The 72,089-nt window shown below is 43.9% G+C and overlaps 1 protein-coding gene and 2 pseudogenes across 2 annotated transcripts; 1 reads left to right on the top strand and 2 right to left on the bottom strand.

Moving 5' to 3' along the window:
• Positions 1–18,274: 18,274 nt before the first annotated feature.
• Positions 18,275–27,047, top strand: LOC115113854 (sideroflexin-1-like; annotated as a pseudogene).
• A 6,742-nt stretch (positions 27,048–33,789) lies between these two features.
• Positions 33,790–48,087, bottom strand: LOC115113079 (peroxiredoxin-like 2A). Of its 2 annotated transcripts, none has more exons than XM_029640304.2 (6): positions 47,999–48,087; positions 44,876–45,055; positions 35,856–35,947; positions 35,516–35,656; positions 34,189–34,353; positions 33,790–33,942 (listed from the first exon to the last, which is right to left on the bottom strand). In XM_029640304.2, exons 2-6 carry the CDS (start codon positions 45,018–45,020, stop codon positions 33,847–33,849), a joined length of 639 nt encoding a protein of 212 aa, XP_029496164.1. In that variant the 5' UTR covers positions 45,021–45,055; positions 47,999–48,087; the 3' UTR covers positions 33,790–33,846. The 2 variants fall into 2 exon arrangements, with proteins under 2 accessions (XP_029496164.1, XP_029496163.1); XM_029640303.2 differs by lacking the exon at positions 47,999–48,087 and adding an exon at positions 47,109–47,218.
• A 346-nt stretch (positions 48,088–48,433) lies between these two features.
• Positions 48,434–55,164, bottom strand: LOC115112674 (peroxiredoxin-like 2A; annotated as a pseudogene).
• Positions 55,165–72,089: the final 16,925 nt, after the last annotated feature.

Here is a 72,089-nt window from a genome sequence, read left to right on the forward strand (position 1 = left end):
AGCATCTTCTCAAAGTCCTTTACTGTTGTTCTGCGATTGATTTCCACTTTTCGCACCAAAGTCTGTTCATCTCTAGGAGACAGAGCGCGTCTCCTTCTTGAGCGGTATGACGGCTGCATGGTCCCATGGTGGTTATACTTGCGTACTATTGTTTGTACAGATGAACGTGTTGCCTTCAGGTGTTTGGAAATTGCTCCCAAGGATGAACCAGACTTGTGGAGGTCTACAATATATTTTCTGAGGTCTTAGCTGATTTCTTTTGATTTTCCCATGATGTCAAGCAAAGAGGCACTGAATTTGAAGGTAGGCCTTGAAATACAACCACAGGTACACATCCAATTGACTCAAATGATGTCAATATGTCTATCAGAACCTTCTAAAGCCATGACATCATTTTCTGGAATTGTTTAAGCTGTTTAAAGGCACAGTCAACTTAGTGTATGTAAACTTCTGACCCACTGAAATTGTGATACAGTGAATTATAAGTGAAATAATCTGTCTGTAAACAATTGTTGGAAAAATGACTTGTGTCATGCGCAAAGTAGATGTCCTAACCGACTTGCCAAAGCTATAGTTTGTTAACAAGAAATTAGTGGAGTGATTGACAAACAAGTTTTAATGACTCCAACCTAAGTGTATGTAAACTTCCGACTTCAACTGTATAAAAACGTATATAAGTATAAGAACAAGCCGTTCTGTGAAAATATAATTTCATCAGAAGCCACTGACAGATTTCTGGATTGGGCTGCACTCAGAGTATCCTGCCTTGGCAAATCGTGCTGTTAAGACACTGATGCCCTTTGCAACCACATACCTATGTGAGAGTGGATTCTTGGTCCTCACTTGCATGATAACTAAATACAGGCACAGACTGTGTGTGGAAAAAGACAGACTCTCCAATACAACATTGCAGAGTTATGTGCATCCTTTCAAGCACACCCTTCTCATTAATCAAAAATTGTGAATAACTCACCACAGGTTAATGAGAAGGGTGTGCTTGAAAGGATGCACATAACTCTGCAATGTTGGGTTGTATTGGAGAGAGTCTCAGTCTTTTTCCACACACAGTCTGTGCCTGTATTTAGTTATCATGCAAGTGAGGGCCAAGAATCCATTCCCACATTGGTATGTGGTTGCAAAGGTCATCAGTGTCTTAACAGCGTGATTTGCCAAGGCAGGATACTCGGAGAGCAGCCCGATCCAGAAACCTGGCAGTGGCTTCTGATTAAATTACATTTTCACAAAACCTCTTGTTGCAATTTCGATCAGGCTCTCTTGTTCAGATATCGGTAAGTAGACTGGAGGCAGGGCAGGAAAGGGATAACCAATCCAGTTGTTTGTGTCATCCGTTTCGGAAAAGTACCTGCGTAATTGCGCACCCAACTCACTCAGGTGCTTCGATATATCACATTTGACATTGTCCATAAGCTTGAGTTAATTTGCACACAAAAAAATCATACAATGATGGAAAGACCTGGGTGTAGTCCTTGTTAATGCAGACAGAGAAGAGCTCCAACTTCTTAATCATAGCCTCAATTTTGTCCCACACATTGAATATAGTTGCGGAGAGTCCCTGTAATCCTAGATTCAGATCATTCAGGCGAGAAAAAACATCACCCAGATAGGCCAGTCGTGTGAGAAACTCGTCATCATGCAAGCGCCATATCATTGCATAGTGAAGAAAATACACAAGAGTTCAGGGGCCTTGCTTTAACAAAGTTAACCATTTTCACTGTAGTGTCCAAAACGTCTTTCAAGCTGTCAGGCATTCATTTGGCAGCAAGAGCCTTTCCGTGGATGCTGCAGTGTACCTAAGTGGCGTCAGGAGCAACTGCTTGCATGCACTTTATCACTCCACTATGTCTCCCTATCATGGCTTTTGCGCCATCAGCACAGATACCAACACATCTTGACCACCAATGTCCATTTAATGTCACAAAGCTGTACTGTACTTAAAAAAATGTATTATCCTGTTGTCCTGGTTTCCAGTGGTTTGCAGAAGAGGACTTCTTCTTTAATAACCGTTATACACAGGCCGTTAGAAAAGCCAAGGCTAGCTTTTTCAAGCAGAAATTTGCTTCCTGCAACACTAACTCAAAAAAGTTCTGGGACACTGTAAACTCCATGGAGAATAAGAACACCTCCTCCCAGCTGCCCACTGCACTGAAGATAGGAAACACTGTCACCACTGATAAATCCACCATAATTGAGGATTTCAATAAGCATTTTTCTACGGCTGGCCATGCTTTCCACCTGGCTACTCCTACCCCGGTCAACAGCACTGCACCCCCAACAGCAACCCGCCCAAGCCTTCCCCATTTCTCCTTCTCCCAAATCCATTCAGCTGAAGTTCTGAAAGAGCTGAAAAATCTAGACCCCTACAAATCAGCCGGGCTAGACAATCTGGACCCTTTCTTTCTAAAATTATCTGCCGAAATTGTTGCCACCCCTATTACTAGCCTGTTCAACCTCTCTTTCGTGTCGTCTGAGATTCCCAAAGATTGGAAGGCAGCTGCGGTCATCCCCCTCTTCAAAGGGGGGGACACTCTTGACCCAAACTGCTACAGACCTATATCTATCCTACCATGCCTTTCTAAGGTCTTCGAAAGCCAAGTCAACAAACAGATTACCGACCATTTTGAATCTCACCATACCTTCTCTGCTATGCAATCTGGTTTCAGAGCTGGTCATGGGTGCACCTCAGCCACGCTCAAGGTCCTAAACGATATCTTAACCGCCATCGATAAGAAACATTACTGTGCAGCCGTATTCATTGATCTGGCCAAGGCTTTCGACTCTGTCAACCACCACATCCTCATCGGCAGACTCGACAGCCTTGGTTTCTCAAATGATTGCCTCGCCTGGTTCACCAACTACTTCTCTGATAGGGTTCAGTGTGTCAAATCGGAGGGTCTGCTGTCCGGACCTCTGGCAGTCTCTATGGGGGTGCCACAGGGTTCAATTCTTGGACCGACTCTCTTCTCTGTATACATCAATGAGGTCGCTCTCGCTGCTGGTGAGTCTCTGATCCACCTCTACGCAGACGACACCATTCTGTATACTTCCGGCCCTTCTTTGGACACTGTGTTAACAACCCTCCAGGCAAGCTTCAATGCCATACAACTCTCCTTCCGTGGCCTCCAATTGCTCTTAAATACAAGTAAAACTAAATGCATGCTCTTCAACCGATCGCTACCTGCACCTACCCGCCTGTCCAACATCACTACTCTGGACGGCTCTGACTTAGAATACGTGGACAACTACAAATACTTAGGTGTCTGGTTAGACTGTAAACTCTCCTTCCAGACCCATATCAAACATCTCCAATCCAAAGTTAAATCTAGAATTGGCTTCCTATTTCGCAACAAAGCATCCTTCACTCATGCTGCCAAACATACCCTTGTAAAATTGACCATCCTACCAATCCTCGACTTTGGCGATGTCATTTACAAAATAGCCTCCAATACCCTACTCAACAAATTGGATGCAGTCTATCACAGTGCAATCCGTTTTGTCACCAAAGCCCCATATACTACCCACCATTGCGACCTGTACGCTCTCGTTGGCTGGCCCTCGCTTCATACTCGTCGCCAAACCCACTGGCTCCATGTCATCTACAAGACCCTGCTAGGTAAAGTCCCCCTTATCTCAGCTCGCTGGTCACCATAGCATCTCCCACCTGTAGCACACGCTCCAGCAGGTATATCTCTAGTCACCCCCAAAACCAATTCTTTCTTTGGCCGCCTCTCCTTCCAGTTCTCTGCTGCCAATGACTGGAACGAACTACAAAAATCTCTTAAATTGGAAACACTTATCTCCCTCACTAGCTTTAAGCACCAACTGTCAGAGCATCTTACAGATTACTGCACCTGTACATAGCCCACCTATAATTTAGCCCAAACAACTACCTCTTTCCCAACTGTATTTAATTTATTTATTTTGCTCCTTTGCACCCCATTCTTTTTATTTCTACTTTGCACATTCTTCCATTGCAAAACTACCATTCCAGTGTTTTACTTGCTATATTGTATTTACTTTGCCACCATGGCCTTTTTTGCCTTTACCTCCCTTCTCACCTAATTTGCTCACATTGTATATAGACTTGTTTTTTTTACTGTATTATTGACTGTATGTTTGTTCTACTCCATGTGTAACTCTGTGTCGTTGTATGTGTCGAACTGCTTTGCTTTATCTTGGCCAGGTCGCAATTGTAAATGAGAACTTGTTCTCAACTTGCCTACCTGGTTAAATAAAGGTGAAATAAAATAAAATAAATAAAAAATTGACCCCACATAAACGTAATGGACATGTACCAGGAGCTGGGCCTGGCCGCCACGTCTGTTGACTCATCCAGCTGTAATGCATAGAATTCACTGGCTTGTATGCGGAGCAGTAATTGTTTCAAAACATCTGCAATGTCACTGATGCGTTGTGAAACAGTGTTGTTTGATGAAGGCATTGTCTGTAGAGTTTTTGGCCTTTTCCCCCAGCATTGTCCCAGCCATATCCGCGGCTGCAGGAAGAATTAAGCCTTCTACAGTGCCATGGGACTTGCCTGTCCTCGCCACTCGGTAGCTCACCATATAAGACGCTTCTAGCCCCTTCTTATTAATGGTGTCTTAATTCTCACTCACAAAAACTCCAGTGGCTTATTTTTCAAATGACCATATTTTGTTTCTAAATGTCTGCGCAAGAGTGGAGGTTTCAGTGAGGTAGTACTTTTGCACATATGACACACTGTGGCTGAGGAAAGGCACTACTCCCAATATAAGTGAACCCCAAATCAATGGAGTTCTCATCATATTTGCGCCTCTTCAATGGTCCAACGTCCCTGTCTGTTGTTCGTGCTTTCCCAGATAAGGGGGCAGTAGCTCGTCGGCTGCATCAGATTCACAACTCTCAGTGTCCATGCTAGCTGGGCTAACAACAAATGTAGAATTACTGATGCTAGCATTGGAAGTGCTCGTGGAAGCAGAACAGCTTGTGTCATCGACAGGTGCAGGTGTAGTAGAGCTGGTATGAGTCTCTATGGACGGGGGATCTTTTTTAACCATTTATCAATTTTCAAGCAAACGGAATGAGCAGCAGCGATGTCTGGCTACATACTGACCGTTAGTGGAATTCCCGCAAGAGATTAACGGTTAATGTGATGGTTGTTGATTATTTGACTGGGCTGCATGTATTTGACATTGTGTTGTTATTTCGCTGAACACTAAGTGGTTTCGTTTTATTTTTGGCAGTGAAACGAGGCTACTCAGGCGAGAAAAATATATATCACATTTTTTATTTAGAGTATCCCCGAAGGCATTGCGCGTACCCCTGGGGATAGATCGACTGGGACTGTGTACATCAACCGGTGTGGCACTATCAGAGATCATCGTGAGGATGTTTCGCAGGGGAGCCAGCTTACAGACGGAGGTTGAGATGGCAGAAGCTGAAGTGTCGTTTGAAGCTGAAAGCGCGTAAAGTACAGTTAGTGAGAAAGATGAGTTTACAACAGTGAAGTCCAACAATGGAACAAAATGGGTTAACGTTGTGGGAATTTTAATGTAAAAAATATATATAATGTAGAGACCCGCACAGACAAGCTGTGTGTTATGTGTTAGGCTATTAGTGGGTTGTGTTGTACTTACCAGTGTTCGCGGGGTCCGACATGCCAATCAACCTGCTATCTGCCAATCACGGGAATGCCTGGAATGTTCTGATGCCGAGCATCCTGGCGGTTGGCGGAGTGGCGTGGAGGGGGGTTGGGCAGGGGGATGGAGCATTGGAAGTTAAGACCAGGTTTAGCCATTGTTCTCTCTCTTACATCTGGCCTTCACAAGAGAAGCTCACGTTTGGTTTGTGGGTTATCTTTCATTTATTTGGGGCAGGGGGATGGAGCATTGGAAGTTAAGACCAGGTTTAGCCATTGTTCTCTCTCTTACATCTGGCCTTCACAAGAGAAGCTCACGGTTGGTTTGTGGGTTATCTTTCATTTATTTGGGGCAGGGGGATGGAGCATTGGAAGTTAAGACCAGGTTTAGCCATTGTTCTCTCTCTTACATCTGGCCTTCACAAGAGAAGCTAACGGTTGGTTTGTGGGTTATCTCAAATCAAATCAAAAATCAAATCAAATTTTATTTGTCACATACACATGGTTAGCAAATGTTAATGCGAGTGTAGCGAAATGCTTGTGCTTCTAGTTCCGACAATGCAGTAATAACCAACAAGTAATCTAACTAACAATTCCAAAACTACTGTCTTATACACAGTGTAAGGGGATAAAGAATATGTTCATAAAGATATATGAATGAGTGATGGTACAGAGCAGCATAGGCAAGATACAGTAGATGGTATCGAGTACAGTATATACATATGAGATGAGTATGTAAACAAAGTGGCATAGTTAAAGTGGCTAGTGATACATGTATTACATAAGGATGTAGGCCGTCTCGTCGTTGTTGGTAATCAAGCCTACCACTGTTGTGTCGTCCGCAAACTTGATGATTGAGTTGGAGGCGTGCGTGGCCACGCAGTCGTGGGTGAACAGGGAGTACAGGAGAGGGCTCAGAACGCACCCTTGTGGGGCCCCAGTGTTGAGGATCAGCGGGGTGGAGATGTTGTTGCCTACCCTCACCACCTGGGGGCGGCCCGTCAGGAAATCCAGTACCCAGTTGCACAGGGCGGGGTCGAGACCCAGGGTCTCGAGCTTGATGACGAGCATGGAGGGTACTATGGTGTTGAATGCCGAGCTGTAGTCGATGAACAGCATTCTCACATAGGTATTCCTCTTGTCCAGATGGGTTAGGGCAGTGTGCAGTGTGGTTGAGATTGCATCGTCTGTGGACCTATTTGGGCGGTAAGCAAATTGGAGTGGGTCTAGGGTGTCAGGTAGGGTGGAGGTGATATGGTCCTTGACTAGTCTCTCAAAGCACTTCATGATGACGGAAGTGAGTGCTACGGGGCGGTAGTCGTTTAGCTCAGTTACCTTAGCTTTCTTGGGAACAGGAACAATGGTGGCCCTCTTCAAGCATGTGGGAACAGCAGACTGGTATAGGGATTGGTTGAATATGTCCGTAAACACACCGGCCAGCTGGTCTGCACATGCTCTGAGGGCGCGGCTGGGGATGCCGTCTGGACCTGCAGCCTTGCGAGGGTTAACACGTTTAAATGTCTTACTCACCTCGGCTGCAGTGAAGGAGAGTCCGCATGTTTTCGTTGCAGGCCGTGTCAGTGGCACTGTATTGTCCTCAAAGCGGGCAAAAAAAGTTATTTAGTCTGCCTGGGAGCAAGACATCCTGGTCCGTGACTGGGCTGGATTTCTTCTTGTAGTCCGTGATTGACTGTAGACCCTGCCACATGCCTCTTGTGTCTGAGCCGTTGAATTGAGATTCTACTTTGTCTCTGTACTGACGCTTAGCTTGTTTGATAGCCTTGCGGAGGGAATAGCTGCACTGTTTGTATTCGGTCATGTTACCAGTCACCTTGCCCTGATTAAAAGCAGTGGTTCGCGCTTTCAGTTTCACGCGAATGCTGCCATCAATCCACGGTTTCTGGTTAGGGAATGTTTTAATCGTTGCTATGGGAACGACATCTTCAACGCACGTTCTAATGAACTCGCACACCGAATCAGCGTATTCGTCAATATTGTTATCTGACGCAATACGAAACATATCCCAGTCCACGTGATGGAAGCAGTCTTGGAGTGTGGAGTCAGCTTGGTCGGACCAGCGTTGGACAGACCACAGCGTGGGAGCCTCTTGTTTTAGTTTCTGTCTGTAGGCAGGGATCAACAAAATGGAGTCGTTGTCAGCTTTTCCGAAAGGAGGGCGGAGCAGGGCCTTATATGCGTCGCGGAAGTTAGAGTAACAATGATCCAAGGTTTTTCCACCCCTGGTTGCGCAATCGATATGCTGATAAAATTTAGGGAGTCTTGTTTTCAGATTGGCCTTGTTAAAATCCCCAGCTACAATGAATGCAGCCTCCAGATAAATGGGTTCCAGTTTGCAAAGAGTCAAATAAAGTTCGTTCAGAGCCATCGATGTGTCTGCTTGGGGGGGGATATATACGGCTGTGATTATAATCGAAGAGAATTCTCTTGGTAGATAATGTGGTCGACATTTGATTGTGAGGAATTCTAAATCATGTGAACAGAAGGATTTGAGTTCCTGTATGTTTCTTTCATCACACCATGTCTCGTTAGCCATAAGGCATACGCCCCCGCCCCTCTTCTTACCAGAAAGATGTTTGTTTCTGTCGGCGCGATGCGTGGAGAAACCCGCTGGCTGCACCGCCTCCGATAGCGTCTCTCCAGTGAGCCATGTTTCCGTGAAGCAAAGAACGTTACAGTCTCTGATGTCCCTCTGGAATGCTACCCTTGCTCGGATTTCATCAACCTTGTTGTCAAGAGACTGGACATTGGCGAGAAGAATGCTAGGGAGTGGTGCACGATGTGCCCGTCTCCGGAGTCTGACCAGAAGACCGCCTCGTTTCCCTCTTTTTCGGAGTCGTTTTTTTGGGTCGCTGCATGGGATCCATTCCGTTGTCCTGTTTGAAAGGCAGAACACAGGATCCGCGTCGCGAAAAACATATTCTTGGTCGTACTGATGGTGAGTTGACGCTGATCTTATATTCAGTAGTTCTTCTCGACTGTATGTAATGAAACCTAAGATGACCTGGGGTACTAATGTAAGAAATAACACGTAAAAAAAACAAAAAACTGCATAGTTTCCTAGGAACGCGAAGCGAGGCGGCCATCTCTGTCGGCGCCGGAAGTATATCTTTCATTTATTTGGCGTGGGCTACGGCCAAACAGTAGCCTGTGTAAAGTTGGGTTAATAAACCGTCAATTCGTAAACTTCAAGCCTCAGTTTGGACAATTGTTCCTTTATGATCTAGTCAGGTCATTACAATAATTATGCGGGAGTAATTATTATCCATTCGCACAGTAGCTGGCGGAATGCACATATAAATGGTTGCGAACACCATTATACCAAAGAAGGACCTTCGTGGGAAGTCGATGAGGTAGAGATGAAAAATATTCCTGAAGTGATTGATGCTCCTCGGATGAATCATGTGGTGAATTAAAGAAAAAGTGAAGAGTCTTATCTGTTATTTTTTTATTTGGAGTCTCTCCTTACTAAAGTGCAGATGGGATATACACTGCTCAAAAAAATAAAGGGAACACTTAAACAACACAATGTAACTCCAAGTCAATCACACTTCTGTGAAATCAAACTGTCCACTTAGGAAGCAACACTGATTGACAATACATTGCACATGCTGTTGTGCAAATGGAATAGACAACGGGTGGAAATTATAGGCAATTCGCAAGACACCCCCAATAAAGGAGTGGTTCTGCAGGTGGTGACCAGACCACTTCTCAGTTCCTATGCTTCCTGGCTGATGTTTTGGTCACTTTTGAATGCTGGTGGTGCTTTCACTCTAGTGGTAGCATGAGACGGAGTCTACAACCCACACAAGTGGCTCAGGTAGTGCAGCTCATCCAGGATGGGACATCAATGCGAGCTGTGGCAAGACGGTTTGCTGTGTCTGTCAGCGTAGTGTCCAGAGCATGGAGGCGCTACCAGGAGACAGGCCAGTACATCAGGAGACGTGGAGGAGGCCGTAGGAGGGCAACAACCCAGCAGCAGGACCGCTACCTCCGCCTTTGTGCAAGGAGGAGCAGGAGGAGCACGGCCAGAGACCTGCAAAATGACCTCCAGCAGGCCACAAATGTGCATGTGTCTGCTCAAACGGTCAAAAACGGACTCCATGAGGGCCCGACGTCCACAGGTGGGGGAGAACACCAAGATTGGCAAATTGGCCACTGGCGCCCTGTGCTCTTCACAGATGAAAGCAGGTTTACACTGAGCATGTGACAGAGTCTGGAGACGCCGTGGAGAACGTTCTGCTGCCTGCAACATCCTCCAGCATGACCGGTTTGGCGGTGGGTCGCCAGAGGTAGCCTGACTGCCATTAGATACCGAGATGAGATCCTCAGACCCCTTGTGAGACCATATGCTGATGCGGTTGGCCCTGGGTTCCTCCTAATGCACAATGCTAGACCTCATGTGGCTGGATTGTGTCAGCAGTTCCTGCAAGAGGAAGGCACTGATGCTATGGACTGGCCCGCCCGTTCCCCAGACCTGAATCCAATTGAGCACATCTGAGACATCATGTCTCGAATCCATCCACCAACGCCACGTTGCACCACAGACTGTCCAGGAGTTGGCGGATGCTTTAGTCCAGGTCTGGGAGGAGATCCCTCAGGAGACCATCCGCCACCTCATCAGGAGCATGCCCAGGCATTGTAGGGAGGTCATACAGGCACGTGGAGGCCACACACACTACTGAGCCTAATTTTGACTTGTTTTAAGGACATTACATCAAAGTTGGATCAGCCTGTAGTGTGGTTTTCCACTTTAATTTTGAGTGTGACTCCAAATCCAGACCTCCATGAGTTGATAAATTTGATTTCCATTGATCATTTTTGTGTGATTTTGTTGTCAGCACATTCAACTATGTAAAGAAAAAAGTATTTAATAAGAATATTTCATTCATTCAGATCTAGGATGTGTTATTTTAGTGTTCCCTTGATTTTTTTGAGCAGTGTATAAACTCAGAGCATTTGTTCCAAGACCAATGCAGTGTGATCATTGTAAAGCTTTTGGACATGTTTCAAGTGTTTGCAGAAGGGAGAAGCCAAGATGTTCAATTTGTGGAAAAGATCATATCATGTGTTTTAGAAGTTATGAAAATGTGACATGTTGCAATTGTGGTGTGAACCATGAAGCCACATCTTTGGAATGCCCAACAAGGGTGAAAGAGAATGAGGTGGCTAATATCAGGGCTTTTGAGAGCATTTCATATGCAGTTAAAAGGGTTCGAATGGTGCTCCTGAAGAGTCCATGGTGGTGGATAGGCCTTCACTGAAGGCTGTAGGGGTTGCTGTTCAACAGCAGGACCCAGATATGTTAAAGGTTATAAGGTGGACTTTGTGGCCTTCATTTCTATGGTGATTAATGGCACTGCCAAGGTGGAGAGGAAGTCCAGGGAAATAGATATTGTGGATGTGGTGGAATGGTTCCTGGGACTGAAAGACTTCTCAGCAGAGGAGTTGCATGGAGTATTGTCACAAGCTGTACAACCTCTCTAGTCATAGAGCCTGAGAAGGGAGATACTGTATGGACATTTGAAAGAAGTGGGAGTTTGGGGGTTTTCGGTTTTGACAATGTGTTTTTTAAATTTTTATTGTGGGTGGATTAAGTTAGTTTCCTCTATTTTGTATGGGTGTTATTTTGATCTTTTTTTTCCAAACCTGTCCAGTTGGTGGTGGTAATACACCTTTTTGGGTTGTAGTCTGCCATAAAACCCACGGAAGAAGAAGTAGGAGAAAGAAGCTAAATGCTTACGGATGAGTATGGAAGGAAATAAGGAAGAAAGTGGAGCATATTAGGAATAAACATGGAGTGGGGGAAGTCAAGTGCAAAAACAGGAATACGTGCTCCAGTAGATCAGAGATGGAACTTGTTGAGAGTGAAGTACCTGCGGTGAGGACTGCTGAGTTCAGGTCTCGTCCCAAGGATGATAAGGATGATTTTGGCACAGTAGGAGTGAGATTTGTTGAGAGAATGTATCTGTGCTTTTTGGTTGATACATATGTGGTGTCAGGTTGGGTGGAGGAGAGGTTGGGGACTGTTGGGTTAGGTAACTCGAGTGGACTCTATTTTGTTTGTGTTTCCTCAACCCAGAGGGAGTGGGCGTTCCGGATTACGAGATTAGTACTTTGCTCTCCGGAGCAGGACGCCGTTGAAAGGTGTAATAACAGGGGTGGCATGAAGTGTTGAGGAGCAGTTGAAAGTGAAGATTCCCGATGTCTGTGACATCGCTGTTTGGTGAGATGTAGATACGGTGGGGAAACGGAGAAGAAATTATATGTCATGCTGCGTTTTGATGCAGAGTTTTTAGCAGATAAGGTCAAGGTAGGAAGTGTCAGGTATCCCGTGAGAGTTTATGTTGTGAAAATATTATGGTGTTTTAGGTGTCAAGGTTATGGGCATAATGCAGCAGTGTGTAAGAGGGAGATGTCTAGGTGTGCAGGAGGGCATTTTTTAAATGTAGTTAAGTCAGTTAAGAACAAATTCTCATTTACAATGATGGCCTACCAGAATGCAAAAGGCATCCTGTGGGGATGGGGCCTGGGATTAAAAATACTAAATAAAATATAGGACAAAACACACATCACGACAAGAGAGACACCACAACGCTACATAAAGAGAGACCTAAGACGACGTAGCATGGCAGCAACACGTGAAAACAGCATGGTAGCAAAACAATATGGTAGAAACATTTACATTTACATTTAAGTCATTTAGCAGACGCTCTTATCCAGAGCGACTTACAAATTGGTGCGTTCACCTTAAGACATCCAGTGGAACAGCCACTTTACAATAGTGCATCTAAATCTTTTAAGGGGGGTGAGAAGGATACTTTATCCTATCCTAGGTATTCCTGAAAGAGGTAGGGTTTCAGGTGTCTCCGGAAGGTGGTGATTGACTCCGCTGTCCTGGCGTCGTGAGGGAGTTTGTTCCACCATTGGGGGGCCAGAGCAGCGAACAGTTTTGACTGGGCTGCGCGGGAACTGTACTTCCTCAGTGGTAGGGAGGCGAGCAGGCCAGAGGTGGATGAACGCAGTGCCCTTGTTTGGGTGTAGGGCCTGATCAGAGCCTGGAGGTACTGAGGTGCCGTTCCCCTCACAGCTAAGTAGGCAAGCACCATGGTCTTGTAGCGGATGCGAGCTTCAACTGGAAGCCAGTGGAGAGAGCGGAGGAGCGGGGTGACGTGAGAGAACTTGGGAAGGTTGAACACCAGACGGGCTGCGGCGTTCTGGATGAGTTGTAGGGGTTTAATGGCACAGGCAGGGAGCCCAGCCAACAGCGAGTTGCAGTAATCCAGACGGGAGATGACAAGTGCCTGGATTAGGACCTGCGCCGCTTCCTGTGTGAGGCAGGGTCGTACTCTGCGGATGTTGTAGAGCATGAACCTACAGGAACGGGCCACCGCCTTGATGTTAGTTGAGAACGACAGGGTGTTGTCCAGGATCACGCCAAGGTTCTTAGCGCTCTGGGAGGAGGACACAATGGAGTTGTCAACCGTGATGGCGAGATCATGGAACGGGCAGTCCTTCCCCGGGAGGAAGAGCAGCTCCGTCTTGCCGAGGTTCAGCTTGAGGTGGTGATCCGTCATCCACACTGATATGTCTGCCAGACATGCAGAGATGCGATTCGCCACCTGGTCATCAGAAGGGGAAAGGAGAAGATTAATTGTGTGTCGTCTGCATAGCAATGATAGGAGAGACCATGTGAGGTTATGACAGAGCCAAGTGACTTGGTGTATAGCGAGAATAGGAGAGGGCCTAGAACAGAGCCCTGGGGGACGCCAGTGGTGAGAGCGCGTGGTGAGGAGACAGATTCTTGCCACGCCACCTGGTAGGAGCGACCTGTCAGGTAGGACGCAATCCAAGCGTGGGCCGCGCCGGAGATGCCCAACTCGGAGAGGGTGGAGAGGAGGATCTGATGGTTCACAGTATCGAAGGCAGCCGATAGGTCTAGAAGGATGAGAGCAGAGGAGAGAGAGTTAGCTTTAGCAGTGCGGAGCGCCTCCGTGATACAGAGAAGAGCAGTCTCAGTTGAATGACTAGTCTTGAAACCTGACTGATTTGGATCAAGAAGGTCATTCTGAGAGAGATAGCGGGAGAGCTGGCCAAGGACGGCACGTTCAAGAGTTTTGGAGAGAAAAGAAAGAAGGGATACTGGTCTGTAGTTGTTGACATCGGAGGGATCGAGTGTAGGTTTTTTCAGAAGGTGCAACTCTCGCTCTCTTGAAGACGGAAGGGACGTAGCCAGCGGTCAGGGATGAGTTGATGAGCGAGGTGAGGTAAGGGAGAAGGTCTCCGGAAATGGTCTGGAGAAGAGAGGAGGGGATAGGGTCAAGCTGGCAGGTTGTTGGGCGGCCGGCCGTCACAAGACGCGAGATTTCATCTGGAGAGAGAGGGAGAAAGAGGTCAGAGCACAGGGTAGGGCAGTGTGAGCAGAACCAGCGGTGTCGTTTGACTTAGCAAACGAGGATCGGATGTCGTCGACCTTCTTTTCAAAATGGTTGACGAAGTCATCTGCAGAGAGGAGGAGGGGGGAGGGGGAGGAGGATTCAGGAGGGAGGAGAAGGTGGCAAAGAGCTTCCTAGGGTTAGAGGCAGATGCTTGGAATTTAGAGTGGTAGAAAGTGGCTTTAGCAGCAGAGACAGAAGAGGAAAATGTAGAGAGGAGGGAGTGAAAGGATGCCAGGTCCGCAGGGAGGCGAGTTTTCCTCCATTTCCGCTCGGCTGCCCGGAGCCCTGTTCTGTGAGCTCGCAATGAGTCGTCGAGCCACGGAGCGGGAGGGGAGGACCGAGCCGGCCTGGAGGATAGGGGACATAGAGAGTCAAATGATGCAGAAAGGGAGGAGAGGAGGGTTGAGGAGGCAGAATCAGGAGATAGGTTGGATAAGGTTTGAGCAGAGGGAAGAGATGATAGGATGGAAGAGGAGAGAGTAGCGGGGGAGAGAGAGCGAAGGTTGGGACGGCGCGATACCATCCGAGTAGGGGCAGTGTGGGAAGTGTTGGATGAGAGCGAGAGGGAAAAGGATACAAGGTAGTGGTCGGAGACTTGGAGGGGAGTTGCAGTGAGGTTAGTGGAAGAAGAGCATCTAGTAAAGATGAGGTCGAGCGTATTGCCTGCCTTGTGAGTAGGGGGGGAAGGTGAGAGGGTGAGGTCAAAAGAGGAGAGGAGTGGAAAGAAGGAGGCAGAGAGGAATGAGTCAAAGGTAGACGTGGGGAGGTTAAAGTCGCCCAGAACTGTGAGAGGTGAGCCGTCCTCAGGAAAGGAGCTTATCAAGGCATCAAGCTCATTGATGAACTCTCCGAGGGAACCTGGAGGGCGATAAATGATAAGGATGTTAAGCTTGAAAGGGCTGGTAACTGTGACAGCATGGAATTCAAAGGAGGCGATAGACAGATGGGTAAGGGGAGAAAGAGAGAATGACCACTTGGGAGAGATGAGGATGCCGGTGCCACCACCCCGCTGACCAGAAGCTCTCGGGGTGTGCGAGAACACGTGGGCGGACGAAGAGAGAGCAGTAGGAGTAGCAGTGTTATCTGTGGTGATCCATGTTTCCGTCAGTGCCAAGAAGTCGAGGGACTGGAGGGAGGCATAGGCTGAGATGAACTCTGCCTTGTTGGCCGCAGATCGGCAGTTCCAGAGGCTACCGGAGACCTGGAACTCCACGTGGGTCGTGCGCGCTGGGACCACCAGATTAGGTCTGTGCAGAGAGGAGAGAACAGGGATAGACAGACACATAGTTGACAGGCTACAGAAGAGGCTACGCTAATGCAAAGGAGATGGAATGACAAGTGGACTACACGTCTCGAATGTTCAGAAAGTTAAGCTTACGTAGCAAGAATCTTATTGACTAAAATGATTAAAATGATACAGTACTGCTGAAGTAGGCTAGCTGGCAGTGGCTGCGTTGTTGACTTTGTAGGCTAGCTGGCAGTGGCTGCGTTGTTGGCACTACACTAATCAAGTCGTTCCGTTGAGTGTGATAGTTTCAACAGTGCTGCTATTCGGGGGCTAGCTGGCTAGCTAGCAGTGTTGATTACGTTACGTTGCGTTAAAAGAACGACAATAGCTGGCTAGCTAACCTAGAAAATCGCTCTAGACTACACAATTATCTTTGATACAAAGATTTGCTATGTAGCTAGCTATGTAGCTAGCTACGATCAAACAAATCAAACCGTTGTACTGTAATGAAATGAAATGAAAATGTGATACTACCTGTGGAGCGAATGCGACCGGGTTGTTGAGTGAGGAAGTTCTATTCGGTAGACGTTGGCTAGCTGTTGGCTAGCTAGCAGTGTCTCCTACGTTAAGGACGACAAATAGCTGGCTAGCTAACCTCTGTAAATTAAGATAATCACTCTAAGACTACACACTCTAAACTACACAATTATCTTGGATACGAAGACAGCAAAGACAACTATGTAGCTAGCTAACACTACACTAATCAAGTCGTTCAGTTGAGTGTAATAGTTTTTTACAGTGCTGGTATTCGGAAGACGGTGGACGTTTGCTAGCTGGCTAGCTGGCTAGCTGCTGGGCAGATAGCAGTGTAGACTACGTTAGGATGACGAAATACGATAATTATGCAATTATCTTTGATACAAAGACGGCTATGTAGCTAGCTAAGAAGAAATTGCTAAGATTAGACAAATCAAACCGTTGTACTATAATGAAATGAATGTAATGAAATGTAATGAAAAGTTATACTACCTGCAGACCGAAGCGCTCGGATGCGACCGCTCGCTCCAACCCGGAAGTGTTTAGAAACACATGGCAGCAGCACAACATGTTAGCAGCACAAAACATGGTACAAACATTATTGGGCACAAACAACAGCACAAAGGGCAAGAAGGTAGAGACAACAATACATCACACGAAGCAGCCACAATGGTCATGAGATGAAGGAATGTGTGGAACACACATCGGTGGAGAAAAATGTGTGTTAGTTGTGGGGGGGATCATGGGGCTGGAGATCAGAGATGTCCTGTGAGAGAAAGGCAGATTGAGATTGCCAGGGTTAGAGTAGTACAGAAAGTGCCGTATGCTGACGCATGGGTACAGGGTGAGGGATCCTGAGAGGATTCCTGTGAGTAGGCAGAGATCAAGAGAGTGATAGGAATAATATGTGCTTCAGTAAAGTGGGATTTTTAGCATTCATAGCCATGGTTGTTAATTGTACTGCAGAAATGGATCGAACGTCACAGAAAATAGAGGTTGTGGTGGCAGCGGCAGAGAAGTACTTTAGATTGCAAGGATTTACTGCAGAACAGTTGCAGGGGGTGTTTTACCTCATCTAGTCTTCTGGAGTAGGACTAGATAAGGTAAAATACTGGAATGTGTGTGTGTTTTTTTTTTTATAGAGGGCTAATAGGTGGTAGGGCAATTTTCCTTTCCCCCAATTTGTTATTTAAGCAATAAGGCTCGAGGAGGTGTGGTATATGGCCAATATACCATGGCTAAGGGTTGTTCTCAAGCACAACAACGCGGAGTGCCTGGATACAGCCCTTAGCTGTGGTATATTGGCCATATACCACAACCCTCAGTGCCTTATTGCCATTATAAACTGGTTACCAACGTGATTCGAGCAGTGAAAATAAATGTTTTGTCATACCCGTGGTATACGGTCTGATATACCACAGCTGTCAGCCAATCAGCATTCGGTGCCCAGTTTTTATAATATTGTATCAAATAATATAATTAGGTAGGCCGTGAATGTACTCACACACCCGTACAGTAGGTGGTGGTGTATGCACCTAAAAGTTGGATGGGATCCGCCAACGAAATCCCAAAGAATAAGTAATTGTTTTTCAAGTCTCTGCAAGGTGTGTAGAGTGAGCACAGCTTGACATTGAAACTAGGTATGTTTTGGTGATTTTATTGGCAGTGTTTTACATGTTGTAAATGTGTAGCTACCTCGAGCTAACGGAAGACGCTAACGTTCTGTTGCACAACTATTTTCAGGTCTCTCCAGAGATGTTCGATTGGGTTCAAGACAAGTCCGGGCTCATCAGTCCAGAGTATCTTATTTCTCATTGTCTGAGAGTCCTTTAGGTACCTTTTAGCATACTCCAAGTAGGCTGTCATCTGCCATGGAGTGCTGCAGAGATGGTTATCCTTCTGGAGGGTTCTTCCATCTCCAAAGAGGAACTCTAGAGCTCTGTCAGAGTGACCATCGGGTTCTTGGTCACTTCCCTGACCAAGGCCCTTCTCTCCCGATTGCTCAGTTTGGCCAGGCGGCCAGCTCTAGGAAGAGTGTTGGTGGTTCCAAACTTCTTTCATTTAAGAATGATGGAGGCCACTGTGTTCTTGGGGACCTTCAGTGCTACAGACATTTTTGGTAACCTTTCCCAGATCTGTGCCTCGACACAATCTTGTCTCTCAGCGTTACGGGCAATTTCCTTCAACCTTGTGCCTTGGTTTTTGCTCTGACATGCACTGTCAACAGTGGGACCTTATAAAGACAGGTGTGTGCCTTTCCAAATCATGTCCAATCAATTGAATTTCCCACAGGTGGACTCCAAGTTATAGAAACGTCTTAAGGATGATCAATGGAAACAGGATGCACAAGTCTCATAGCAAAGCGTCTGATACTTATGTAAATAAGGTATTTCTGGTTATTTGTATTACATTTCTAAAAAACACTTTTTGCTTTTGTCATTATGGGTATTGTGTGTAGATTAAGGAGGGGCGGGTAATTTAATCCATTTTAGAATAAGGCTGTAACGTAACGATGTGGATAAAGGGAAGGGGTCTGAATACTTTCCGAATGCACTCTATAGATATGGCCGTGTGGGAACATTACCCTAACCCTATCAAGGCGTGTATCAATTTTACTTTAAAAAAATAATTTCGCACTGATATGAAAAATAAGGTCCTAATGCTTCCAAAACCATACCACAAGCCACGAGTCTTAATGTCCAGATTGAGTGTCTGGCCTCTTAACAAAGCTACCCCGACACCTTCATCCAATGTGTAATGCAATGGAACTGAGTGTCATGATCAAGGGCTATACTGGGTAGTGATTACCCTCGCCATAACGTTAAAATAACTGCGTGAAAGCAGTACTCGGCAGGTGGGAGTGAAGGACACTGTGCCAGTGTCCTAGCAAGCTTGTAGCCTCAATGGCAGTGGGCACGGCATGTATTAAGTGACATGTAGTGGGCATGGCATGTAGTAAATGTGGTCTGCAGATAGACCATTCAGCTAGAAAGACCTCTGTTTATCATCTGACTAACCTAGGAAACCAAACATCATGATAACTCTAGTGGCTGAAAGCTAGGCTTTTCATTCCTCAGTTTGTTTATTGTTGTACTGCAAGGCTCTGATGTAGCCTTGGTCAGATGATGCATAGCCTAGATGTGCATGTAAAAGACAGCCAGTAACCTATTTGCAGACTGTGTGCTGGACTGGTCATCTTTTTAATTCAGATTGAATTAACGCCTAAAATGCTAAAAGAAGGTTCAGAATGCCAATGTAATTCCCTTCAATAATGTTTAGACTAATAATTCTGATGCATTTAGGAGCAAGCTAATTTGTCAGAGAATTTAGATAAGGCCTGACTTTTTGTATTCAACACTCCTGTATTAGGATTTTGAGGAGGAGACTATAGGTGCAGTAGGCCCCTCCAATCACTAGGATTGTTTTGGCCACAGAGAAAGAGTGAGAGCTATAAATGAATCGGAGAGGTATCAAGGCTTAGGCCTAGCTGGGGAGAAGGACTTCTCTTTTGAAATATGTTGAATTTGTTGACAATTAAACCCATGCCTAACTAACATATGTTTCTGTTAACCGGTCCCAAAGTAAAACAAGGATGTCTGGAGATCTGTCCCTGGACATTAACATCAAGGAGCCACGATGGGACCAGAGCACATTCATGGGCCGCGCCCAGCACTTCTTCTTCGTCACTGACCCCAGGAACATTCTGAAGTCCTCTGAGACCCTGGAGGATGCACGGGTTACTGTGGAGAAATACAGGTACGGTGGGAGGAGAGGGAAGGATGGGTGAGGATAATGTGGCGGAACGGGTGGGTGGAACTGCTGTCAAGTGAGATGCTGAGAACACATGGGTCACTGGAAAATTAACAGGTATAAATGGAGGAGGGGTGAGGTCCTGGGAAGGAAAATGATGATACCTTGGAAAGCTACTGCATTACTCCTCTCTCTGTACGATGGGGTGTGTGGTGCCTGGGAAGGAATTCCTTTACATTATTGGAAGCATCAAACCAAAAATCTATTGATTCTGTGGCTCGACATGTATGAGCACAGAAACAATCTATAGCAGTGTCTCTGAACTGAAAAGTTCAAGAAGTTAGCTAGCTGTCGTCATAACCTGATCCTCCCCCCCGCGGCATAATAAGAGAAAGAAACACACAACATTTGACAGACAAACAACTAATTAGGCTTGGCCTGTAGGCTGGAACATCTGGCCTACTGGTTTCTTCCTTACACCAGAAATGAACTGAAAACACAAAAATAAATATGTAAGACTAAGCTGTGTCTTTGTTATGAACAAATGCAGAAATGGGCACATTCCTTTAAAACAACGGATGTACTTATATTATGCTTTATGCTGAATTTGTGTCAATCATTCATTCATTAATTGTTTAAAGAGTTTGATGTACTTGTGTCCAGGTTAGGAGTGGTGAAGCCAGGTCTGACAGAAGATGAGCTGTGGAGAACCAAGTACATCTATGACTCTGCCTTCCACCCTGACACTGGCGAAAAGATGGTGGTGGTGGGACGCATGTCTGCCCAGGTCCCCATGAACATGACCATCACTGGCTGCATGCTCACATTCTACAGGTACAGCTACTAGGGTGTATTCCGTTTTCAATTTAATACATGTTAAATACAATTTGTGTGTAGCATAACATACAGAACAGGTAAAAAACAATCCCAAAATATCAGATGGTGAAATTGTTTGAGAGAAATGCATAGATTATGTGATATAAATTCAGCATGTTAAAATTGTCATTTTACTCACTTAGTCAGGACACAGCTATTGTGGATGACATGGATAGTTCTGAATAACTCACCCTTAACATTCCCGCTCAGAGGGCAAGACCAGAGTAGCATACTGCAGCTAAATCCTGTTTTACCACGGAATTAGGTCAATCTGCATTCTGTGTTTTTGCAGCCCGTATGAAATTTTCTGTAGAGCGCTCTGCACCTTGAGGCTGTTATCTCTAGGGCAGTTCAGGTTGTTGATGGAAGACCTCCATGTTTAGGAAAGTGACTGCTTTTCTTGAATTGCTTATAACTATTTTATGTTTTTATGCATTGTATTTGTATGATATGTGTACATGCAAGGCTCCCTTGAAAAAGAAACCTTGGTCTCAATGGGATTTCCCTACTAAAATAAAGGTTATATTTTTTTTAAGTCTCACTGTAACACCATTATGTAAACATTGCACGGAAGTGGAAAGTTACATTTTTAGCTGTTTTACAAGTCATGATTTAGCTTTGTTTTCTAGGAGAAATTCAAACAATCTGCCTCAATGAAATATCAGAAATTATTCATGCTTATTCTCACTTTCCTTGTCCTTCTTCTCTCATCTTTCCCTTTTCCCTACCCTTCTCTCCCATTTTTACATAATTTTGCCTTTCCATATCCCCTCCCTTTTATCTCCCCTTTCTGTAATCCCTTTAACATCTCTCACCTTCTCTCCTCCCCTCACCCCTTTTGACCCTCTTTCCTCCCCTCCTCTCTTCTCACCTCTCTTGAACCTCTACTCCTCCAGGACGACTCCAGCCGTTGTGTTCTGGCAGTGGGTGAACCAGTCTTTTAACGCTGTGGTCAACTACAGCAACCGCAGTGGAGACGCTGCCCTCACCACCAAGTAGGGACTGGGACCACTTACACCACAACCACATTACTAAACCAGCCATACAGTACCTGTAACTGGCTAGTACTATGGTGCATCTCATAGCCTTAGCTACTGTATCCTCGGCGTACACATCACAGACAAACTGAATTGGTCCACCCACACAGACAGCATCGTGAAGAAGGCGCAGCAGCGCCTCTTCAACCTCAGGAGGCTGAAGAAATTCGGCTTGTCTCCAAAAGCACTCACAAACTTCTACAGATGCACAATCGAGAGCATCCTGTCGGGCTGTATCACCGCCTGGTACGGCAACTGCTCCGCCCACAACCGTAAGGCTCTCCAGAGGGTAGTGAGGTCTGCACAACGCATCACCGGGGGCAAACTACCTGCCCTCCAGGACACCTACACCACCCGATGTCACAGGAAGGCCATAAAGATCATCAAGGACAGCAACCACCCGAGCCACTGCCTGTTTCACCCCGCTATCATCCAGAAGGCGAGGTCAGTACAGGTGCATCAAAGCTGGGACCGAGAGACTGAAAAACAGCTTCTATCTCAAGGCCATCAGACTGTTAAACAGCCACCACTAACATTGAGTGGCTGCTGCCAACACACTGACTCAACTCCAGCCACTTTAATAATGGGAATTGATGGGAAATTATGTAAAATATATCACTAGCCACTTTAAACAATGCTACCTAATATAATGTTTACATACCCTACAGTATTCATCTCATATGTATACGTATATACTGTACTCTATATCATCTACTGCATCCTTATGTAATACATGTATCACTAGCCACTAACTATGCCACTTTGTTTACATACTCATCTCATATGTATATACTGCACTCAATACCATCTACTGTATCTTGCCTATGCCGCTCTGTACCATCACTCATTCATATATCTTTATGTACATATTCTTTATCCCCTTACACTTGTGTCTATAAGGTAATAGTTTTGGAATTGTTAGCTCGATTACTTGTTGGTTATTAATGCATTGTCGGAACTAGAAGCACAAGCATTTCGCTACGCTCGCACTAACATCTGCTAACCATGTGTATGTGACAAATAAAATTGGATTTGATCTTCCTCTCCTCATCTGCTTTCCTTCATCAGTACTGATCTGAAAGGACATGGATAGGTGGTGAGCAAATCCCCATAACATTTCCCCGCTGTTGCTTTCACCGGTCTTCTCTTTCTCCATCGGTGCAGATGAAGGAAAAGATACAAGGAGAGAAGACCATAGTAGACTATTGAGGTGCACCCCTAGCCTAGCTCTGTATGGGGGCCTCATGTCATGCAGGGCAAAGCAGAGGCTAGCCAGTCCACTACATTCCCCTTACAGCGGTATAATAACCCACTTTAGTTCAGCATGCTCCTCCATTCCACCTGAAAGGCTGTAGCTGTAATTCTGCTTCACTGTCTGCAGTAGATATAGGAAGCAAGGCATTAGCGTACATGTGTCTGGTCTGGGGCCATATGCATCAAGCGCTTCAGGGTAAGAGTGCTGATCTAGGATCATGTCTCCCCTGTTCATGTAATCTCATGCATTGTGATCTAAAAGGCAGAACTGAAAGCTCTGATATGTTTAATACTTTACAAATCCGGGCTGCATCTCAACAGTCTAAAGTGGCTTTCTCTCTTTCTTGTGTATCGATCTGAAAATGCATGATCGGTGAAAGCAACATGGGTTTCCACTATCAGAAGATTTCACTTGTTTAGTTATTTCAGATCAGCGTAGATAAAGGGAAGGAGACATGGAAAGGGTGCCACTTTAGACTATTTATATGCACCTACTTAACCAGGACACATGCGGAATGAGAACAAGCAATGCTGGTGCTTCTCAGTTTATATGGAAAGAGCATGTAAAGACTGGGGACCATTTTAAATCATTATTACTGTGGAGAGATTCCTGAACTGTACATCGTCATGTCTGCCTGACTTGTCAAGTTTTGCAATAAATATTGCTTATGATTTGAATGCATGTATTCCGTATGCATTGTGACCATGTGCATTGTGACTTGAGACCTCTATCTGCGTATTAGATAAGACTAGATTCTGGTAAATGCTTGGAACAGGAACATTATTGAGGCTCAGTAAATAGTTTTAGTAAGATGCTAAGATGTAAATGTGCGCCCCTATGTTTTCTCAGTCAGCTGGCTGCAGCGTACATCAGTGCCACCACAGGAGCTGTAGTCACAGCCCTGGGACTCAAGTCTCTAGCCAAGGTACGGGACTGTCTAAGGATCATCTTAGTTCAAGTTGATTTACACTTCGCTTTACATTTTAGCTCCATGAAAAATCAGCATTGAAACAAACTCCCCAGCGTCCCTTTCTTTGCTGTAGCGGCTGCCAACTGTATCAACATCCCCTTCATGAGGCAGAGGTGAGCTAGAATTTAAAGACACCACAACCAATGTTCCCTCTAAGCTGCGGGTGTGCCCCAGGACTGCCGCGCAGAAGAAATGTGAGCCCACGCAGAGAAGCACGAGATTAGAAAGTTGAGTGAAGTTCAGATTTTTCCCCCTTAGTTAACACTATCAGCGTTTCCCTTTACTGTGGGATTTGTGATTGAATCAACACATTATCAACGTTCAATGCAACCGAGAGTCATCTTTCTCGAACAATCGATTGGTCACATTTTAAATGGTGTATTTTTCCATATTTTATTCAAATCAGCTATATGCACTGAGCTTGTCTGATGCTTTAAGCTCTCTGTTTGATTAAATAATGAAGACACACAAATGACTCGAGGGAGTGCGACGGCAATTGATTTGATTGTGCAGGGCCGGGCTCAGTAAAAAATATAATATATTTTACATTGAGTGACTGACTAGTTACGTTGTGTCTCTCTCCTCCCTGCTGCGGCACAAATTACAGCGATTGACTTTGTGACTAGCACTCCTTCCTCACTCTCCTCAATACCACAGAAAATCAACAGTGTTAATCGCGCTGTCCATGTTGCTGAAGCTGCAACATAATTACAGCCATTTCTGACAAGTTTTGTTACAGAAATCCCTCTTTTGTGTAGGAAAAACATTCCCTCATCCCTTGCTCTCTTTAGGTGACACATGTATGCATCGCATGCACGTGACCAATAGGGCCTGATTTATAGCGATCAATAAATTGGTTATAACAAACTCTGAACACTAACACGTGACCGCAAAATGAATGCCGAGAACGTGACAAATAAACTCGAAAGGGGGGAATGTTTACTGCTTGCTCGGGAGGTAATGGGGAAGTAAGACATGTGGAATACATTTGGCAAGTTGTGGAAAATACTGGAGATCAAGAAAAAGAAGGTAGGGAGCAAGTGCTGTGTGCTTATTGTATGTGCCAAACAGGTGCTGTTTTTCTTATCGTTTGGAACAATGTAAACAACACTAAATAAATAACATTCAAACGACACTAAAAACAGTCTCATGCATTCGTGAATACAAGTTTAAGGCACATGAAAGTTAACATGTTTCAGAAGGCATTTCTGCCAAAAAACGCATTTTATCTTGAAAGTCCTCATTGTTTTCTCTCTCTCTCTCGGTCTGTCCACAGCTATCCCACCTGTGATAATGAACGCCCTGGAGAAGAAAGCCTTTATGAAGGTAATGTTACAAGAGACGAATGGATGCCTATCATGCTCTCAACAGTCAGTGGGTTTATTGGAGCCGGTACTACATACAGTCAGTGTGTGTGGAGGATAATCTGTGGCATGTAGCCACTGTTGTACTAGGCCTACCCTCTATTTGGAGTTCAAACCACAGAATTAAATAGTGTCATTCTATGTGTGGGGTTTAGCCATGTAAAATATGCTACTTGTTTGTTGGTGTCATGAGAGACCAGTGGAAATCCAGGCTTCTGTGTTTTGTCGTGTCTGATATCCTGTGTTGATCCACAATCTCTAGCCTGGTCCCAGATCTGTTTGTGCTGTTTTGTCAATTACCATATGAGTAAGCACAAACAGATCTTGGACCAGGCTTGTTAAGCTCTTCAATACTGTCAGTGTAATGTCTATATACTGTCTGTTGGTTTCATAAAAAAGTGCTTACATTTGACATTTAAGTCATTTAGCAGACGCTCTTATCCAGAGCGACTTACAAATTGGTGCGTTCACCTTATGACATCCAGTGGAACAGCCACTTTACAATAGTGCATCTAAATCTTTTAAGGGGGGGGGGGTGAGAAGGATTACTTTATCCTATCCTAGGTATTCCTTAAAGAGGTGGGGTTTCAGGTGTCTCCGGAAGGTGGTGATTGACTCCGCTGTCCTGGCGTCGTGAGGGAGTTTGTTCCACCATTGGGGGGCCAGAGCAGCGAACAGTTTTGACTGGGCTGAGCGGGAACTGTACTTCCTCAGATGTAGGGAGGCGAGCAGGCCAGAGGTGGATGAACGCAGTGCCCTTGTTTGGGTGTAGGGCCTGATCAGAGCCTGGAGGTACTGAGGTGCCGTTCCCCTCACAGCTCCGTAGGCTTCAGCTTGGAGTTGCTTTCACAATTTTTTTCTGTCTCTGTTTTCTCCTCAGCGGTTCCCAGTCCTAAACGCCCCAGTACAGGTGGGACTGGTGGGTCTGTTGTAAGTATCTAAGGGAGTAATTTTCCTCTCTCAATGACGTGCGCTGTAAGCAAACTAATCATAACATGTTCTGAATACTGCACGTCACGATTGTATTCCGCATACTGCTTGTATTGCACTGTTTACCAAACATCCTTTTCTCTCTTTCAGCCTGGTGTTTGCAACTCCTCTGTGCTGTGCCCTCTTCCCACAGAAGAGGTCAAATATGGCCATATGTTACATACCTTAGCTATAGACAGTGGATCTGCTTTTCTTTAACATAGAGATTGTACTCTCTAATAATCAATGTATTTTTCTCTCTCTGTTTCTGGCCCATATTTTCTCTCTTGCCCCTTTTCTCTCCCTCTCTCTGTAGTTCTATGGCAGTGAGCAGCCTGGAGACAGATCTTCAGGAGAGGATACTACAAAGCAGTCCCCACACTACTACTGTCTTCTTCAACAAAGGCCTTTAGGACCACACAATAACACCCACCACGCATAATCCCCATCTGCTGGTTGGACCCTGCTACTACAGCTCAGTGGGAACAACTGTAAGGCCAAAGAGAATATTATATTTATGCATATTTTTTATTTACCTGTTTGTTTATGATGTTCTAGGCTTTTTTATGTTTTATTTTTTGATGTTTTATTTTTGATGTCTCAGTCCTACAAAGTTGCTTCCTTGTCTGAAATGATTGGTGAAAGCCTACTAGTCAAATGTTTCTGAAATATAAAAGCAACATGCAAAATTTAAACAATTTTACTGAGTTAAAGTTCAGTCAATTGAAATAAATTAATTAGGCCCTAATCTATGGATTTCACATGACTGGGAGCGAGGCCCACCCACTGGTGAGCCAGGCCCAGCCAATTAGAATTAGTTTTTCCCCACAAAAGGGCTTTATTACAGATAGAAAAACTCCTCAGATGTCCGGGTGGCTGGTCTTAGAGGATCCCACCGGTGAAGAAGCCTGATGTGGCGCTCCTGTGCTGGCGTGGTTACACGTGGTCTGCGGTTGTGAGGCTGGTTGGACGTACTGTCAAATTCGCTAGAACTATATTGGAGGTGGCTTATGGTAGAGAAATGACCTTTTCAATTCTCTGTCAACAGCTCTGGTGGATATTCCTGCAGATCTTTTATTTCAGCTCATGGGACCAACACTTTACATGTTGTGTTTTATATTTTTGTTCAGTATAGATGCAGGAAAGGAGACAAGAGGAGAAAGCCTCTTCGAAGTAATGAAACGCATGCGAGCGTAGTATGACATGTGTCACACACATATATATATATGTGTGTGTGTGTGACACATCTTATACTGCGTAGTGTGACACATCTTATACTGCTACATTGACAAACAGACTATGGTTTGATTTTATTTATTTATATTTTGTGGGTTTATCCTCCCTGGGGTTGTGGGTGTTTAATTACTGAATGTTACATTTACATTTAAGTCATTTAGCAGACGCTCTTATCCAGAGCGACTTACAAATTGGTGCATTCACCTTATGACATCCAGTGGAGCAGCCACTTTACAATAGTGCATCTAAATCTTTTAAGGGGGGGTGAGAAGGATTACTTTATCCTATCCTAGGTATTCCTTAAAGAGGTGGGGTTTCAGGTGTCTCCGGAAGGTGGTGATTGACTCCGCTGTCCTGGCGTCGTGAGGGAGTTTGTTCCACCATTGGGGGGCCAGAGCAGCGAACAGTTTTGACTGGGCTGAGCGGGAACTGTACTTCCTCAGTGGTAGGGAGGCGAGCAGGCCAGAGGTGGATGAACGCAGTGCCCTTGTTTGGGTGTAGGGCCTGATCAGAGCCTGGAGGTACTGAGGTGCCGTTCCCTCACAGCTCCGTAGGCAAGCACCATGGTCTTGTAGCGGATGCGAGCTTCAACTGGAAGCCAGTGGAGAGAGCGGAGGAGCGGGGTGACGTGAGAGAACTTGGGAAGGTTGAACACCAGACGGGCTGCGGCGTTCTGGATGAGTTGTAGGGGTTTAATGGCACAGGCAGGGAGCCCAGCCAACAGCGAGTTGCAGTAATCCAGACGGGAGATGACAAGTGCCTGGATTAGGACCTGCGCCGCTTCCTGTGTGAGGCAGGGTCGTACTCTGCGGATGTTGTAGAGCATGAACCTACAGGAACAGGCCACCGCCTTGATGTTAGTTGAGAACGACAGGGTGTTGTCCAGGATCACGCCAAGGTTCTTAGGGCTCTGGGAGGAGGACACAGTGGAGTTGTCAACCGTGATGGCGAGATCATGGAACGGGCAGTCCTTCCCCGGGAGGAAGAGCAGCTCCGTCTTGCCGAGGTTCAGCTTGAGGTGGTGATCCGTCATCCACACTGATATGTCTGCCAGACATGCAGAGATGCGATTCGCCACCTGGTCATCAGAAGGGGGAAAGGAGAAGTTACTGAATGACAAATTCTATCAAATCACCCCAAACTAGATCACCCCTCGTTTTCAATCCCAGAGAGATTTTTTTCTCCCCAAGGTGTATTTGTTTTTTCCATTGTGTTTGAGATCGTACCCTTTTAAGCTGTGTACACTGAAACCATTCATGACTTGGAATTAGAAAATAGTTCAATTGAATCTGCTAGATATCCACTCCCTCAAATTGGCTCAACTGTAGTCTGTAGTAAAATACAACAGTTGGTTTATGAGCACAATATAGACTGGCTTGCTATTAAATTCCTTTTTGTGTCTGCCAGGGTTTTGTTTATCATTGTAAAAACCTATTGCTTCAGTGTGCCCTAATGAACATTACCCAGTTGACGAGCAAAGCTTCCCTCTCTCACCACTGCCCTTGGAAGTGTACTTACACACACACACACACACACACTGTCCCACCAGATAACCTTATCAATCCCTCTCACCCTAGTAACCCTGTCTGTTTTGTTACGAAGAAAACTTTTAGAGATGCTATGACACTGCGTGGGCACTCCTTACTGAGATTTCAATAAGCACATTCCTAGTTGCACTGATGACAATGATATGCCAGCAGAAAGGTTTATCTAAGATAGAATCTAGGCATAATGTTTCTGCCCCATATCACGGTCTTTCGGCAGGTAGCCTAGTGGCTAAGACCATTGGGCCAGTAACCGAAAGGTCGCTGGTTCGAATCCCCGGACTGACTAGGTGAAAAATCTACTGATGTGTCCTTGAGCAAGTTTCTTAACCCTAATTGCTCCTGTAAATCACTCTGGATGAGTGTTTACTAAATAACTAAAAGATATATATATTATGAAACGCATATATATATATATATAGTGCTGCCATACAGACCTAGACTCATGGTGGTTCTAATGTATGCAATAAGAGGCACGGGTACATATATGAATCCCAATCTGTATGATGTCAGGTTTAGATTAATTGTGATGTGTATACCAAATAATATTGTTTTAATGTCATGAAACAAAAGCAAAGTTGTGAAAACCAGGGGTCTGAAACTACTGGCCGGCTGACAAAATGTGCCTCCCAAGCTTATTTAATGTGGCCCGTGGTTGGGGTCATACATTTTGAGACACCTGTCTTAAACCCTTGAGTAAAATAAATCATTAAATTATATGACAGTTGGAAGTAATGCTGGGACCTTTAGTTCCCGTGTGGAAAAACTGGGCTTAGTTGGAGCATCCTTGATCAAACCTGTATATTAATGTTAATATATCGATGTTGACAAGTGTAGTAGTAATATGTCTGTTTATGCGTGGTCAAGTAGTACCAGACTATTTCGTAGTACAGTATCAACTGAATTTAACTTTGTGTGGTCGAAATAGGGTATGTAAAACGGGGGATATGGAATATAGAGGATATATTTAACGAATAAATAGAGAGGTATTAGATTTTAAACTTCAGGGTGTGGTGCTCCATTTCTTCACTAGGTGGCAGTAAGACCAACTAACTATTACACATTTCCATTGTGTTTTTGTGTTTCTGAGAGTTGACTTTGAATGTATTAATCAAAACCACCCATCAGTATTGGCCCGGTTGATTTTAGTAAGGCTCGGTCACCTAGCCTGGTACCAAATTTGTTTGCTGTCTTGTCAGGCTATAGATCACCTTTTCCTCTGTCAAAGTCAGTATAGAGCTCCACAGTTGTGTCATAATAACCATAAAACCTAGCGGTCAAACAGGGAAATGGTTCCAATTGTTTTTTTCACCATTCATTTTTCTCATAGGGGATTTTAGAAACATTTAATATAAGGGCTGTGTTTTGTGCCGGCTTACCCTAGCGTGAAGTTTTGATAACCATGTACATCTCTCGGACAAGGTGACTTTAATCAATCTATTCGTCTCTATTTACTCTGATTCAAAAATGCTAATTAGTGTCAAAGTAGACGACATGCAAAACGACAAATACCTGCAAGCTCCTTCACGTCATCTCTAGCTGACGCTAACATTAGATAGTTAATCCAATTGAACTTTGCCTCGATTTGGCAGTCTCATCCAGATCATCATGGCATTTGTAGTTCTTTATGATAGCTAATTAGCATTTCAGTTTTCGGGGGTAAATGCAGGCGACTATATTGATAAAAGTCCCTATTGTCCGAGAGAGATTTACATAGTTATCAAAACATCATGCCAGCGTAAGCATACACGAATCACAACCCTTATTTTAACGATTGGAACAAGTTCTGTTTAACCGCTAGGTTTTATGGGTATTATGACCCATACTGAGGTACTCTATGGTATGCCTACCATCCCACTGTGCTTGGTAGTTGTAGATCACGTCTCTCAATTAAATCAGATATTTAATTGAGAGACGTGTAATGAAGACATTTGTGATTCTTAAGGGTCTGTAACAAGACATTTGTGATTCTTAAGGGTCTGTAACAAGACATTTGTGATTCTTAAGGGTCTGTAACAAGACATTTGTGATTCTTAAGGGTCTGTAACAAGACATTTCACTGTAAGTGGACATCAGTGGTCATGAATGAATCTCCTCTCACAGACTTTATTCTATTGCTCTATTTTTAGGAATGGCTCCACATAGCCTGGTCCCAGTTCTGTTTGTGCCGTCTTGTTTAGTGTGACAGCGAACATAGAATTTGGCAAGATAACACAAACAGATCTGGAACCAGGCTAGATTCTTCATACTTTTTAGTGCAAATGTTTATCATCATCCATAGACAATCAGCTGCACTGCAGCACAGTGTTATGGCCATACAGTAAACAATTTGTAAGTCGCTCTGGATAAGAGCGTCTGCTAAATGACTTAAATGTAATGTAAATGTAAACATTGCTACATTTATGCCATGGCTTTCAACTGTAAATACCAGGGTTGGAGGCAGTTCCATTTCAATTGACTGAATTGAAATCCTGATAGATACTGGTTCATCTGTACTGTACATAAGCACACATGCAGAGTAAAATGGATATTCCACAAGTCACATTAATTACATTCATGTCCATAATTGAATATAATAAATACCATGTATTCCATTGTAAAACTCACTCATTCACTTGCCTATTACTATTAGGACACCCTATCGTTATTGTATCTTGGGGCTTTGGGGGGGTTCTGTTGTATCTTGGGTAAAATTGGGTGCAATGTTGTAACCTATGTAAAGGGTGGGGGTGTGGGGTACTTTTAAATGTATCGAAAATATGTGCTTGACAATGCCTATGATATAAACAAAGTCACAGCTTACTGTTATGAGTTTATAGTAAGTTATCCAGCAGCTGCTAGCTTTATTTATTTAATCACTGCCATTTAGTTGTTTTCTGGTCCTTTTGGTGGGGAGGTCAAGGAAATGTGATTAGAACAAAAATGAACCTAGAGCTAGATCATGCTGATAAACATGCAAGGCTTGCGATTGATTGTACTATTCATTTAGTCAAGGCAAAGATGTGCTGTGTATCACACACAGCTACAAACCTAGCCAAGGAAGAGACGGGGTTGATAAAGTTGGAAAAGCAGAGCTTCTTAAGTTTGTCATTGCTTAAGCTTTATTTGATTAGCATCTACCAGGTTATCCTCATGCAATAACTTTCATGTTAAATATATCTCTGGGTTAGCTTCGGCATGTCATAGAATATGGTCTCAGCAGCACGTTGAAGGCACAACATGGAAGACAATCTATGACGTCGCTACACTCCATGGATGTTTCATGTCAGTGTGTGTCCATGTACAGTAACTCTTGTACTGTTGTTCAATACCCATGTAGTTGTCAGTATTGGAATTCACTTATTGATTTTACCCCCTCCATGTTTTATTGCATTGGAAGTGTTATGTCACACCTGAACTATGTAAGATGTATTTACTCAGAGCTATAGAATAAAGTGATTGAAATGAAAATGTATTTTATCTGAATGTTCCACAACATTGTGCCCTGCTTAATGTGTTAACGGCACTGACGTTAGGGTGAGACACACTCCGCATTGCTCAATGTTTACAGACCGCAGTCTTCCAACAAAGGAGTGGTCCTACAAGGTCACCTACAGCACCTCCTATAGTACACAAACACCAACCATTGCCTGAGGTAAACTCTACTTGTTTCGTAGAATGCCTTTGTCCAAAAGCCAGTAAAAACAGGAGGGATTGAAAAAGAAAACGAGAGCTACATAAGTAGATGAACAGTGTGACATGAAAGGGATGTTCTGAATGTAGAACATTCTAAAAATGTATTTTTTTCCCCTCCCAGTAACCTGTGTGAAAAGACTGGTGGCAGCAACACCCAATACAATAAGCCAAGTCGTCCTGATGAAAAGAGACAAGAGGATGATGGTGTGACGAGGTCTAGGGTTTATTGTGCTTTGCATTCTCATACAGACCTGTTTCAGGCACCCTGGCCATAGTGAGGCAGTGTGTGTTTGGATATCGAACCTGCTCCCCTCGTTGCCGAGTTTACAGTCAGGTCTTCATTAATAACACAGACTACACACAAGTCACGCTTGAGTACCTGAACAAGTAACACATTCATTCACAGGTAAACATGAAATACATAGAATCCAGATGAATAGAGCAGTGCTTCCCAACCCCGGTCCTCGTGTACCCCCAACAGTACACATTCTCATTGTAGCCCTGGACAAACACCTCGTTGAGGGCTTGATGATTAGTTGACAAGTTGAATCAGGTGTGCTTGTCCAGGGTTACAATAAAAAAGTATTACTTTTTTGTTGGGGGTTCTCGAGGACCAGGGTTGGGAAACACTGGCATAGAGAACCATGCATTCTTCAAGTTGAGTTCGACTCCATTGGAGACATCAATAAAAGCGTGAAACACACCATCGTAGATCTACTTCTCTTTCCCAAAGGATGAGTAATGTACAAGTGTTCTCACAGTTTAGTGCATGCTGTAAGGTCCCTGACTGAGAATGTCTTTAACCAGGTAAGACATGAGAACACATTCTCTTACAATAATGACCTGACCAAGGCCTTTGGGCTATAGAACACATCTAGTTTGTACAATGTGGGAGGTTCCACATCTAGAGAATAGAGATAAGCTACACATTAATTTTCCAATGTACTTATGAGTGCAGGAAGTTAAGGGTGTTAGTAGGAGCTAATGAGCCGTGAAGATTATTCACCTGAGCATACTAGAACATTCACATTTTTATTGAGGAAGTGACACGTTTCATATGTCCTATGGTGGAGCTAGGAATCTGAGAACTCAAAGGTTAACCAATGTGAACGACAGATACGGAAAATGCCCTTATCTAGATCAAATGTCAGATGTTTTGTAATCATACAAAACTCAAGAACACTTGCATTGTTGTTTGCATAAGGTTCAGTTTTGAAGGGAATTGAGAAAAGACAAATGCAGGAAATAACCAAGTAGTTGTGTCTGAGGCCTCTTTATCAGTGTTGAACTAATGCTACTTACAAAAACTAAAATCTATTGCACTGGCACAATTCTATTCACAGCCTCTAAAACATCTTCATTCTCCACTTTGTTGCCAAACTCCTTCTCCCTGTGCTCCAAAAGAATACCCTGAGGACAAAAGACAACATTCATTTAAAAAGGGACATGCATAATACCAAACAAGCTCCCAACAATGCTGCTCTCTGTCCATTAGTTTTCATTAAATCATGTTTGTATCCATATTGTCCTGATTACTAAGGAGTTGATAAAGTGGTTGTACCCGGTATGTGTTGGCAGTTTGAGTCTAACAGCTCCAATCAATGATTCTCAGCTGTGGCTGAGCCCAGATGCAAAGCCCTGTGTGTGGCGTGGTACCTGATTCCCCGCTCCGATGACAAACACACCTCCCAGGACAAAGCCCTCCCCCAGCATGTTGCCCTGGTAACCGGCCTTCCAGGCCCGCATGAAGTTCTGCCACACCCCCTGACGGATGAATCCCAGCCCTCCCATCTTCCTCTGTAGTGGGCCATAGAAGTGATGCTGCAACGGACACGAGCAAATCAAATCAGTCCTTGGAGAAAATAAAACTTGACACAAAGTCAGGCACAGACAATGGGCATATTATATCAACACCAGGGCATGTGAGCAAAGTTGAGCTGTTGGAAATTCCGCTCCTTGTCCTTTCCAACTGCCGCTCCGCACTCAAATACATATCTTTTTTTAAAGCCGCTCCAATCATTAAAATCACAATTTAACCAGCACCCATGTATTTTTGTGACTACCTGGACCTAACATTTGGTTTTGAAGTATTGAAACCAAACTATATGGCTCTGAAAGAAAAGTATTCAATTCAATGATTCTAGTCTAAATTGCGCATGTAGGCTGTGACTTACTTAGAATTAAACAAAAAATATGACTTAGTGCCTTTGAATTTATTTTTAGAAACACAAATTTGTCCAGTCTGTGGCTTCTGTCTCATGCGATGGTGACTGGAGAGCCGGCCGGCAGCAGAGAATATCCTCTCCACACTTGCAGAGCCACCGGGGATGCTAAACACCGTTTTGGCCACCCTTACCAGGCTGGGCAAAGATGCAGACTTGTTTTTACATTTTTCTATAGTTAGGCCTAAATATTTTTAGGCAAAATAACCCAATCAAAACAGAAAGCTGGGATGGGAGAATAGGATGGGAGAATATGCCAAAATCAAATATAGCCAATTTTATAGATAGAACAAAAATTGAATTAAATGTTTGAGATCTGATGTTTAGTTTATACAATGATTCTATAGTTGTGGACACTAAATCACTACACTACACTCATTTTTGTTAATCAGTTTCTTTATGAAAATATTTAGCAAACCCCATGACAGTAGCTAAAGCAAGGGGCTATAGCAGCACGCAAGTAGATTACAAATGCATGCTGGACCGGGCATGCCCTGAGCTCGTGAAGTGAGCGCTACTGGAACGAAATTGGAGTGGGCGAGAAGGCCGAAGCTCTAACCTTTGGGAACCTCGCTTCCTCGCTCCGCTCACATACTCTGATCTACAAATGGTTCAGTTCCTCTCCTTCATGGCAGGCCTATGTAGTGATCTATTCAAACATGTTCACAGTTCTTTCAGGCCAGTACAGATGAAGGAAAGGAGGAGAGGAAGCCTTTGTTAAACTATTGAGATGCACCCATAGAGCATCAGGTCAGTCTCACCTTCACGTCTACATAGATGTCCCCAGCAAAGTATGGTCGGAAGTCCTGGATCTCCGTGCCGATGTTCTCCTTCACCACGGCAACCAGAGGGACACCAAGATCCTCAAGCTGGGTTTTCAGAGAGGACAGCTCAGAGGCCTCCTACACACACAATTAGCACAATTTGAAATAATAGGATACTTGTTTACTTGTAATTTAGGCCTGCAGATTTCTCCCAATGCATACAGTGGAATCTACATAACAACATATGGTGTGGAATATAGACTTGAATTAAGACCATTTCTGAAATAATTAAAATATCTGACTACACTGTAAAGTATCAGTAAAATCACTACTTCACCTCTCTGCACAAAAATCATCCGGGCCGTCGTACAGCCATGACGACTGCTCCGGTCTTCTCCCACAGAGTTTTGGCCTTCATGGTCTTCTCATCTACAGCACATACACAGTACATACATTAGACAGAGCACATACAGTTGAAGTCAGAGGTTTACATACACTTAGGTTAGAGTCATTAAAACTTGTTTTTTCAACCACTCCACAAATTTCTTGTTAACAAACTCTAGTTTTGGCAAGTCGGTTAGGAAATCTACTTTGTGCATGACACAAGTCATTTTTCCAACAATTGTTTACAGACAGATTATTTCACTGTATCACATTTCCAGTGGGTCAGAAGTTTACATACACTAAGTTGACTGTGCCTTTAAACAGCTTGGACAATTCCAGAAAATGGCTTTAGAAGCTTCTGATAAGCTAAATTACATAATTTGAGTCAATTGGAGGTGTACCTGTGGATGTATTTCATCAAGGCCTACCTTCAAACTCAGTACCTCTTTGCTTGACATCATGGGAAAATACAAATAAATCAGCTAAGACCTCAGAAAAGAAATGTAGACCTCCACAAATCTGGTTCATCCTTGGGAGCAATTTCCAAATGCCTGAAGGTATCCCGTTCATCTGTACAAACAATAGTGGGACAATATCATACCTAAGGCTACGTCATTTCCGGTCACAACTTGCAGGCTTGTTTTCGAGTTGCTTTGCGTTTTGTTGCCAACCTATTTTGCTACCTGACAACTTTACGGTTTTCACTTTTTAATTACCGTTCATATATTTATTTATTTTTTCCTCAACTTTTTCACTCCGGACGCTTTATCTGGACACGATTCGTCAGGACCTCCAACAGCCGAAGCTAAGTAGTAACATTAACATGATGCCTTCTAATTGCAGCCGCTGTGCTCGCCTTACGGCGAGGATAGCTGTACTGCAAGCCCAGCTTCAGACGCAATCGTTAGGCAAGGGTAATTTTAGTGTAGGAAAGGATGAAACAGCGTCTGTGCCACCAGTAAGTACAGATAGTAGTATAAATCCCCTGGCACAGTCCCCGCAGCCGGACAATTTTCTCACGGTTTCTGGAAGGAAATGCTGTAGGAACGCTCAGCCGGTGTCGCTCATTCAGCCGACAGAAACTTTCAACCGGTTTTCCCCATTAAGCAGCGGGTCGGTGTCAGAGGCCGAGTCTTCTGGTCTCTACTCCTCCCGTTACGGGGTCTGAGACGCCGAAGCTTCCCACCATTAGCTCTGACAAATTGAAAACTCTAGTCATTGGCGACTCCATTACCCGCAGTATTAGACTTAAAGCGAATCATCCAGCGATCATACACTGTTTACCCGGGGGCAGGGCTACCGACGTTAAGGCTAATCTAAAGATGGTGCTGGCTAAAGCTAAAACTGGCGAGTATAGAGATATTGTTATCCACGTCGGCACCAACGATGTTAGGATGAAACAGTCAGAGATCACCAAGCGCAACATAGCTTCTGCGTGCATATCAGCTAGAAAGATGTGTCGGCATCGAGTAATTGTCTCTAGCCCCCTCCCAGTTAGGGGGAGTGATGAGCTCTACAGCAGAGTCTCACAACTCAATCGCTGGTTGAAAACTGTTTTCTGCCCCTCCCAAAAGATAGAATTTGTAGATAATTGGCCCTCTTTCTGGGACTCACCCACAAACAGGACCAAGCCTGACCTGCTGAGGAGTGACGGACTCCATCCTAGCTGGAGGGGTGCTCTCATCTTATCTACCAACATAGACAGGGCTCTAACTCCTCTAGCTCCACAATGAAATAGGGTGCAGGCCGGGCAGCAGGCTATTAGCCAGCCTGCCAGCATAGTGGAGTCTGCCACTAGCATAGTCAGTGTAGTCAGCTCAGCTATCACCATTGAGACCGTGTCTGTGCCTCGACCTAGGTTGGGCAAAACTAAACATGGCGGTGTTCGCCTTAGCAATCTCACTAGGATAAAGACCACCTCCATTCCTGTCATTACTGAAAGAGATCATGATACCTCACTTCTCAAAATAGGGCTACTTAATGTTAGATCCCTTACTTCAAAGGCAATTATAGTCAATGAACTAATCACTGATCATAATCTTGATGTGATTGGCCTGACTGAAACATGGCTTAAGCCTGATGAATTTACTGTGTTAAATGAGGCCTCACCTCCTGGTTACACTAGTGACCATATCCCCCGTGCATCCCGCAAAGGCGGAGGTGTTGCTAACATTTACGATAGCAAATTTCAATTTACAAAAAAAAATGACGTTTTTCGTCTTTTGAGCTTCTAGTCATGAAATCTATGCAGCCTACTCAATCACTTTTTATAGCTACTGTTTACAGGCCTCCTGGGCCATATACAGCATTTCTCACTGAGTTCCCTGAATTCCTATCGGACCTTGTAGTCATTGCAGATAATATTCTAATCTTTGGTGACTTTAATATTCACATGGAAAAGTCCACAGACCCACTCCAAAAGGCTTTCGGAGCCATCATCGACTCAGTGGGTTTTGTCCAACATGTCTCTGGACCCACTCACTGTCACAGTCATACGCTGGACCTAGTTTTGTCCCATGGAATAAATGTTGTGGATCTTAATGTTTTTCCTCATAATCCTGGACTATCGGACCACCATTTTATTACGTTTGCAATTGCAACAAATAATCTGCTCAGACCCCAACCAAGGAACATCAAAAGTCGTGCTATAAATTCACAGACAACACAAAGATTCCTTGATGCCCTTCCAGACTCCCTCTGCCTACCCAAGGACGCCAGAGGACAAAAATCTGTTAACCACCTAACTGAGTATCTCAATTTAACCTTGCGCAATACCCTAGATGCAGTTGCACCCCTAAAAACTAAAAATGTCTCATAAGAAACTAGCTCCCTGGTACACAGAAAATACCCGAGCTCTGAAGCAAGCTTCCAGAAAATTGGAACGGAAATGGCGCCACACCAAACTGGAAGTCTTCCGACTAGCTTGGAAGGACGGTACCGTGCAGTACCGAAGAGCCCTTACTGCTGCTCGATCATCCTATTTTTCCAATTTAATTGAGGAAAATAAGAACAATCCGAAATTCCTTTTTGATACTGTCGCAAAGCTAACTAAAAAGCAGCATTCCCCAAGAGAGGATGACTTTCACTTTAGCAGTGATAAATTCATGAACTTCTTTGAGGAAAAGATTATGATTATTAGAAAGCAAATTACGGACTCCTCTTTAAACCTGCGTATTCCTCCAAACCTCAGTTGTCCTGAGTCTGCACAACTCTGCCAGGACCTAGGATCAAGAGAGACGCTCAAGTCTTTTAGTACTATATCTCTTGACACAATGATGAAAATAATCATGGCCTCTAAACCTTCAAGCTGCATACTGGACCCTATTCTAACTAAACTACTGAAAGAGCTGCTTCCTGTGCTTGGCCCTCCTATGTTGAACATAATAAACGGCTCTCTATCCACTGGATGTGTACCAAACTCACTAAAAGTGGCAGTAATAAAGCCTCTCTTGAAAAAGCCAAACCTTGACCCAGAAAATATAAAAACTATCGGCCTATATCGAATCTTCCATTCCTCTCAAAAATTTTAGAGAAGGCTGTTGCGCAGCAACTCACTGCCTTCCTGAAGACAAACAATGTATACGAAATGCTTCAGTCTGGTTTTAGACCCCATCATAGCACTGAGACGGCACTTGTGAAGGTGGTAAATGACATTTTAATGGCAACGGACCGAGGCTCTGCATCTGTCCTCGTGCTCCTAGACCTTAGTGCTGCTTTTGATACCATCGATCACCACATTCTTTTGGAGAGATTGGAAACCCAAATTGGTCTACACGGACATGTTCTGGCCTGGTTTAGATCTTATCTGTCGGAAAGATATCAGTTTGTCTCTGTGAATGGTTTGTCCTCTGACAAATCAACTGTAAATTTCGGTGTTCCTCAAGGTTCTGTTTTAGGACCACTATTGTTTTCACTATATATTTTACCTCTTGGGAATGTTATTCGAAAACATAATGTAAACTTTCACTGCTATGCGGATGACACACAGCTGTACATTTCAATGAAACATGGTGAAGCCCCAAAATTGCCCTCGCTAGAAGCATGTGTTTCAGACATAAGGAAGTGGATGGCTGCAAACTTTCTACTATTAAACTCGGACAAAACAGAGATGCTTGTTCTAGGTCCCAAGAAACAAAGAGATCTTCTGTTGAATCTGACAATTAATCTTAATGGTTGTACAGTCGTCTCAAATAAAACTGTGAAGGACCTCGGCGTTACTCTGGACCCTGATCTCTCTTTTGAAGAACATATCAAGACCATTTCGAGGACAGCTTTTTCCATCTACGTAACATTGCAAAAATCAGAAACTTTCTGTCCAAAAATGATGCAGAAAAATTAATCCATGCGTTTGTCACTTCTAGGTTAGACTACTGCAATGCTCTATTTTCCGGCTACCCGGATAAAGCACTAAATAAACTTCAGTTAGTGCTGAATACGGCTGCTAGAATCCTGACTAGAACCAAAAATTTGATCATATTACTCCAGTGCTAGCCTCTCTACACTGGCTTCCTGTCAAAGCAAGGGCTGATTTCAAGGTTTTACTGCTAACCTACAAAGCATTACATGGGCTTGCTCCTACCTATCTCTCTGATTTGGTCCTGCCGTACATACCTACACGTACGCTACGGTCACAAGACGCAGGCCTCCTAATTGTCCCTAGAATTTCTAAGCAAACAGCTGGAGGCAGGGCTTTCTCCTATAGAGCTCCATTTTTATGGAACGGTCTGCCTACCCATGTCAGAGACGCAAACTCGGTCTCAACCTTTAAGTCTTTACTGAAGACTCATCTCTTCAGTGGGTCATATGATTGAGTGTAGTCTGGCCCAGGAGTGGGAAGGTGAACGGAAAGGCTCTGGAGCAACGAACCGCCCTTGCTGTCTCTGCCTGGCCGATTCCCCTCTTTCCACTGGGATTCTCTGCCTCTACCCTGTTACGGGGCTGAGTCACTGGCTTACTGGGGCTCTCTCATGCCGTCCCTGGGGGTGCGTCACCTGGGTGGGTTGATTCACTGTTGTGGTCGGCCTGTCTGGGTTGGCGCCCCCCCTTGGGTTGTGCCGTGGCGGAGATCTTTGTGGGCTATACTCGGCCTTGTCTCAGGATGGTAAGTTGGTGGTTGAAGATATCCCTCTAGTGGTGTGGGGGCTGTGCTTTGGCAAAGTGGGTGGGGTTATATCCTTCCTGTTTGACCCTGTCCGGGGGTGTCCTCGGATGGGGCCACAGTGTCTCCTGACCCCTCCTGTCTCAGCCTCCAGTATTTATGCTGCATTAGTTTATGTGTCGGGGGGCTAGGGTCAGTTTGTTATATCTGGAGTACTTCTCCTGTCCTATTCGGTGTCCTGTGTGAATCTAAGTGTGCGTTCTCTAATTCTCTCCTTCTCTCTTTCTTTCTCTCTCTCGGAGGACCTGAGCCCTAGGACCATGCCCCAGGACTACCTGACATGATGACTCCTTGCTGTCCCCAGTCCACCTGGCCATGCTGCTGCTCCAGTTTCAACTGGCCTGGGCCCTAGGACCATGTCCCAGGACTACCTGACATGATGACTCCTTGCTGTCCCCAGTCCACCTGGCCATGCTGCTGCTCCAGTTTCAACTGTTCTGCCTTACTATTATTCAACCATGCTGGTCATTTATGAACATTTGAACATCTTGGCCACGTTCTGTTATAATCTCCACCCGGCACAGCCAGAAGAGGACTGGCCACCCCACATATGCTCTCTCTAATTCTCTCTTTCTTTCTCTCTCTCTCGGAGGACCTGAGCCCTAGGACCGTGCCCCAGGACTACCTGACATGATGACTCCTTGCTGTCCCCAGTCCACCTGACTGTGCTGCTGCTCCAGTTTCAACTGTTCTGCCTTATTATTATTCGACCATGCTGGTCATTTATGAACATTTGAACATCTTGGTCATGTTCTGTTATAATCTCTACCCGGCACAGCCAGAAGAGGACTGGCCACCCCACATAGCCTGGTTCCTCTCTAGGTTTCTTCCTAGGTTTTGGCCTTTCTAGGGAGTTTTTCCTAGCCACCGTGCTTTTACACCTGCATTGTTTGCTGTTTGGGGTTTTAGGCTGGGTTTCTGTACAGCACTTTGAGATATCAGCTGATGTACGAAGGGCTATATAAATAAATTTGATTTGATTTGATTTAGTGTGCAAATATAAACACCATGGGACCACGCAGCCAACATACCGCTCAGGAAGGAGACGCATTCTGTCTCCTAGAGATGAATGTACTTTGGTACGAAAGGTACAAATCAATCCCAGAACAACAGCAAAGTACCTTGTGAAGATGCTGGAGGAAACAGGTACAAAAGTATCTATATCCACAGTCAAACGAGTCCTATATTGTCATAACCTGAACGGCCGCTCAGCAAGGAAGAAGCCACTGCTCCTAAACCGCCATAAAAAAGCCAGACTACGGTTTGCAACTGCACATCGGGAAAAAGCTCATACTCTTTGGAGAAATGTCCTCTGGTCTGATGAAACAAAAATAGAACTGTTTGGCCATAATGACCATCGTTATGTTTGGAGGAAAAAGGGGAAAGCTTGCAAGCTGAAGAACACCATCCCAACCATGAAGCATGGGAGTGGCAGCATCATGTTGTGGGGGTGCTTTGCTGCAGGAGGGACTGGTGCACTCCACAAAAGATGGCATCATGAGGCTGGAAAATTATGTGAATATATTGAAGCAACATCTCAAGACATCAGTCAGGAAGTTAAAGCTTGGTCGCAAATGGGTCTTCCAAATGGACAATGAACCCAAGGATACTTCCAAAGTTGTGGCAAAATGGCTTAAGGACAACAAAGTCAAGGTATTGGAGTGGCCATCACAAAGCCCTGACCTCAATCCCACAGAACATTTGTGGGCAGAACTGAAAAAGCATGTGTGAGCAAGGAGGCCTACAAACCTGACTCAGTTACACCAGCTCTGTCAGGAGGAAGGGGCCAAAATTCACCCAACTTATTGTGGGAAGCTTGTGGAAGGCTACCAAAAAATGTTTGACCCAAGTTAAACGATTTAAAGGCAATGCTACCAAATACTAATTGAGTGTATGTAAACTTCTGACCCACTGGGAATGTGATGAAAGAAATAAAAGCTGAAATAAATCACTCTATACTATTATTCTGACATTTCACATTCTTAAAATAAAGTGGTGATCCTAACTGAGCTAAAACAGGGAATTTTTACTAGGATTAAATGTCAGGAATTGAGAAAAACAGTTTAATATGTAGTTGGCTAAAGTGTCTGTAAACTTCCGATTTCAACTGTACATTAAATACCTCTGGGCCCTAACGTACGGCCCAGAGTTTTCCCTGACTACATGACCAAGAAGAACTCCAAGCTTGCAGTGTTACATGTACAGTGCCATCAGAAATTATTCACACCCCCTGACTTTTTCAACATTTGTCGTGTTACAAAGTATTGATTAAAATTGATGTCATTTTTTGTCAACAATCTTCACAAAATATTCTGTAATGTCAAAGTGGAAGATTTTTTTTTTTTTTTTTTAACATTTGAAAAATACAACACGAATATATCTGGATTAAATAAGAGTTCAACCCCCTGCGTCAATACATGTTAGTCTTTCTGGGTCAATTCTTCCACCCCTGGATTATGCAACATTTGCCCATTATTCTTTTCTAAATTCATCAAGTTCTGTCAAGTTGGTTGTTTATCATTGCTAGACAAACATTTTCAGGTCTTGCCATAGATTTTCAACTATATTTGTCAAAAATGTAACCCGGCCATTCAAGAACATTCACTCTCTTCTTGGTAAGCAACAACAGTGTAGATTTGGCCTTGTGTTTTAGGTTATTGTCCTGCTGAAAAGTGAATTCATCTCCCAGTGTCTGGTGTAAAGCAGACTGAACCAGGTTTTCCTCTAGAATTCTTCCTGTGTTTAGCTCCATTAAATTAACTTTTTGTCCTGAAAAACTCTCCGTACCTGATTACAAGCATATCCATAACATGATGCAGCCACCACTATGCTTGAAAATCTGGAGAGTGGTACACAGTAATGTGTTGATTTGGATTTGCCCCAAACATAACACTTTTCATTCAGGACATAAAGTGTATTGCTTTGCCACATGTTTTGTAGTTTACTTTAGTGCCTTGCTGAAAAAACAATGCATGTTTTGGACTATTTTAATTCCGTAATTCTGTTAATATTATGGAATACCTACAAAGTTGAATACTTATTGACTCAAGACATATCAGCTTTTAATTTTACAATCATTTGTAAACATTAAAAAAAAAAACATTATTCCACTTTCATATTATGGGGTATTGTGTGTAGGCTAGTCACACAAAAAATATCTTAAACTCAAGCTATAACACAACAAAATGTGGAAAAAGTTATGTGAATGCTTTCTTAAGGCACCGTATAAAGACTGGGTTAAACACATGGATAAATGTACTTAGTAAGGAGAGCATAACAGTTTTACATCATGTTCCCTCTTTACATTAAGCCCTTGTTACATGCGGAGGGAAAATTGCATAGGATAGGCTGACTCATAATGGTCTGCATTTAAAGACTGCTTTTCACTGGGGGTTCTCAAAGCGTTTTGTGTTTAGCGGGAGTTTTATAGCCTACCATGTATGGGCGAGGATTTAGCTTGTGGACAGTACAGCAGGTCTTACCCACATTACAATAACCTATATAGGATAATACAAAAATGGAATCTTTCACTTGGGATGCAAGTTTAAATTGTTTGTAAACATATGGACTGAAATATATATATTTTTTAATGAATTCATCAATGTAAATGACTAACTCTGCCGATGTCGAGGAAGGAAGCTGATTTTAGCCTTGCACCGTGACGTCACCTTTCCTGAGACAAAGTCAAAGGACTGACCATCAAGGGTTAAGGTTTGGAAAACTGGTTCAATTGTTTGTCATGTCGTTGGTCTAAATTCATGGCCTGTGCAATGCTTCTATGTGGTGGTAGAATAGGAGAACCTGTGCCCTCGTACCGTCTCCAGTGGAGTGGAGGTCTGCGTCCTCCAGGTATTCCAGCGAGGCCTGAGCAGCCTTGGTCAGACACAGGTCAGTATTAGCCAGGAAGATCCCTGCGATGGCTGCTCCTAAGGCCCCCAGACCCAGAGACCAAATCCCCATCTCAAACAGTTCCACCTCGAAGACAGAGGACAGCACTGCAGACAAAGATAGGTAAAGACATAGACAAACATGATTATCGGAGTCGATTTACAAAATATATTGTTCTTGGGAAAGAAGAAACTGAGAGGAACCAGAACTAGAGGAGTGAAGGGGAGGGGCCACACTCTGGTTGGCCACACTTATGACTTCTCATTTAGTCAGTTCATGGGACTGTACCGTTAGTAACTAGGTTTCCATCCAATAAGCGACAGACTTTCATGCAAATACTCGAAAATCTGCATAAAAACTAAATGTGCATTTTCCCACCAGAAATGTGTTTCCATCAAATTGACTTGTTGCGGATAAAAAGCTGTGTGTGATGAAGTAGTGCACATAAAAAATACTTCTGCTGTTAAATTCCCATTGTATTGAATAAAAAATACAAGTAAATAGGTTTCCTTTGCATTTTCAACGCTAGGCTACTGATAATTTTGTCACAAACAAAATGTGTTGTATAGTGAATGTGCCCACTCAGGTCTTTCCACTCTGGTCTTTCCAACAACTCGCAGATAGGCTACCTAAATGATGAAATTATTAGGGACATAAGAGCGAGATTGCTTTGGTTCCGTTTTGACAAACAAAAACATTGATCATCATGTCACCAGAATAAGACTCTCGATATGTATTGGAAAGCAGCATCACGCTAGTCTTTACCTTTCACTTTCACCACCTTGTGAAGTTCCTCATAATTTACAGTACCAGTCAAAAGTTTGGACACACCTACTCATTCAAGGGTTTTTCTTTACATTGTAGAATAATAATGTCGACATCAAAACTACGAAATAACCCATATGGAATCATGTCGTAACCAAAAAAGGTGTTAAACAAATCAAAATGGCCACCCTTGCCTTCAAGACTGTTCATAGTTTTGATGTCTTCACTATTATTCTAAAATGTAGAAAAAAGGGTCACTGATCTAGGCCGTAATATTAACTGGGAGAAAAGTCAAGGGATGTTTACAGTATGTGTCACTAGAGAAATATATTGTAATGCTCCTTGCCTGATTTGGGCTTGTTAGTGTCAGGGCACTTTTACTTTCTTCTTCAACACTATGTTTTTGCATTATTTAAACCAAATTGAACATGTTTCCTTATTTGAGACCAAATTGATTTTATTTATTTATTATATTAGGTTAAAATAAAATTGTTCATTGTTCATTCACTATTATTGTAATTATTACAAATATATATAAAAAATAATCAAATGTAAAAAAAACAATTGGCTGATTAATCGGTATCAGCTTTTTTTGGTCCTCCAATAATCGGTATCGTGGTGAAAAATCATAATCGGTCGACTTCTATTCCTAACTGAGTATAATTCAGTTGCTCCTAGATGCTGATCTAAGGTCAGTGTTGCAATGATTCCTCTATGATTAATGGAGGGTAAACTGATCCTAGAACTGTGCCTAAAGGCCACATCTAACCACAGTGTTATGGTAGCTGAAATTTCATTATGCAATGTCAAATGAAAGACAGTAAACCTGCTCGTCTACTTTCCATTTCCTCAAAATTAAACTGATACATGACTTATGCAGGATAAGTAAACAAACCATGTGAGCTGCTCAGTTTGTTACATTTATGTTACGTTTTATCTTAAGTAGACTATCAAACTGTACTATACTAGTCACAGTATGTGGTTATACAGTTATGCGTGTGACTCACACACTTCAACACACACCCTAATGCCTCAGACCACAGCTAACATGGCTAGTCCTCTTCCCCCTTGTATAAGCAAGATGGGCCATAACATACAATGTTACAAGCAGTAGGCTACACAACAATAAATCATCAGTATAGTCAATTGAGCATAGTTATTAGTATATAAATACAAACAGCATACTGTTAATATATTGTCATGGTTAGCTTAGATGTTATTTATTCAAGATATGGATCATTCTAAAATGGTCCACCAAATGCTTAGGCCTACATGCATTGAAAATATGTGAAACCAGACTAAACCAAACCTTCAAGTACAGTCACTATTTTTAAACTCATTTCATTTTCAAACATTGATTCATATATCAATTACCCACTGAAGGTTTGCACTCACTCGAGAAATGCCCCTCAATTTAAGCTCATTCAATCCCAGATAGGTACTCTGTTCTGCACTTCACTGCGACTTGACAGGCTTAACTACTGCAATGTGACGTTCACTTCTCAGAGAGGACAAAGGACTAAACCCTAATGATAACAGCAGCCAATAAAGACTACCTGGCACCTGTCATGAACTGGACTTGACTGGATTCCTTGTATACCATGTAGATAGAGAGTAAAAAGGAATGTTTACATTGTATAATTCAGTAGTTAAGCTTACAGTGACAATGAGTGGAGAAACGGAATGTTATTGACAATGAAAATGAGGACATATGGCCTATTATTAGTATGACAAAGATTAAATGTCAAGTTAGCTAGTTACAGATCTAAATATTGACTGAATTCTGCACCTTCTTGTTTTACAGCTTATTTCAAACGGAGTGGCATTTTATTATTAGGCTTTTCATGCAAACCCTATCAAGATAATTTTGCAGAGCTCAACTCATGCCATGCAATTTGGTATAGCTAGCTAACGTTAGCTAGCCTATTTTTAACGATAAGCAACCTTGAGGATGCACTACAGACAATCATGTTAAGTGGCAAGTAGTATTATAAAGTGAGCTTTACTAGATAACTAAATTACAGTAAGGTATTATTTTATTTATACATTAAATAGGCCAAGTAACGTTAGAAGTTAGTAATAGCAATGACACTGTAGTTTGTTGACTTCACATGTGGCTATCTACTACTAGCTGGCTATCTGAGTTAGCTAAACTAGCAAGCTAGATTTTGGCTGCATGATGACGTTTACAAGTTAGCGTGCAGATTTAAATATTATGGGTCTGAATGCTCGCAACATGTTTAATAATATTTTTACTAATGTAAATTAAAAGGTATGATACTCACAAATATTGTGTTGACAGGGGAAAAGCGCAGTAGAAACTTATCAGTTCAAATTATCAGAATTTGCGGTAGGCGCATCAGTCGAGCCAGATAAATGGATTAGTCATTGCAGGGAAAATCGCACAAGTTAACATGGACCCTTGGTATAAATCAACTAATCAACCTTGTTTTTTTAACAATAAAAACAGATTGACCTAGGTAAAATCGAATAAAAAACTAAGATATATAATATATAAAGATGTGTGTAGGTAAGTGTAGGTATACAAATATAAAATAAAGACAACCTTTTTATTAGGTGGAACATTTCATGTATTTGTATGTCTTAAAAACATGACACAACCATTTAGTAAACAACTTGCAGTGCCGGTATGCATAAAACCCACAAACAACAGTAAAAGGGTTAATAAATATATATTTTATTATTCTCAAATGCGTTGTAACAGTTCAATCTTTGTCCATTGAGCAGTGTGACTGCGTGTGTAAGCATCAGCCCTGAGCTCTCATCATTCAGAGTTTAGACACAGACCTTCATTAACACCCACACAGTCCCATGACAACATCCGGACAGTATTGAGACCAGTACACAGGACAACACAGCACTGTTGACAGGACATGTCCGGGGATGAGATCAGGATGGGTTCAGCACAATGAAAAAGGGAAAGGTTTTGCTGGTTTTGGGGGTGGGTCTGCTGGGTCAATTTAAATGATGTATAAATCACCTACAGGATTATGGATGCCAGAAAAAAGTACAAAAGTAAAAAATCTATGCACAGAGACTGACAGACATACTGTGAAGTAGCACAAATACATTCACTATAGACTATACATTTGACACAAAAGTGCATACTCATAGACAATGAGAGGCTAACACATGTGAGTGGAAAGTCATTCCTGCATGAAATAACCAAAACTACCATGTTAAATGGATAAAGAACCTTTCATGTATGTGAATTTAAACCAGGGGGTGAAAATGTCACTAAATAGGGGGGAAATACAGTGGGGCCAAAAAAGTATAACTTTTTGGTAAAAACTCAACTCGTCTTGTTTGGAGGACTGCTAAGTTGTATCCAAAGAACACCATACCTACTGTGAAGCATGGGGGTGGAAACATCATGCTTTGGGGCTGTTTTTCTGCAAAGGGACCAGGACGACTGATCCGTGTAAAGGAAAGAATGAATGGGGCCATGTATCGTGAGATTTTGACTGAAAACCTCCTTCCATCAGCAAGGGCATTGAAGATGAAACGTGGATGGGTCTTTCAGCATGACAATGATCCCAAACACACCGCCCGGGCAACGAAGGAGTGGCTTCGTAAGAAGCATTTTAAGGTCCTGGAGTGGCCTAGCCAGTCTCCAGATCTCAACCCCATAGTAAATCTTTGGAGGGAGTTGAAAGTCCGTGTTGCCCACCAACAGCCCCAAAACATCACTGCTCTAGAGGAGATCTGCATGGAGGAATGGGCCAAAATACCAGCAACAGTGTGTGACAACCTTGTGAAGACTTACAGAAAACGTTTGACCTCTGTCATTGCCAACAAAGGGTATATAACAAAGTATTGAGATAAACTTTTGTTATTGACCAAATACTTATTTTCCACCATAATTTGCAAATAAATTCATTAAAAATCCTACAATGTGATTTTCTGGATTTTTTCCCCTCATTTTGTCTGTCATGGTTGAAGTGTACCTATGATGAAAATTACAGGCCTCTCTCATCTTTTTAAGTGGGAGAACTTGCACAATTGGTGGCTGACTAAATACTTTTTTGCCCCACTGTATGTCACTAAATACAAATTAAGTGGAAAATAGGAATCGCCCCACGTTAAAAGTTAGGTAGGCTCTATAGTTCAGACAATCCTATCCGGCAAATTAGGGCAGTGTATGTAAATATATTTACATTTGTATCAACATGCCCACAAGGTCAGACCACAAGGTATTTCAATGGCAAAAGGACAATAAATGACGCAAAATATATGTTGAGTTATGTTCATGTAATAAATACACATACAGTGATGTATTATACATACAGTGATGATTTAAAAATACAACTAAAAAGACTGCATGGGGACTTTAAGCTGTTTGTGTAAACTATTTCGCAGTAGCCAAGCCATCTTGAATTTTCCTGGCTGATCTGAGTACAGCCAGCAGGTTGACTTTATCCCCAAACTCCTTCTCACGGTGCTCAAGCAGAATTCCCTGCATGGGGAAGAGAAGGAGAACAGACATGGGTCTCAAAACTGGTATATGTGGAAGTACAGCAAGTGGTCATTGTATAAGCAGGAATAAGTTATGAAAAGCACACCATGCGTAAATGATAGCAGAATAAAAGCACACCCACTGATACATACTTGCACTAGACCTGAATCCTAATTTGAGATAAATGAAGGACACAAAGTATATTGAAAGCAGGTGCTTCCACACAGGTGTGGTTCCTGAGTTAATTAAGCATTTATCATCCCATCATGCTTAGGGTCATGTATAAAAATTCCTAGTTGCCTGTTATTTTGTCTACCATGGCTAGAAAAATAATCTCAGTGACTTTGAAAGAGGAGTCTCAAAAGAGCATAGAGCAAAGTGTGTGTGTGTGTGTATGTGCGTGTCAGTCACCAGATCTCAACTCAATTAAACACTTATGGGAGTTTCTGGAGCGGCGCCTGAGACAGCGTTTTCCACCACGAACAAAACACCAAATTATGGAATTTCTCATGTGAAGAATGGTGTCGCATCCCTCCAATAGAGCTCCATACCACTTGTAGAATCTATGCTTAAGTGCATTGTGTCACGTTCTGACCCTAGTTCTTGTGTTATTTGTTTGTTTTAGTTGGTCAGGACGTGAGTTGGGTGGGCATTCTATGTTTTGTGTTTCTAGGTTGGTTTTCTGTGTTCGGCCTAGTATGGTTCTCAATCAGAGGCAGCTGTTGTTAGTTGTCTCTGATTGAGAATCATACTTAGGTAGCCCGGTTTTTTCACTGTTGTTTTGTGGGTGATTGTTTCCGTGTCTGTGTTTGTCGCCACACGGTACTGGTTCGGTTTGTTCACGTTTATTGTTTTTGTATTCATAGTGTTCAGTTTTTGTTTTTTTAAATTAACAACCATGGACACTTACCACACCGCATCTTGGTCCGATCCTTGCTACAGGAAAACCTTTACACATTGAATATGTTCTGATGGCTCATGGTGGCCCAAAGCCATATTAAGACACTTCAAATAAAATGTTATCGGTCACATACACGTACTTAGCAGATGTTATTGCGGGTGTAGCGAAATGCTTGTGCTTGTAGCTCCGACTGAAAGGATTGACGCAGGAGATGAGAAGCAGGGACAGGGAGTGAAGGTTTAATAACTGATGGACATTAACAGAACAGGAACAGCATCTGGACAGGAACACATAACAACAATTAATATGGACACAGGGAACACCACCGAGGAACAGACAGATATACAGGGGCAAACAACCACGTGAAGGAGTCCAGGTGAGTCCAATGAGCGCTGCTGCGTGTAATGATGGTGCCAGGTGCGTGTAAAGACGGGTTGTCTGGCGCCCTCAAGTGCCAGAGAGGGGGAGCGGGGGCAGGCGTGACACTGACAGTGCAATAATATCTAACATGTAATATCTAACAAATTACACAACATATACCCAATACACACAAATCTAAGTAGGAATGAATTAAGACTAAATACATATGGACAAATGATTTCAGAGCAGAACAGCTCTAGAGAGCCTTGCAGTTGCGGGCGGTGCAGTTGTCGTACCAGGCGGTGATACAGCCCGAAAGGATGCTTTCAATTGTGCATCTGTAAAAGCCAAATTTCTTCTTCCTCCTGAGGCCTTCTTCACCACACTGTCTGTGTGGGTGGTCCATTTCAGTTTGTCAGTTACAGTATGTGTACGCCAAGGACCTTGAAGCTTTCCACCTTGTCCACTGCGGTCCCGTCGATGTAGATAGGGGGGTGCGCTCTCTGCCGTTTCCTGAAGTCCACGATCATCTTCTTTGTTTTGTTGACGTTGAGTGAGAGGTTGTTTTCCAGGAACCACAGTGCCAGAGCCCTCACCTCCTCTCTGTAGGCTGTCCCTTTCATCGTTGGTAATCAAGCCTACTACTGTTGTGTTGTCTGCAAACTTTTGATTGAGTTGGAGGTGTGCTTGGCCACGCAGTCATGGGTGAACAGGGAGTACAGGACGGGGCTGAGCACGTACCCTTGTGGGGCCCAGTTTTGAGCGGAGTGGAGGTGATGGTAATCAAGCCCGTCAGGAAGTCCAGGACCCAGTTGCATAGGGCGGGATTCCGACCCAGGGCCTCGTGCTTAATGATGAGCTTGGAGGGTACTATGTTGTTGAATGCTGAGCTATAGTCAATAAACAGCATTCTTACATAGGTATTCAGTCTCTCAAAGCACTTCATGATGACAGAGGTGAGTGCTACAAGGCAATACCTTTGCCTTCTTGGGTACAGGAATAATGGTGGCCATCTTGAAGCATGTTGGGACAGCAGACTGGGATAGGGAGAGATTGAATATGCCCGTAAACACACACTCTGAGGATGCGGCTATGGCTGTTGTCTGGGCCTGCAGACTTGCGAGGGTTAACACATTTAAATGTTTTACTCGAGTCAGCCACAGAGAAGGAGAGCCCACAGTCCATGGTAACGAGCCGTGTCAGTGGCACTGTGCTGTCCTCAAATTGTGTGAAGAATATGCTTAGCCTGTCCGGAAGCAAGAAGTCGGTCTCGGCGACGTGGCTGGTTTTCCTTTTTGTAGTCCATGATTGTCTGTAGTCCCTGCCACATCCGTCTCATGTCTGAGTCGTTGAATTGCAACTCCACTTTATCTCTATACTGACGTTTAGTTTGCTTGATTGCCTTGCGGTGTGAATAACTACCCTGTTTATATTCGGACATATTACCAGTCACCTTGCCATGGTTAAATGCGGTGGTTTGTGCTGTCAATTTCACACAAATGCTTCCATCTATCCACGGTTTCTGGTTAGGGTAGGTTTTAATAGTCACAGTGGGTACTACATCTTCTATACACTTCCTTATGAACTCAGTCACCATATCTGTGTATACGTCTAGATTATTTTCACAAGCTACCCGGAACATTTCCCAGTCCACGTGATCAAAACAATACTGATGCGTGGATTCCGACTGGTCAGACCAGCGTTGAATAGTTCGAAGAATGGGTCCTTACTGTTTGAGTTTCTTGTTATAGGACAGGAGGAGCACGATGGAGTCGTGGTCAGATTTGCTGAAAGGAGGGTGGGGGAGGGCCTTGTAAGCATTGCAGAAGTTTAAATAGCAATGGCCGAGAGTCTTAGCAGCGCGAGTAGTACAGTCGATATGTTGATATAACTTCGGCAGCCTAGTCCTCAGATTTGCTTTGTTCAAATCCCAAGATACAATAAATGCAGCCTCAGGATATGTGGTTTCCTGTTTGCATAAAATCTTGAGGTGGGATGTAAACGGCCGTGGTGATGACGGAGGAGAATTCTCTTGGGAGATAATATGGTCGCCATTTAATTGTAAAGTAATCTAGGTCGGGTGAACAAAAGGACTTAAGTTTGTGTATGTTTCTAGAATTACACCATGCGTCATTAATCATGAAACACACCCCTCCATCCTTCTGCTTCCCCGAGAGATATTTATTTCTGTCTGCGCGATGTATTGAGAATCCTGCTGGCTGTACAGATTCCGACAGTCTCCCGAGAGAGACATGTTTCCGTGAAACAAAGTATGTTACAGGCCCCGATGTCTCTCTGGAAAGAAATCATTGCTCTAAGCTCATCAACTTTGCTATCCAAAGACTGAACATTGGTGAGTAATATCCTCTGAAGCGGTGGGTGGTGTGCGCGCCTCCGAAATCGAACCAGCAGGCCCCCTCAAGTGCCTCTCCTCCCCCGGCGATGTTTTGGGTCGGCCTCTGGAGAAAGTTCAATCGCTCTGGGGAGAGTGAACAAAGGATCTGCTCCAAGGAAGTGCTATTCCTGGTCGTAATGCTGGTAGTTCTGGTGAGTTACCGCCACTCTAATATCCAATAGTTCTTCCCAGCTGTATGTAATGACACAAAACATTTCCTGATGAAATAGGTCACATATTTGCAGATCTTTTTGTTTGTTATTGCTTAATAGAGTGCCCAGTTCACAGTATAGCCCTACCTGATCTTCGGGCCCAATGACGAAAACTCCCCCCAGTACAAGACCTTCTCCTTTGATTATATTTCCTGTGCAGCCCTTCCTATAGGCCCTCCACAGGCTTCTCCACACCCCGATACGCAGCAACACAGATAGGAACATATAACGCTCCACCGGACCGTATAACGCTCTCTGAGGAAAAACAGGTTTGGTTATTAGATGGAGGGATACAGTGACATTGGTAGGATACTGTACTTTGCTGACATCTACAGTTGGATGTATATTTGAAAAGATGTTGTGAAATAAATGTTATATCATATATTGCACAAGGTGTGCACTGTGACTGAACAAACGCTGGAAACATGTATTTTACAAGGAACTGTGTTCTTTATCGTCTCATATGAATGTTAACTACTGTTAACTTTGTAAATTCATGAGTTATTCACTGACCTTCTGGTCTACATAGACTTCTCCAGTAAAGAGAGAGAGAGAGAGAGAGAGAGAGAGAGAGAGAGAGAGATGGACAAACATCAGCACTCGAGTCTGGCTGCTGTCAGGAGTGTGAAAGTATAAAATAGGCAAGCTAGTCTGGAGGAGATGCCACAACCACAGCGCTCACCTCTCTGCACAACTAGCATCCAGGGCATCGTACCACCATGATCACTGCCCCAGTCTTCTCCCACAGAGTTTTGGCCTTATATATCTCATGAACTGAAAGAGACAGAGAAGGGTTAAATATAGCCTACTTCTCCAAATCTATGAAGAGACCCCATACAAGGTCAAACCCTAACAGGAGATCTGTAATCTGAAACAAACATATCTGGCTTACTAACTATTTTACCTATTAATTTGGACATAAAACGTTCAGTGTTCTGGACTCTATTCTTACTTCCTCCGGTGGACCTTTTTCAGTGTCCTCCAGAACCTTCAGGCTGTCCCACAAAGGCTTGGTGAGGAACAGGTCTGTGATGGACTTCAGTAGATAAGCTATGAACAGGCCTACTGCCTTCAGAGCCTGGTTAGCAGTCACCATGGCCCACTCAGAAACGTCATACCACTCTGGGGGTAAAAATATGTCTCAAGACAGGATGTGAATGGGATAGGAATATGTGGAGTAAAATAGAATAAAGTAGCCTATTCATCCCTGAAATATATTGTCCACTCATGCACAATAAATACAGTGTGTGTGTGTGTGTGTGCAGGTTTGCATGCATGCGTGTGTGTATCTGCTACAAACATCCCATGGACCCTGCTTTGTTGTGGTGTTTTGTTATGTAATTGCTGGACCCGATCATTAACATTCTTGGCCCTTATTAGTTAGTTGTTTCTGAGCAGTGAGCAATGCCAGCTACAGCCCAGACCTTCAGAGCTGATAATCAAAGCTTACTGCAGTAGCGCTCTGAAAGCAGGGCTATATTATTATATCGCTGACTTTGAACGACATTAATTGTAACGCTAAATCGTGTTACTATGAATCACAGTCATTCAGTGTGACACTGAAAAGAGATTATCAAAGACGGGAATAGAAACAAATATACAAGTGTGTTATCTTGTTTAATAAAAAACGGAATATGCTACTAAACAAAAAAATTCCTTAAATCACACTTCTTGAGCAATCTATCTACAGATCAGTCATTGTCTTAAGTCAGATCGCATCACTCCTACGCAGTGCAGATGGAATTGACGCCCTATCTGACATAAGACAATGCAGGTCAGTAGATGCTGAGATTCGTCAAGTTCAACAATCAACCTACTGTAAAAAAAAAAAATTAAAAAAAGATTCATTATTCAATATGTATGTGACTTGTAGCCTAGATAAAGGAAATTCAACAAACATTTATCCAGCAAAAGCTAGCTTCCTCCTTCATCAATGAAAACACAATAAATATTTATATTCCATTGATCAAATATCCATTAAATATATTATAAATCAAATTTAGTTGAAGCTGAAGCATAGAGTAAGTTGTGGAAAAAAAATACTCACTAATATCTGTCTCCCTGCTACTAACAAGAGGAGGATTCAATCCCCTGGTCTGGTGTGTTTTCTACCCCTCGGCACTAAGCTCTTTAACCAGTCCCAGTCCAATCACATCACTGTACCAGCCCTGTTCAGTATGACCTAACACACACACTGTGGTGCAACACAACGACAGGGTCATATTCATAAGGGCATGCAAAGGAAAACATTTTAAAATGTTGAGCAACGTAAAACAAAAATGAGTTTTTGACTGTTCCTAGTGTTTCCAGATGGTACCTCCACGTTTCGGCACGTTAATATACGCTGCGTGCCTAGTGAATAGGACCCAGAGTCTAAAGTAATGGACATTTACGGGAACATTTCCATTAATGAATGGAGCTTTCTGCTTCACCGCCAACATTAGCCTAAATGCCCATCAGGATGCTATCATTTTGTTCACTCATGTCATTCCTCACTAACCTGGTCCCAAATCTCTTTGCGCTGTTTTGCCAATTCCTATGGTTATTGTCACGTCAAATGACAAGACAGCACAAACAGCTCTAGGACCAGGCTAATTCTTCACTGCTTTTATTTAGGGATCTGAAATTACACTGTTAACTATAATCTATTCTATGGAATTAGGCTATACTCTGTTTGTTATGCTTTTGGATAGAGACTGGCATGATAGTGGTGTTGAATTGCTGCATGGCTGGTTGTCGTGAAGGTAAAAAAAAAAAAACATTTTAAGAAATAGGACTGCATTTATTTGGAATATTGAAAAATCTTCTTCCTGAAAAGGGTGTGACGATATTGAGGCATCAAATGTACTGTATACTGTATATATCCTACGCACAACACAGGTGGCCCACTATAACTACTATTGTACTAATATGATATAAGACAACACTACTACTGTATTGACCCCACTATTACAGTAATATACACTGCTCAAAAAAATAAAGGGAACACTTAAACAACACAATGTAACTCCAAGTCAATCACACTTCTGTGAGATTAAACTGTCCACTTAGGAAGCAACACTGATTGACAATAAATTTCACATGTTGTTGTGCAAATGGAATAGAAAACAGGTGGAAATTATTGGCAATTAGCAAGACACCTCCAATAAAGGAGTGGTTCTGCAGGTGGCAACCACAGACCACTTCTCAGTTCCTATGCTTCCTGGCTGATGTTTTGGTCACTTTTGAATGCTGGCAGTGCTTTCACTCTAGTGGTAGCATGAGATGGAGTCTACAACCCACACAAGTGGCTCAGGTAGTGCAGCTCATCCAGGATGGCACATCAATGCGAGCTGTGGCAAGAAGGTTTGCTGAGTCTGTCAGCGTAGTGTCCAGAGCATAGAGGCGCTACCAGGAGACAGGCCAGTACATCAGGAGACGTGGAGGAGACCGTAGGAGGGCAACAACCCAGCAGCAGGACCGCTACCTCCGCCTTTGTGCAAGGAGGAGCAGGAGGAGCACTGCCAGAGCCCTGCAAAATGACCTCCAGCAGGCCACAAATGTGCATGTGTCTGCTCAAACGGTCAGAAACAGACTCCATGAGGGTGGTATGAGGGCCCGACGTCCACAGGTGGGGGTTGTGCTTACAGCCCAACACCATGCAGGATGTTTGGCATTTGCCAGAGAACACCAAGATTGGCAAATTCGCCACTGGCGCCCTGTGCTCTTCACAGATGAAAGCAGGTTCAGTCATGGTGTGGGGTGGCATTTCTTTGGGGGGCCACACAGCCCTTCATGTGCTCGCCAGAGGTAGTCTGACTGCCATTAGGTACCGAGATGAGATCCTCAGACCCCTTGTGAGACCATATGCTGGTGCGGTTGGCCCTGGGTTCCTCCTAATGCAAGACAACCTCATGTGACTGGAGTGTGTCAGCAGTTCCTGCAAGAGGAAGGCATTGATGCTATGGACTGGCCCGCCCATTCCCCAGACCTGAATCCAATTGAGCACATCTGGGACATCATGTCTCGCTCCATCCACCAACGCCACGTTGCACCACAGACTGTCCAGGAGTTGGCGGATGCTTTAGTCCAGGTCTGGGAGGAGATCCCTCAGGAGACCATCCGCCACCTCATCAGGAGCATGCCCAGGCATTGTAGGGAGGTCATACAGGCACGTGGAGGCCACACACACTACTGAGCCTCATTTTGACTTGTTTTAAGGACATTACATCAAAGTTGGATCAGCCTGTAGTGTGGTTTTCCACTTTAATTTTGAGTGTCACTCCAAATCCAGACCTCCATGGGTTGATAAATTTGATTTATTTATTTATTCCATTGATAATTCTTGTGTGATTTTGTTGTCAGCACATTCAACTATGTAAAGAAAAAAGTATTTAATAAGAATATTTCATTCATTCGGATCAAGGATGTGTTATTTTAGTGTTCCCTTTATTTTTTTGAGCAGTGTATATTAGATAATACTACTACTCTACTATACTGTACTGTGGCTGTACTGACCCCCTCTGACCGCCGGAACAGGAGGGGCTTAAGGAGGGTCTTAACCTCTGCAACTGGCTCTACAGCACGTCTAAAACTCATTCCACAGAGGGCCGAGTGTCTGCAGGTTTTCACTCCTCCCTTGTACTTGATTACTAATTAGTAACCTTCATTTATCTACGACTGAATTGAAAGGAGAAACCAAAAACCTGCAAGCACTAGGCCCTCCATGGAATGAGTTTAGCACCCCTGCTCTACAGGCTTTTTAAAAAGGTCTGAGGTCAGGGGTCAAGTCACAGGAGTTCCCCGGGGGTTCTGGGCATTCCCATAAAGATTTGGGTCACCCTTATATGTGCTGTATGTTGTGTATGACATAGGCACCCCCCTAAAAAAACTAGGTCATAACTGTTTTTATTTGTATTTTATTTAACTAGGCAAGTCAGTTAAGAACAAATTCTTATTTACATTAATGGCCTACCAAAAGGCAAAAGGCCTCCTGCGGTGCGGGGCAGGGGCTGGGAATTTTAAAAAAGATACAGGACAAAACACATCACGACAAGAGAGACACCACAACACTACACAAAGCGAGACCTAAGACAACAACAAAGCATGGCAGCACACATGACAAAACAGCATGGTAGCAAAACAACATGACAACAACATGGTAGCAACACGACATGGCAGCATACCAACATGGTAGCAGCACAAAACATGGTACAAACACTATTGGGCACAGACAACAGCACAAAGGGCAAGAAGGTAGATACAACAATACATCACACGAAGCAGCCACAACTGTCAGTAAGAGTGTCCGTGATTGAGTCTTTGAATGAAGAGATGGAGATAAAACTGTCCAGTTTGAGTGTTTGTTGCAGCTCGTTCCAGTCACTAGCTGCAGCGAACTGAAAAGAGGAGCGACCCAGGGATGTGTGTGATTTGAGGACCTTTAACAGAATGTGACTGTCAGAACGTGTGTTGTATGTGGAGGATGAGGGCTGCAGTAGTATTTTCAGATAGGAGGGAGTGAGGCCTAAGACGGTTTTATAAATAGGCATCAACCAGTGGGTCGTGCGGCGTGCATACAGCGATGACAAGTTCACAGAGGAGAATAGAGTGCAGTGATGTGTCCTATAAGGAGCATTGGTGGCAAATCTGAAAGCCTGTTCATCTCTAGGAGACAGAACGCGTCTCCTTCCTAAGCGGTATGACGGCTGCGTGGTCCCATGGTGTTTATACTTGAGTACTATTGTTTGTACAGATGAACGTGGTACTTTCAGGTGTTTGGAAATTGCTCCCAAGGATGAACAAGACTTTTTTTTCTGAGGTCTTGGCTGATTTCTTTTGATTTTCCCATGATGTCAAGCAAAGAGGCACTGCATTTGAAGGTAGGCCTTAAAATACATCCACAGGTACACCTCTAATTGACTCAAATGATATCAATTAGCTTGTTAAAATATTCTTAAGCCATGACGTCATTTTCTGGATTTTTCCAAGCTGTTTAAAGGCATAGTCAATTTAGTGTATGTAAACTTCTGACCCACTGGAATTGTGATATAGGGAATTATAAGTGAAATAATTTGTCTGTAAACAATTATTGGAAAAATTACTTGTGTCAAGCACAAAGTAGATGTCCGAACTGACTTGCCAAAACTATAATTTGTTCAAATTAACAAGAAATTTGTGGAGTGATTGAAAAACAAGTTTTTATGACTCCAACCTAAGGTTATATAAACTTCCGACAACTGATTTGTTGTCATCTTTTGGTTGAAAAGGTAAAAGGTCAGTGGTGAAACGTCACAACTTAGCAACTAGGACAACAGCATTTTCTCGAGTTTTCCACTTTTAATTTCGAGTTGAGGGGTAATTCAAGTGAAACCTCCCAGTCAGAAATAGGAACTTCCGATAATTCCGATAGCACGTGACGCTTAGCTTTAAAACATTGGCTAGTCAGACCATTACTAGCCTACTTTTCCAGCTGGTTTATAGCCTTTTTATGCTAAGTAGGTGGTGTGTAAAGCATAGCACAGTGCTAAAAACAAATTCCCTGGATTTACTGTATGGGATCATCAGATCATGATATTTAGCTTTTTCATACCGAGGATTGGTGATTATCGAGGCCGGGAGAGTGTTAGAAAGATTTTTCAAATACTGTGAGGAACTATTAGGCTATCAGTCTCAATGAATGTTTAAAAAACGTACTTTGTTGACTTACTGTGTGAGGTGAAGAAAGAATTACTGAGAACCTCATATTATTAGTGGGGGATGTGGTGCGTTAAGACAATCTTTAAGAAATGTAGACATCCCCAAATGGGCACTTTGTGGCAGAAGGCCAGGTACTTCTATGCGTGCTCGGGCACGCATGCTCCCTCAAAATGATCAGGACAGAGAAACCAGACACATGCACATTGCTCACAAGACACTCCAAACAAAAGACAATAAAAAAATGACAGAACTCGTAAATGATGGTTATGAAATAAACTAAAACTTGTTTCACACAAGTTTAGCAGGTTGAGACTGTAGTCTAATTAATAAAAGCATTAACAGAAATGTATGTAACCAAATAACTGGGATTAACTGTACATTTGCTAGGCCTACTGGTGACATACAGTATGTAATGGGGAATTTATAAAAATAAAAATAAATAATCAAAGGGCAAACAATTCACACAATGAAACAATGAATCTGCAAGAATTGTCTGGAGACAGCTGAGCCATTCTGGAGAGCATGCGTTCTGGAGAGAGACCCGCCATATCTTAGCCACACACTCCTCCCCTTCTTCTTGTCTCAATGTTTTAAATTATACCCTAAGACACATTGTCTTCACACATATTTGAGATGCTTTTCACTGACATCTGCAACTCAATAATCAGTTAGGCCTATTGCCACACTCGCTGCCCAAATTGCGGGTTTCCCAAATAGGCATAGGCCTACTCGCTTGTGATTTGAAACAATCCACAGCAACAACTAAAAAAAGCTGATGATCCTCTGAGGCTAAGTCATGCTCTCTGGTGAAGTATTTTGAATGGTTCTATTTAGACAGGAGCATTGGCTTAACACAGTTTCTCTGGACCCCCACTAGGTTGGAGTTTGCCCCTCCCCCACTCCCTAAAATAAAAACTGAATGTGTCATCCAGCCAGCCACTCACAAAGTAGCCTATAGACTAGGGATCGCAGTCCATGGTGCTGAAACTGTGACATGTCTATGAGGCTGCCTATCAAATGGATGATAGGTTTTCTGTGGTGCCAGGGCATGTAGCCTATAGCTTTGCATTAGCTAATGGCTAAATGTTTATTGCTAATGCATACATGTTTTATATTTGGTCATCATTTTCTAATGTTAAGCTAAACATTTCACGAAGCTGTACTGTGTGAGAAGGCTGCAATTTAATTACTTGTTCAGTAATTAAAGTGGCAATATGTAACCTTTTGGGTGACCTGATCAAATTCACATAGAAATGTTATTTATATATCTATCCTTCTACTTGAAAGCAAGTCTAAGAAGTCGTAGAACTATTCTATATGCGCTATTTCTATTCTTCTCATTTTTAAGTTTTATTTTCTGTCTTTACTTTCAGTTTTGTACACCAGCTTCAAACAGCTGAAATGACAATATTTTTGGTTATGGAACATATATTTCACAGAGGTTTAGATGGTAGAATGATTTTCTACACTATACTAGCTTATTTGGTCACATAAACTGAAATTAGGCAAACTATTAGAGTTTGGTAACCAAGAAATGGCAGAGAATTTCTGAATAGTGCAACATTAAAGTTGGAAATTCAAACAATGCAGATTGTAAAATAAATGTTTGAAACAACAGCATACTTATCAGAAATCACTAGATTTTTTAGAATATAAAACATTCCTGTATAACCTACCTGAACCTTCATGGCATGAGCAGTCCTTGCTCTTGCCCAGCTTGGATATAAAGCTGTTGTTCTTAAAACCAGTCTGTTAATGCCAAATAATACAGTCAGTCCAACCTCAAAACACTAGTTTACAATGAATTGTTTCATTATGCAGTATAGCCTTCTATCTATAGCTACAGGCTACAGTATTTAGCTGCTATTTATCTGCCATTTATAAAAAATGTAATACACATCAAATAGCCTAAGCAATTCAATTAGTTCAATTATTTATTTTTGTGGAGCCTGAGGCACTTTGATCAGTCACATTCTTGAAGCCCAAGAAACAAATACCTAGCTTCCTTGTACATATGGAAATTAAAAAAGGTCTCTGAATGATATTTTAGAAGATTACTGTCAAAATTATTTATATATACAAAAAAAGAAACATTGATGATGGGCACATGGGCCGTGGGGGTGTCCGGTATGCCAGTGGACAGGAGTAATTATATAATTTTGTCAAAACATCAATTTACTTTAGGGGAAGCCAGCATCTGAACAGTGCACTGTTCACCTGCCAACTTTCCTTTCCAATTTGTGAATGGCTGTAACAAGAGATCTGTATATAATGACAAGATGATCATGTCTCTGCCCCAACAACGGGAGTCGTTGTTCCAAAGGCAGGAAAGCAGGAAGGCAGGCAGGGGCATCATGCACCCCAAAAATCAGAGGGGTCACAAATTACTTGAGGATGGCTGGGGGGTGGTCCCAATGGGGGGGCTAGTTCCTGCTGCATCGTCCTCCGGCGAGGAGGACCAAAACGCAGCGTGGTAAGTGCCCATAATGTTTATTTTAAAACATAAACTGCACACTACGAAATACAAAACAACAAACGTGAAATGAACGAAACAGTCCCGTGTGGCGACAAACATTGACACGGAAGACAAACACCCACAACTCAAAAGTGAAACCCATGCTACCTAAGTATGATTCTCAATCAGGGACAACAATTGACAGCTGCCTCTGATTGAGAACCATACTAGGCCGAACTCAGAAACCAACATAGAAAAACAAACATAGACTGCCCACCCCAACTCACGCCCTGACCATACTAAAACAAAGACAAAAACAAAGGAACTAAGGTTAGAACGTGACACTTCTCTGCATCTCTGCTCAAATCTGGGTAAAAGATTGAAAGGAATGTGAGCCTTATTCAGTACATTTAGTTATCGTTTGCTTTTCTAAAGTCTACCAACCTTGCCAGCAGGTATGCCAGCTAAAATAGTTAGACAAGCTAACTACTGTAACTTGATTGAAATGGCTTCTTGGTCGCTAGTTATTAGGTTGGAAGATTGGAAACCGATCTGGGCTAGCTAAAGTCAACTTCATAAAATTGCTAGGTGGCGTTTTTCTTTATTTTTACTATTTTCTACATTGTAGAATATTAGTGAAGACATAGAAACTATGAGAAAACACATGGAATCATCTAGTAACCAAAAAAGTGTTAAATAAATCAAAATATATTTTAGATTTGAGATTCTTCAAATCTCCCTTTGCCTTGATGACAGCTTTGCACACTCTTGGCAATCTCTAAACCAGCTTCACTTGGAATGCTTTTCCAACAGACTTGAAGGAGTTCCCACATATGCTGAGCACTTGTTGGCTCCAATTTGGACTCCAGACCAAAGGACACATTTCCACAGGTCTAATGTCCATTGCTCGTGTTTCTTGGCCCAAGCAAGTCTCTTTTTCTTATTGGTGTCCTTTAGTAGTGATTTCTTTGCAGCAATTCGACCATGAATGCCTCATTCACACAGTCTCCTCTGAACAGTTGAAGTTGAGATGTGTCTGTTACTTGAACTCTGCAAAGCATTTATTTGGGCTGCAATTTCTGAGACTGGTAACTCTAATGAACTTATCCTCTGCAGCAGAGGTAACTCTGGGTCTTCCATTCCTGTGGCGGTCCTCATGAGTCCCAGGTTCATCACAGCTCTTGAAGGTTTTTGCGACTGCACTTGATGAAACTTTCCCATTTCTTGAGATTTTCCGTATTGACTGACCTTCATGTCTTAAATTAATGATGGAGTGTCGTTTCTCTTTGCTTGTTTGAGCTGTTCTTGCCATAATATGGACTTGGTCTTTTACCAGATAGGGCTATCTTCTGTATACCCCACTACCTTGTCCTGTGCGCTTTGGAGCAGGTTATCGTCAAGGATCTAGCTGTACTTTGCGCCGTTCATCTAGTATCCCAGTCCCTGCTGCTGAATAACATCCCCACAGCATGATGCTGCCACCACCATTATTTTTATTTCTACTTTGCACATTCTTCCATTGCAAAACTACCATTCCAGTGTTTTATTGTGCTATATTGTATTTACTTTGCCACCATGGCCTTTTTTGCCTTTACCTCCCTTCTCACCTCATTTGCTCACATTGTATATAGACTTGTTTATACTGTATTATTGACTGTATGTTTGTTTACTCCATGTGTAACTCTGTGTCGTTGTATCTGTCGAACTGCTTTGCTTTATCTTGGCCAGGTCGCAATTGTAAATGAGAACTTGTTCTCAACTTGCCTACCTGGTGAAATAAATAAATAAAATAAAACCATGCTTCACTGTAAGGATGGTGTCAGGTTTCCTCCAGCTTGGCATTCAGGCCTGAGTTCAATCTTGGTTTCATCAGACCAGAGAATTGGGCTGTCATGTGCTTTTTACTGAGGAGTGGATTCTGTCTGGCCACTCTACTATATAGGCCTGATTGTTGGAGTGCTGCGGAGATGGTTGTCCTTCTGGAAGGTTCTCCCATCTCCACAGAGGAACTCTGGAGCTCTGTCAGAGTGACCATCTTGTTCTTGGTCAATTCCCTGACCAAGGCCCTTCTCCCCCGATTGCTGAGTTTGGCAGGGCGGCCAGCTTTAGGAAGAGTCTTGGTGGTTCCAAGACTCTCCACTGTGTCTGCTAAATGACTTAAATGTAAATGTAATGTAAATGTTCTTGGGGACCTTCAATGCTACAGACAACTCCGAGACCTTATACAGACAGTTGTGTGCCTTTCCAAATCATGCCAAATCAATTTAATTTACCGCAGGTGGACTCCAATCAAGTTGTAGAAACATCTCATTGATGATCAATGGAAACAGGATGCGTCTGAGCTCAATTTCGAGTCTCATATCAAAGGGTCTGAATACTAACAGTATGTAAATATGGTATTTAAATCGTTTTAAAAATTCACACAAAGAACTTTTTTTGCTTTGTAATTATGGGGTATTGTGTGTAGATGAATGAGGAAAACTAATAATTTAATACATTTTAGAATATGTCACTCCCATATCTCTGTTTTCTATATATTTTGGTTAGGTCAGGGTGTGACTAGGGTGGGTACTCTAGGGTTTTTTGTATGTCTAGGGTTTTTGTAGGTCTAGGGGTTTTTGTATATCTATGTTGGCCTGACATGGTTCCCAATCAGAGACAGCTTTTATCGTTGTCTTTGATTGGGGATCATATTTAGGCAGGCCTTTTTCCCACTTTCTGGTGTGGGATCTTGTCTATGTTTAGTTGCCTGTCAGCACTAGTTTGTATAGCTTCACATTTCGTTTGGTTGTTTGTTGTTTATGTTCATTCATTAAAAAGAGAATGTATGCATACCACGCTGCACCTTGGTCCGATCCTTATGACGAACGTAACAGAATAAGGCTGTAATGGAACAAAATTTGGAAAGATGGAAGGGTCTGAATACTTTCCGAATACATTGTATATTTATATTTATTTATTTTGAACAGGATAAACGAAGGCAAGTGACAAGGGCTGAATCCCAAATCACCCCCTTCCCCTCGCCACTCCATTTGCATGTTCACGTGCACCCCCCGCCATTTGCAGAATTACAGAGGGTGTAAGGCAGGAATATTCAACTCTTATCCTACGAGGTCCGGAGCTTCCTGATTTTCTGTTCCACCTGATACTTGATTGAGCCAGCAAGTGCTATCCCCACATGCACTGTGATATGTTTGGAGTTTGTGCAATTTCATACACCTGAATGGAAAGGTGTAATCATATTGCCATGTGCATTTGTTTATGTCTGATTTCAAGACTTGTAACAGATTAAATACCTCCCAAATTAAATGTTTAACTGTTACTGAGGTTTATATCTTGTAAAATGACAGGAGAGATTTGTTCATTTGAATGCTTGTTTTACTATTTAAAGGTGGAACATTAATTGCATCATTCAAGTCAGGAGTGTGTCCCGAAGTTGATGGGTTTCTTGATGGGTTCGCTTGAATGTCGCAATTGTGGTGGGAAGCTTCTTGAATTTCCTGTAAAGGAGGCAGCGAGAAAAGTTAAATAATGTTCTAGTGGCTTGGTTACCATGGAGACACTGCAGTCCAGTGCTGTGGGTGCCATTAGCAAGGGGCAGAATCCAGATACCCATGTCATGAAGAAAGTAGATTTTTTGGCAGGAATGGGGACAAATTGCTGGATAATTCTTACTGTATATGTTATGCAGGTGAGTGAGGACCCAACAGCGATTCAACAGAAACAGTCTTTTAATGTCCAAACAGGGAAAACATAAATCCTCTATCTTTGCAGGGGAGTCCTCCTACTAGTAGTAGAGGAGAATTGCAGGGCTAGCGGCAACAGACTGCAGGTCCCTATGGGTAGGTGCGGGCCGTAGAGGACAGAGACACCTGCTCACACGCAGCATCTAGTGAAGAGGCAGATAACGACAGGACGGGACAAGGGCAAAGCAAACAAGAATCCGACAAGGACAGAAGCAGAAACAGAGAGAGAAATAGAGACATAATCAGAGGGCAAAAGAGGAGACAGGTGAGAGAGAGTAAACGAGGTCGTTAGGAGAATGGGGAACAGCTGGGAGCAGGAACGGAACGAAAGAGAGAGAGAAAGATAGTAACCTAATACGACCAGCAGGGGAAACGAAGAGAAGAGAAAGCACAGGGACAAGACATAACATGACAGTACCCCCACTCACCGAGCGCCTCCTGGCGCACTCGAGGAGGAAACCTGGCGGCAACGGAGGAAATCATCGATCAGCGAACGGTCCAGCACGTCCCGAGATGGAACCCAACTCCTTTCCTCAGGACCGTAACCCTCCCAATCCACTAGGTACTGATGACCACGGCCCCGAGGACGCATGTCCATAATCTTCCTGACCCTGTAGATAGGTGCGCCCTCGACAAGGACGGGGACGGGGGGGAAGACGAACGGGGGCGCGAAGAAAAGGCTTGACACAGGAGACATGGAAGACCGGGTGGACGCGACGAAGATGTCGCGGAAGAAGAAGTCGCACTGCGACAGGATTAACGACCTGAGAAATACGGAACGGACCAATGAACCGCGGGGTCAACTTGCGAGAAGCTGTCGTAAGGGGAAGGTTACGAGTGGAGAGCCATACTCTCTGACCGCGACAATACCTAGGACTCTTAGTCCTACGCTTATTAGCGGCTCTCACAGTCTGCGCCTATAACGGCAAAGTGCAGACCTGACCCTCTTCCAGGTGCGCTCACAACGTTGAACAAAAGCCTGAGCGGAGGGGACGCTGGACTCGGCGAGCTGGGACGAGAACAGAGGAGGCTGGTACCCGAGGCTACTCTGAAAAGGAGATAGCCCGGTCGCAGACGAAGGAAGCGAGTTGTGAGCGTATTCTGCCCAGGGGAGCTGTTCTGCCCAAGACGCAGGGTTTCGAAAGGAAAGACTGCGTAAGATGCGACCAATCGTCTGATTGGCCCGTTCTGCTTGACCGTTAGACTGGGGGTGAAAACCGGAAGAGAGACTAACGGAAGCCCCAATCAAACGGCAAAACTCCCTCCAAAATTGAGACGTGAATTGCGGACCCCTGTCGACGGAAGGCCATGAATTCTGAAAACATTCTCAATGATGATTTGTGCCGTCTCTTTAGCAGAAGGAAGCTTAGCGAGGGGAATAAAATGAGCCGCCTTAGAGAACCTATCGACAACCGTTAGAATAACAGTCTTCCCCGCTGACGAAGGAAGACCGGTAATAAAGTCTAAGGCGATGTGAGACCACGGTCGAGAGGGAATGGAAAGCGGTCTGAGACGACCGGCAGGAGGAGAGTTACCGGACTTAGTCTGCGCGCAGTCCGAACAAGCAGCCACGAAACGACGCGTGTCACGCTCCTGAGTGGGCCACCAGAAACGCTGGCGAATAGAAGCAAGCGTACCCCCGAACGCCGGGATGGCCGGCTAACTTGGCAGAGTGAGCCCACTGAAGAACGGCCAGACGAGTAGGAACGGGAACGAAAAGAAGGTTCCTAGGACAAGCGTGCGGCGACGGAGTGTGAGTGAGTGCTTGCTTTACCTGCCTCTCAATTCCCCAGACAGTCAACCCGACAACACGCCCCTCAGGGAGAATCCCCTCGGGGTCGGTGGAGGCTACTGAAGAACTGAAGAGACGGGACAAAGCATCAGGCTTGGTGTTCTTAGAGCCCGGACGATAAGAAATAACGAACTCGAAACGAGCGAAAAACAGCGCCCAACGAGCCTGACGCGCATTAAGTCGTTTGGCAGAACGGATGTACTCAAGGTTCTTATGGTCAGTCCAAACGAGAAAAGGAACGGTCGCCCCCTCCAACCACTGTCGCCATTCGCCTAGGGCTAAGCGGATGGCGAGCAGTTCGCGGTTTCCCACGTCATAGTTACGTTCCGACGGCGACAGGCGATGAGAAAAATACGCGCAAGGATGGACCTTATCGTCAGATTGGGAGCGCTGGGACAGAATGGCTCCCACGCCCACCTCTGACGCGTCAACCTCGACAATGAACTGTCTAGAGACGGCAGGAGTAACAAGGATAGGAGCGGATGTAAAACGCTTCTTGAGGAGATCAAAAGCTCCCTGGGCGGAAACGGACCACTTAAAGCACGTCTTGACAGAAGTAAGGGCTGTGAGAGGAGCTGCCACCTGACCGAAATTACGAATGAAACGACGATAGAAATTCGCGAAACCGAGAAAGCGCTGCAGCTCGACACGTGACTTAGGGACGGGCCAATCACTGACAGCTTGGACCTTAGCGGAATCCATCTGAATGCCTTCAGCGGAAATAACAGAACCGAGAAATGTGACGGAGGAGACATGAAAAGCGCACTTCTCAGCCTTCACATAAAGACAATTCTCTAAAAGGCGCTAGAGGACACGTCGAACGTGCTGAACATGAATCTGGAGTGACGGTGAAAAAATCAGGATATCGTCAAGGTAAACGAAAACAAAGATGTTCAGCATGTCTCTCAGTACATCATTCACTAATGCCTGAAAGACAGCTGGAGCGTTAGCGAGACCGAACGGCAGAACCCGGTATTCAAAGTGCCCTAACGGAGTGTTAAACGCCGTTTTCCACTCGTCCCCCTCCCTGATACGCACGAGATGGTAAGCGTTACGAAGGTCCAACTTAGTGAAAAACCTGGCTCCCTGCAGGATCTCGAAGGCTGAAGACATAAGGGGAAGCGGATAACGATTCTTAACCGTTATGTCATTCAGCCCTCGATAATCCACGCAGGGACGCAGGGTCCCGTCCCTTTTTCTTAACAAAAAAAACCCCTGCTCCGGCGGGAGAGGAGGAAGGGACTACGGTACCGGCGTCGAGAGCTACAGACAAATAATCTTCGAGAGCCTTACGTTCGGGAGCCGACAGAGAGTATAGTCTACCCCGGGGGGGAGTGGTACCCGGAAGGAGATCTATACTACAATCATACGACCGGTGAGGAGGAAGGGAGGTGGCCCTGGACCGACTGAAGACCGTGCGCAGATCATGATATTCCTCCGGCACCCCTGTCAAATCACCAGGCTCCTCCTGTGAAGAGGGGGCAGAAGAAACAGGAGGGATAGCAGACATTAAACATTTCACATGACAAGAGACGTTCCAGGAGAGGATAGAATTACTAGACCAATTAATAGAAGGATTATGACACACTAGCCAGGGATGGCCCAAAACAACAGGTGTAAAAGGTGAACGAAAAATCAAAAAAGAAATGGTTTCGCTATGATTACCAGAGACAGTGAGGGTTAAAGGTAGCGTTTCACGCTGAATCCTGGGGAGAGGACTACCATCCAAGGCGAACATGGCCGTGGGCTCCCCTAACTGTCTGAGAGGAATGTCATGTTCCCGAGCCCAGGCTTCGTCCATAAAACAACCCTCCGCCCCAGAGTCTATCAAGGCACTGCAGGAAGCTGCCGAACCGGTCCAGCGTAGATGGACCGACAAGGTAGGACAGGATCTTGAAGGAGAGACCTGAGTAGAAGCGCTCACCAGTAGCCCTCCGCTTACTGATGAGCTCAGGCCTTTTACTGGACATGAAATGACAAAATGACCAGCGGAACCGCAATAGAGACAGAGGCGGTTGGTGATTCTCCGTTCCCTCTCCTTAGTCGAGATGCGAATACCCCCCAGCTGCATGGGCTCAGCACCTGAGCCAGTAGAGGAAGATGGTAGTGATGCGGAGAGGGGGGAAACGGATAACGCGAGCTCTCTTCCACGAGCTCGGTGACGAAGATCTACCCGTCGTTCTATGCGAATAGCGAGTTCAATCAAAGAATCCACGCTGGAAGGAACCTCCCGGGAGAGAATCTCATCCTTTACCTCCACGTGGAGACCCTCCAGAAAACGAGCGAGCAACGCTGGCTCGTTCCAGTCACTGGAGGCAGCAAGAGTGCGAAACTCTATAGAGTAGTCCGTTATGGATCGATTACCTTGACATAGGGAAGACAAGGCCCTGGAAGCTTCTTTCCCAAAAACTGAACGATCAAAAACCCGTATCATCTCCTCCTTAAAGTTCTGATACTGGTTAGTACACTCAGCCCTTGCCTCCCAGATTGCCGTGCCCCACTCACGAGCCCGTCCAGTAAGGAGAGATATGACGTAGGCGATACGAGCTGTACCCCTGGAGTACGTGTTGGGCTAGAGAGAGAACACAATATCACACTGGGTGAGGAACGAGCGGCATTCAGTGGGCTCCCCAGAGTAACACGGTGGGTTATTAATTCTGGGCTCCGGAGACTCGGAAGCCCTGGAAGTAGCCGGTGGATCGAGGCGGAGATTGTGAATATGTTTCGAGAGGTCGGAGACTTGGGCGGCCAGGGTCTCAATGGCATGTTGAGCAGCAGACAATTCCTGCTCGTGTCTGCCTAGCATCGCTCCCTGGATCTCGACGGCTGAGTAGAGAGGATCCGAAGTCGCTGGGTCCATTCTTGGTCGAATTCTTCTGTTATGCAGGTGAGTGAGGACCCAACAGCGATTCAACAGAAACAGTCTTTTAATGTCCAAACAGGGAAAACATAAATCCTCTATCTTTGCAGGGGAGTCCTCCTACTAGTAGTAGAGGAGAATTGCAGGGCTAGCGGCAACAGACTGCAGGTCCCTCTGGGTAGGTGCGGGCCGTAGAGGACAGAGACACCTGCTCACACGCAGCATCTAGTGAAGAGGCAGATAACGACAGGACGGGACAAGGGCAAAGCAAACAAGAATCCGACAAGGACAGAAGCAGAAACAGAGAGAGAAATAGAGACATAATCAGAGGGCAAAAGAGGAGACAGGTGAGAGAGAGTAAACGAGGTCGTTAGGAGAATGGGGAACAGCTGGGAGCAGGAACGGAACGAAAGAGAGAGAGAAAGATAGTAACCTAATACGACCAGCAGGGGGAAACGAAGAGAAGAGAAAGCACAGGGACAAGACATAACATGACAGTA

Source organism: Oncorhynchus nerka, linkage group LG28 (genome assembly GCF_034236695.1).
Source record: "Oncorhynchus nerka isolate Pitt River linkage group LG28, Oner_Uvic_2.0, whole genome shotgun sequence".
NCBI classification, from domain to species: Eukaryota; Metazoa; Chordata; class Actinopteri; order Salmoniformes; family Salmonidae; genus Oncorhynchus; species Oncorhynchus nerka.